At 40.4% G+C, this 66,505-nt stretch overlaps 1 long non-coding RNA gene across 2 annotated transcripts; it reads right to left on the bottom strand.

Annotated features, from left to right (window-relative positions):
* Positions 1–27,454: 27,454 nt before the first annotated feature.
* Positions 27,455–45,349, bottom strand: LOC107317873. 2 transcript variants are annotated; one of them, XR_001557066.2, is made up of 4 exons: positions 44,955–45,349; positions 38,835–39,013; positions 37,732–37,834; positions 27,455–30,482 (listed from the first exon to the last, which is right to left on the bottom strand). It is a non-coding gene; the product is annotated as an uncharacterized LOC107317873 (long non-coding RNA). The 2 variants fall into 2 exon arrangements; XR_001557068.2 differs by having other exon boundaries at positions 38,835–38,924; positions 44,955–45,348.
* Positions 45,350–66,505: the final 21,156 nt, after the last annotated feature.

Raw genomic sequence — 66,505 nt, 5'->3', positions numbered from 1 at the left:
TTGCTTCATCTTTTGAGATTCAAATTACCCTTGAGGTTACCTTACAAACTTGGGTCAAAGTTGACTGCAGTCCTGATGGACATTCTTTTCCCTTTCATCTCTCAAAGTAAGGGTCTCACAGTGACTCAGTAGTGTTGAGGGTGTTGGAGTCCCCTTCTTTTACCCCACAACACAACCCTCCCACACCAGTCATAGGTAGATGAACATTGCTCTCTGCATTTCTTCAGGCACACAAGGACAGTTTTTCAGACACAGAATGAAATTATTTGTGCTGGATTACTGGCTCTGGATGGCCCTTCCTAAGAACTATCTAACATGCCTTTGTCCAGTAGATACTTGGTGCTGTACTGAACACTTGAAGGTGGTGGCATGTGGTATCTGTCCATCAACTCCAGTGGGATTTTGATCAGAATAGGTTAAAAAAATAATGTCAAAGTCTGGAAATGTGCATTAATATCCATTGTTGTGCAAATATTTCCATATAGAACATGCTTCAGACATGTCACCTCTCATCTGCAGTTATCTCAGTAGGCAGTTTCACACCTTGCCACATAAATGCATGGAGTCACATGACTCACAAGATGTTAAACAGTAATTGTTCGCATTTTTACTTTTAATTGCTTTCAAAAGTTTTTTTTAAAAAAAAAACAAAAACAAAAACAATTGTGCATTGAATTTTCCCTTAGTTTGGAAGAATTCACCTTTTGCTTTTTCAACAACCACGTAGGCATTGAAATAGAGCCATCCACAAGCCATACAAAAATAGATATATACATATATAACTCCTCTTCTCCCCACAAAAAGCAGGAAGGAAATAGGAAAAAAACAGTATTCTATTTTTGCAGTTGAAAGGAGACACATTAGGCTCTCTGTGGCAGTAGAAGGACCATTAGTTGAGATTATCTATCTCATCTTATATTTTTCCTCCTTTTTACAAGATCTGTTCCTATTGAAAAAAAAAAAACAGGAAAATTTTCTTTTAAATTTCTTTAGCTCTGTATCTGTCAGTGTTGTCCCACTGTGACTATTAAGACTGTAACAGAGATAGTGAAATGAGAGAAGACTGAAGAGAGAAAGATGCCATATGTTATTTGGGTAGAGTAGCTTATTGCCTTACAACAGTTAAAATGCATTATGATGGGCTTTTCCCTGATGTTATTTAAAGAAGAAACAGCATTCATCAGAGACAAACTTTTGCCAACATGCACCGTCTAAACCATTAAAAAGTCACATGATTTTATTTCCATTTAACATGTTTTTTCAAAGCCAAGGGCATTCTAATAACCAAGCTCATAGCTCAGAATAGTTGTTCTAGCATTATTTGCATTTTGGTGCACTCTTAAATAAGCATTGACAGATATTACAAGTAGTTGTCAAAAAGATAAGAAAAGGAAGTTAGTTCAACAACAAAGAATAAATCTCTTATACTTTAACAACATAAAGGAGTCAGAGGCAAAGACAATACTCTGCTTCTCTTCAGTGAATGGAATCACTGAAGGATTGCCATAGTCATATAGTTAAAGGTTTATCTTCTGACACATGGATAAGAGTCCAGCAGGTAGGTTTGCTAATTAAGGAAGATAATTAAAGGGAATCAGTAACTCCAATTTGGCAGAGCAATTTTCTATGCACGGACCAAAGCAATGTCCCAAGACTGAAAAGAGATCAGGTTCCTCTGAACATCCATGAAAGGTGCGAAAGAGATCCTTGTAGTTCACTGGTACTTTTCAAAATTTGTACCGTTGGCACTTCTGTATTTTTTATTTCATTTCAGGCAGACTTGAGCTTCAACAAGTACAAGTACAGTCAGGCATTTTCCATAGTATGAACATTTTCTTCTGTCAGTTTGTTTGGTTTTCTGTTCTTCTCTTCTCCTTCTCTGCATTACATGAAGGATATATTGATAAAATATAACCTTAATACAGTAAACTTATAAAACCAAAATGTTAATAAGACATTTTGTGGAAACAAGAGCCATTAACTTAGGTTTATTTCTTGTTTTATGGATGGCAGAGCTCTCTGTTGCTACAAAATCATTCAGAGTAGGGAAACTATAATGGCTGTGAAAAGTTTCATCTGACAGGATAATAAGATGATAGAAAAATGAGTTCAGTGTAGGCAAATGCAGTACACAAGGAGAGAAAACACTATGAATCCTTTTCTGAAATTCTCTAAGAAAGCCAACTGAGCCCGACAGTGAAAAAGGTATTTGGGAATTACAGGGGGAAAAAACAAACAAACAAACAAACAAACAAAACCACCACCACCACCAACAACAACAACAAAAAAAAAAACGTGAAGCAAAGAAGAACATTGCAGAATAAATCCCTAGTAGCCCCATACCATGGATATTGAATACAGTTCTCAATACCCCACTTCAAAAAGATTATGGTAGAGCTGAAAAGTAGGTACACACTGGGACCAGAATGGTCGAAAGTAAAAGAGGTTTCTGTGCAAGAAGAAGTTGAGTAGCACTCAGTGTGGCACTCTTTAGCCTAGAGAAGAAACAGCGGGGAGGGCTCATCAGATCAAGCATAACCTACAGAAGAAGAAGTAATGGCTTTTCCATCCTTCTAGTGTTCAAGAAATGTTTGGATGTTGTGTTGAGTGACATGGTCTAGTGAGAACTATTGGTGATTTTTTATTTTTTTTCCTTTGCCAGAAAGGTTTTCTGCCATGTCAGATTTGAAAAGACACAAAACAGGACTGTTGCATCATTTTTATAGATCATGCTAAGTTCATATCAGGCAAATGTGTAAACCTAGCACTTGGCATAGTAGCCTGTACTTTGAGTGAACCACATGCCATAGGTGTGTTCAAGTGAAAATATTGTGTTGATTTTGGACACTTTATCCTTATATTGATGCATTTTGGCCTATGTGGGCTGGAAGAGAAAGCAATGATCTGAATAGCCAAGCATGAATCTCAGTTAAAACATTTACACAGCTGAGACCAGGAATCTCTCCTGTGCATAGAAACTGTGAAATGCTTCCTAATGTATCACTGCCTGAATGAGCAGTGTGAGGGAAGACTGGTTTAGCAAATTGCATTTAGAAAGAATGGAGAGACATCACTGGAGCTCTGTATTTATTCTTCCTCCCTTTGTTGAAATTATCATCTATAAAAGGACAACAAAAAATGATAATAAAATATTGTGAATAAAGCATTAAGTTTTGAATATAATGATAGAATTGCTTTAGTAATTAATATTTTGTCCACTTTCATCTTGACAGAAGAGTTCGTATGTGTGTACATTTATACACACGTACCTATGTGTGTATATATGTACATGTATTCATAGACACGCACACACTGTGATGATAAGTGTTAGGTCAGTGCACTTCAAACTATCCCCTAGAAATGAGTCTACAGGAAGACAGAACCTCTCAGGTAGACATCTCCTGGGCCTCATACAGCATTTGGTAAACTGACATGTTTTGGCAAAGTGAAATGGCAACCCAAATGCTCACACAAATACTGGGGCCATGCATGTTTTCTGCATTGCCCTCAGAGAGGCTGCAGGAAGTATTAGGACAGCTCTCTACTCTCAGTTGGTGTGGATTCTGTGGAAACAAAGGCATCTGTAAACTTTTAAGACTTTAATTTTGTGGAAGGCCAACACTCTTTACAGAGAAAAAGATTCCCAGAGATAAAAGAAGTCATCACCAGCTTCCAGCTGGGCATAAAGCTATTGGCCACAACTCTTTGTCTGCAATTATTTCCTATCCACTTAATAGTCCACCCCTGTGACCCATATCTGTCCAATTTAGAGATAAGGATGTGGTGCAGGACCATTGTGAAGACCTTGCAGAAGTCCAGGTAGACAACATCAGTTGCTCTTCCTTAGTTTGCCAGTTCTGCCACTCTATCATAGAAGGCCACCAGACTGGTGACTGGATTGGTATTTGAAAATTCAGCCTTTTTTCTCTCTTACAGTGTTTTATCCCTAACAAAATACTAAGTTCTGAGATAACACCAATTCAAAGTGCCAGCTACGAAGTCATTAGTACAACTTAATAAAATGAATATGAAGATCCTGCACCCAGGTACCTAAGAAGCCCAGCCTTTCTTAGTTTGTGAGCTTCCATAGCAGAGCTGTTAGAAGCCAAACAAAATGTTACCTTAAATACACTTTGTATCAGGGCAATTTACTGCCCTTGCATCTGTGCAGTTTTGTTCAATGTACTGCATTGTTTGAGATATTTACCTGCAAAGAGGTACTTTGCAGACTTTCTATCATTAATATAAGTTTTAATTAAGATAGTTATACATAAAAAAAAAGGAGTGGGGAGAGGAAAAGGAAGAAAGAAAAAGATTAAGAAATAAAAGAAAGAAAAAAGAAAAGAAAAGAAAGGAAAGAAAGAAGAAAGAAAGAAAAGAAATATAAAAAAGAATGAATGAAAAGAAAGAAAAGAGATAGGAGAGAAAAGAGAAAAGGAAGAAAGAAAGAAAGAAGAAAGAAAGAAGAAAGAAAGAAAGAAAGAAAGAAAGAAAGAGAGAAAGAAAAGAAAGAAAGAAAGGAAGAAAGAGAAGAAGAGAAAGAGAGAAAGAAAGAAAAGAGAAAAAGAAAAAGAAAAAAAGAAAGAAAGAAAGAAAAGAAAGAAAAGAAGAAAGGAAAGAAAGAAAGAAAGAAAGAAAGAAAGAAAGATAAGATACCTTAAGAAAGAAAGAAAGGAAAGAAAGAAAGAAAGAAAGAAAGAAAGAGAAATAAAGCAAAAGAAGGGAAAAAAAAGAAAGAAGAAAAAGAAATGATTGCTACTCAAGCTTCTACCTCTACTGGAAAATGGAAAGAAGGAAAGAAGAAAAGAAGACCTATTGGGAAAAAGTCATGCTGCTTCACAAGATATTGAGCGTCTTCAAAATACAGTCTGTTAAGAGATTTGCTTTATAGAACCAGTCAAGGAAATTAGAAAAGAAGTGTGTTAAAATACACTGTGTGATTCCTTAAATTCAAACAGAATATAAGTGTGTCTTGGTTTAGGATTTTCTGCAAACAAAAATGACCTCTAAGATCATCTATTCCAACTACCCACCAAGCAGCAATACTGCCCACTAAAAATGTCCCTAGGTACCACGCCTCAAACAACTCCAGAGACAGTGACTGCACCACTTCCTGGGCAATCTGTTCCATTTTGTTACAATGCATAAATCTTCTCATTCTTAAACTGTCATAACTCTTCTCAAAATACTGTGCATAAGAACTTAGATACTTCTCTGTTTTCAAAATTTAATGTAATAGTGTGTTATTTTTCTTGCAAATTCAAAAATCATATTCACACTTCATACCATGAAGGGTAAGTTCTGAATGTGCATCAGGTCTTATAGTCTACATAATAAATCCCAGCATCTGTACAATAAGTAAAGATAAATGTACACAGCAAGAAAGTGATCGTTACTGTATTTTGATTTTACTATACATGAAATGAGCTCAAGGTGTGCTTGGGATACAGTGATAAAATATTGCTATAGAATTTCAGAAGACAAATCCATGAAATACCTGCAGCCAACTCTGATATTTCTCAGATTCTTCCTGTTTGCAGTAGACTTTGTGTTAGCGCAGGGTTCATAGTACATATGGCTGTTACCTTCCTCTGTTTGGCAAATTTCCGCCTACCTGGGAAGCTCCTGTTATGGAAGAAATAGTCATGGCTGATGAATCAGCTCTTCTGCTCTTGTGGCTGGTGGGATCAAAGGAGCAGAACTGCTGCAGGAAGTTCGCACACTGCGAATGACACAACACAATGCAAAGGATCCTCTCCTTAATATAGTGAGCCACTAAAAATACATGAGTGTGATAACAACTCCAGCAAGTAGCTGGCATACACAAATCTAAAAATATGGGTCCTATTCTCTTGTGAGAGGATACCAACAACGTCAGTGGGACCCCACTTATAGATAGTAGGAAGTCTAAAGGAGTTACTCACTTCCTGCATGAATCCATATCTCTTTGAAATCCACAGCCATTCCTTTAGATCATAACATTTTATTTACCAGTCTGTGACATTCAACTTGTTTATACTTAACCATTCTCATTTAACTCATGCTTTTCCATAAGAGAAATCATTGGAGAGTGATTTAAGTTTCTATTAAAGTAAATGTAAAAGCTTAGGACTCTATGGGAGTAAAGCCCTAGAACCCTTCTAGTTTCTCACCAGTAGACCATTTTCTCTACGCACTTCTATTATTTAATTTAGGTTCAGGACTGTTTTTCACTGTGTTTTCTTTGCATAGAGATGTTTTGAGATTTTTTTCTTTGTTTGCTTGTTTAAAAAGTATCAATAGGTTGGTCCTGAAACAGCTGAATGCTAAAGGAGTTTGGATTTGATCTAAATTTTTGTTGTCCAAAACCACCTTTCATCTTCATTCTTACCAAATTCTCAATCATGTATAAAATATGACCACACTTGTTTCAGTATGTGTATTACCTCATATATTTCCCATGTTCAACATGTGTACTTGCTTTCTATATTAAAAGCACTACATCAGAAGCTGGAAAATTTAATCACAAAACATGTATCCCGCATTTGCATGTCAGTAGAATTTAGAAACTGTAGAACATTTTCACAGTGACACTGCTGTCATTCAGAAATAAATACTCAGTCTTTGCTTTACTCTAAGGAAGCATTAATGTACAGAGATCATTCTGTTGAGTTCAGCAGAGTCATTTCTGGCTATCACCAAGAAGCAACATGACACAGTTAGGATGTAATGAAACCACAAGAAGCCACTCAGTTAATGGTACATCATTTCATTAGGAAAAGAATTCCCCTTATAAATTACTTGCATGGTCTTAATGTCCTAATGTATTTCTTCAACTCTCTGTCCAGGTTATCTTTCATCACACATAGCTGCACAACCTAAAGTTTGAGGGATATTATTTATTTTCATTAACATTGACTCAGTTTCTGACCAGTAATATTTTTCAAGCAATTATGGCTGAATTAAGTTTAGGTTACAGTGTTGTATCAGGAGTCAATATGTCATTTATTGTCATGACAGCAGCAACAGCCCCTAAAACATAATTCTTTTCTTACACCACATCTCTATGTTTACTATTACTATTGGGATATTGTACATATCAGGAAGTAGAATTTGCCTTGGTTTATTTACATATAGCTGGAACATTATGTTTCAGTTACACTTCGGCAAATCTGCTCAGTGTTTTCTATTCGACTGAAATGATAAACAGTGAGTAGCAACGCACTAGGATGTGTACATTGCTGACAAAATTCTGGGTAGTAATGAACGAAGCTTTGTTTCCAGTGCTTTTACTTCTCTCTCTCTCTCTCTTTTTTAATGGAATATTGAAATAAATGGTTTCTAAAAGAATTTGAGAACTAGTCTCCCCATGTGGATGTGACTCAGCTAACTTACATTGAAATAAATTCCACAAATACCAGATCTGCTACTCAACAGCTTGTAATATGTCTGTGTCCTTCATCAGAGTGACTGCATGCTCAATTAAAACATGAAATTAAAACTGGTCAAAACAGAGAAAGTATTATATGTCACCATAACCACTGAGGGCAGGTAAACTCATTAAGACATGGCTATCATTAGGAGGCAGGAAAGAAAAGACAGTGGAACACACTGATATGTCAATGTGGTAATAAAATTATACTGGCCTTGGTAGACTACGTAAGTGTTTGCTTATTTGAAGTACATTCAGATGCTGTCACAGGTCTTTGTGTTTTGCTCTTACACAGCACTTCTATAACCTAGCAAACCTTCAAACAAAATTCAGATTACGTCTCTCCACTGTTCTGTAGCAATATTAGATTCATTTTTGTTTTAATTCTTATTTCTGAAAATTATTTGATGTGTGTCTTCTTGATCAGTTCCATTATGAGCAAAGCAGGGTGTGTATAAATACATAAACCTGTTTGTTTCAGGATATTGAAAATATCTTTTTTTACTGCATCTAGTCAATGGTTTGACTTACAGTTTAGAGAATAAAAACAGGGATAAGCACTGGATCAGTCATAAAATGGTGTGGAAGGAGTGGGTTTCCCATTATTTGAATTCTTGATTCAATCAATTTCTAAGTTCCAAACAGTAAAAATAGATAGATAGCTAAAGCCATGATCATTCTTTTAAAACATTTAGTTTGAAAAGTTTTACCTCCATATTTTATTTATAATTTATATCTTACAATCCTTTTAACAGTCACCCAAAGTTTGAATTTGGAAATGTCAAGTATGTGTATTACTATTTTCATATGGTGATTTCTATCTTCATCTCACATGGACACTTACTTTCTTGAAGAAACCATCAATATCTCTGAGTTCAAAGGATGTTATTTTTATCTGTTAATTCCTGGGAACATAAACTCAGATTACAGATAAAGGAAGTGTCTTGGATTTATCAGTATTCCATATCATGACATCATGTGGCAAGCTGTTTAGCCAGGAAGATATCAAGATGATTTCTGCTATGTCTTATTGGGGTTTCAATCAAAATTAATATACTTCACGACTCTGGATGAAATGGGAAAAAAAAAAAAATCCTATAAAGAAAAGACACGAGAGACTTAGATTGTGTTCTAACTTTCTTTAGCAGCTACCCTCAGGCACAGATTTAGAGAAATGAGGAACAGGAGCTGAGACCTTCATCCACATCAAACACTGCGTGTATTCCAGAATCACATGTACAGATCTGAGAAAGACACAACTTTCAACTTCGTTATGCTCCATGTAGGACCCCCAAATAGACAAATCCTTGTGTTTCAGGCTTGTTCTGACATGGCTCTTGTATGGGAAATCACAGCTTGAATCTCTGATTAATCAGCTGAGGCAGGTATTGGGTCAGCTGTGGGAGCACAGGTGAGAGTAATTTAGCTGTGCTCCCGGAAGGGGTGGAGCTTGACTCCACCTCCTCTAAGACCTTGTTTAAGGGCTGACCACCACTAAGGCAGCATCTCTTGGAGACTGCTCTCCAGTGGAGACTGCTCTCCAGTGGAGACTGCTCTCCAGTGGAGACTGCCCCAGCTTTCCAGCCCAGGCATTAATGTTGGTGAGTTTTCCTTTGCAAATAACCTTTTGAATATTTGCCATCATCTTTGTTAGCATCTTTATATTAGCCACCCTTACAGTTCCCTTTTACATTATTTAGACATTATCTAAATTCACAGTGCAGGTGACTGAGCACTGACACAGATGGCCCAGAGAGGCTGTGGAAATCTTCAAAAACCACCTGGATGTGAGCTTGGGTAGCCTGCTCTGGGTGGCTCTGCTGGAGCAGGGGTTGGACCAGATGAACCAAAGACTCCATTCTGTGATTCAGATCATGGATGTCCAGAGTCTCTGAGAAATTTGTCCCTTCCCCTGATTTTGTTTCCAGCCTAAGAAACTGTTGAGTGCTGTCTCCAATTTTCTAGATGTGCTATCCAAGCAATTGTAATACCTAATCCTTCTGGTTCTGCCATCTTAACCATCAGACCACTGACAGCATCCCCAGATTCACCAAGAGCTTAAAAAGTATTTGTGAAAGCTTGACTACAACTTGTGAGTCTGATCCCCATCAATTTCAGCAGATAGAAGAAATAGAGAAGACTCAGAGAACAGCAAGGATGAGCAAAAGTGTGTGCTGGTTCACCTCATGAGCAGCGTGGGCTAGGAGCCCTTCACATTGAAAATACATAATTGAGGTAAGGCATGGTAGAAGTTCTAAATTACTAAACGGAAGCAGAGAGATGAGATAAACATTAGTCACTAAGTGTTACACAAATAACAGGGTGCAAAACAATCATTAGCATTTTGGGGGGGGGGAACTCTGTGTTTTATTAGGCATCATACAGTAACTTCCATGGGTCAGTGATGAGAATGGTACTCTAATAGGTTCAAAAGACACTGGACAAACTCATGCCAGAGAGCTGTATTAGTAGGACATGACTGACCATACTGAACTTCCAATTCAGGAAGTCACTGAAAAGCTGAATACTCAAAATGAGAGGTTAAACAAGGAAATTCATCATGTCACACATCCTCAGTTTTCTATTCTCCCCTAAACATCTGCTGATGACTGCTGCTGCAGATGTACTAGGTGGCCATTTATTTCTGTACTGCAGCCCTCCTTTCTCTGTGGTACATCTTCTATCTTCAAAAGGATCATCTTTAAATTTTATCTCATGCTAGAAAAGAGTATGAAACAACTAAGAGTGTGAAAGGCCTGTGACTCATTATTCTTAAAATCAGAATGAAGTCTGCACAGATCTGAGTAAATTAAGACACGTTTGTTAGTAAGACAGCTGCTTTTTCCTCATTGTTTTTTAGAGTTCCTTGTGTGTTAAAACAAGCACCCTCTCAAGACTTTGGTTCACTTTGGGTTCATGTGATATGGTCTCCATCTGAGTCCTGCAATGGAATTCTTCTAGCTCTATCATGATCCTCTCCTAAAGGTACAACCCTTTTCCACTTCCAACTACTTCTATTTCTGAAGGCACTCTTGGAGTTCGCATACTGCTTTGAATACTTGGCCTCTTTGCAACCATCTTGGGATGAATCCACTTTCTCAAGCCCTTACTCCCCACAGAGAATTTTCAGTAGAAATAGCTCTAACTAGGGTGCAATTTTTCCTTCCTATCTCCTGGGCTTGGCACAAACTAAACACAGAAAATTATTAACATAGATTATATTCCTAGGAAGAGTCACCAGCAGCACTGACTGCTCCCTTAACCAGTGTCAGCTTAGATCCTAGTAAATGTCATTGTAATGCTTAAAAGCAGTTCTGAAAAAGAAACTAAAATTTAAGCCAAATCCCCTCTCCCCCCCCACCCCCCCAAACTTTAAAACAGAACTATTCTAATACAAATCTGAAGCTTGCCCCGTTTGCAGCAATGACATGTAATATTTGGGTCTGAGCAGTTGGACCTGATCCAAACCCTATATATGTAATAGCCTTTAAACTCACTTCAGAGGAAGGGAAGCCTCTACATTTGGTTACTTTGTGAAGACTGATTTCTCCTTCCACCTACTAAAATGGGACTCTGGGCTAAAGGTGCAGCAGTTGTTGTCCATGCCTGTCGTTCTTCAGGAAGGATCATGGATATGTGACATCAGCATTATTTTTGCAAGGATCTCTCCCAGGATCCAGTCCTTAGTGTCAGGACAACCTGTGTTTACCAGGAGGGACCATGGGTGCAAGGCAGGAACTTCAAGAACCATGGGGCACACAGGGCAGAGAGGTGACATTGCACCCATGGTGCTGGCACCAATCCTCCCCATGTGAGGCAGAGCATGTGTGATAACAGCAGGTCCCCTCATGAGATGCCTCACCACATGATCTGATGTCCAAGAAGATTTGCCCTCCCTATTCTCCCCATCTACTCCTGATCAGATTGACCTTCTGGGGCCAGAAGAGACTCCCAGGGATTTTTGGGTGCCTGCAATGTAATTAACAGTAGAATGTGAGTAGCTGTGTCTCAGGGCTAGCATGTATTTGTGAAAGTCAGACCGAAGATACAGCCACCTGCCTATGGGACAAAGACATCATGAACAAAATACCTTGTGAATGAGTAAACAAGCTTGGTAGCTACTTGCACCAGATGTAAACACACATGAGGCACCTGGTTGGTACATGTGACCAAGGGGTTGTTGCACGGGTATAAAAGGTTGTAAGCACCTGTACTTTTTTCTGCACCAGCAACAGAGTCTGTGACTCTCCTGCCACAACTGCCCCTCCAGGGCTAGCCTCACTCCTGGCTTGAGCATGGAGAAAAGAACAAACTGAGGCAGGAAATGGACTTCCAGAACATGAAAAAAAGATTTGCTTGCTTATCTCCTTGTATTCTAATGTAATTTGAGTTAAACAAAAGATAACTATGGGCTTTTTTATCTTAATTATTATATACAGACAATATATATCAAAGATGACAGTACATGATTAAACAGAACTCTTATTAGTTTGCAAATTCTTAATGTAATTCCAGAAACTGGACATAATTTCAGTAGTATTTTTTTTCCTACACACCTGTTCTGAGGACACTTTAGTTCAGACTCATGTACCATAATGGGATAAGAAAACATACACAGATAATATTTATCCATTATTTATATGCTATATCTGTCTGTTCTGAACTTCATTACTGTATTTCTTAGCTGGATGTTTTGGAACTTATCTGACTAAAAATAGTTCTATTTTAAACACACAGTGAAATTACAGCTCAGTGCAAAGCACATGGGAATCCATCTGCAAGTCTCTATCTATTATGTGGACTTAATCTCTCAAACATTTTGTAGAGAAGCTAACAACGAAATACTGTGATATTCATTAAATGTGTTTTTTAGCAGGAGAACAGTTCCTGCCTTGTCAGTCTCCTTTCAATTTCCTGTGATATTTTTCTGTAATGATCAGGCCCTGTGGTGTTGGCTCATCAGTTGCAATGTATTCAGATAAGAAATAATTAAAATTGATGAAAAGTAGGGAATTATTTAATTGCACAGATGGCTGACATAGCAAATAAAAGTTCAGGTGTATATGTAAGAACTGCTGCTTAAAAAAAAAAAAAAAGAAAAGAAGAGAAGAGAAAAAATAAAGAAAAATGGAGGAGAGGAGAATTGAAGAGAGGATGAAGACAGGGCAGGGAAGGTCAGGAAAGCAGGAATTAAAAAAAAGGAAGGAGATGAAACAGGAGGGAGGAGAAGGGAGAAAAGGGGAGAGAAGGCAAGGTGAGGAAGTCTCAGTAAAAGATTCAAGGAGGAATTTAGATGGTTAACTCACATGAATACTGAGATACTACACATTTTCAGTTCAGCAACAGTTTCAAGGTCATTGTAAGTATGGAAAAAGTTACTGAGTGAAAGTACCTTCTCAGTATTTTAAGGAACTGAGTTCTCAAGGACTATTTGTCCACATAGGAAGCCCTAAAAATTTAGCAGAGCTTTAAGATGAACTCCCTGGACATTTGTGTCCCAACATGCACCTGAAGACACCGCCTCATAATACCAGGTAGATATCACATGGGATGAAGGAGATGTTGGGAGACCACTTTAGCAGTGGTTCACAGATAATGGACTATTATGATAGTCAGAGCTAATAGCCTGATGATCCAAAACTGGACCATGGAACTCTCTTAAAAAATTATGTACTATCTTGAACTAAAAGTTCAATGAGGTAGGAGCAGCATGGTATGCCAGAATTTTATAGAATGCCATTAACACATCCAAGTAGCTGAAGTCCACTGCTTTGTGAAGAACGTCTCCTGACTGAAAGTCTAGGCATAACTACTGGGAATAAGTAAACCTCATCCCAACACAAACTTTGCATCTCTGAGGCTTGAGCATTTTCTCAAAAAAATATAATTTTGAATAGCTTCTAAACTGAGGTCAAAGACCTAGATGGGAGGGAATCTGCCCAGGGAATATCAGTAAGTAAGCATAATGAAGCCAGATGACATAACATACAGCTTTATTTTGCTATAGCAATTTTATGCGGCATCAGAAAATTGTTCTGACTTTTGCAATAAAATGTTTTTTGTCCAAATGCTGGACAAAATTATCCAGCCTCTGAGGCAATTTTAAGGTGGATTTTAGCCACCAAAGCTTCCAGTGTTTCTTTAGAGCATTTTCATTTTCTGAACAGCATAAAAGATGTGACTTATTGATTGTTAAACCTATTTCATAATTTCAATAACCTCATGGGGACTGATTAAATTTAAAATACTTTTGCCTGTTTTAAAGGAAATCTAATCATGTTTTTAAGTCAGCCTTGGAACACATGATTCTTTATTAACCTAATAAGCCTCCATTATCCCATTCCCAAAGTACTATTCAAGCCCTGCACTTAGTGTGAAATACTGTGCACTGGTTAATTAGAGTATATTATCTTGCATGAAAATGCTGAATCTTATTCTGCAGAGTCAGTACTTGGAGAATTTGTTAACACACTGCATGTACCCAGACTGGTTCTTATCTGAGCCCTGGCATGTGTTAGCAGTGCAATTACCCACTTGCAATTGCTGCCTGCTACTTGGCAAAGGGGACTGCTGAACAGAGGGTTATTTCACTAAAGATAGAAAGTGACTCATTTTGATTACTCAGTCATGTCCTCTCCTACTTATGCATGCACAATGGGAAAGTCTGATGGTACCAGAGAAAAGAGAATCAGCATGTGTTCGAGTCATTCACCATTTAGATGTAGCAAAACCAAAAATCCAACAATTATAACAAGGGGGAGTAATAAGACATTTTGCCTTTGCACATCTAGAAGGCAAATGGGAATTTAAAGGGAAGTGACAAGTTAAAAGTGTCAAGAAGTAAAAATGTTAATAACTCAATTTCATTTTTGCTACCACAGTTGCATCAGCTTGGCTTTTTGGTCTTTCATGAATGAATGTTTTCATTCAAATAACGTTGCTTTAAATTAGAGTAATGCATTTTATATTAAAAATGTTTTTTATAAAATATAGTCTTCCTAATCTAGCCTAGCAAGCCTGACTAGACAGTGCATGTCAGTTAATATTTGTTTAGTTTTATGGTGACTTGGTAACCCCAGTTCCACATTTAGCCCAAACCGAGGGAGGTCTTGCAAGCCTCATAAGCTTTCAGAACTAGGCCTTACACACAATTGTTCTAGTAACACTACAACAATTCTCATGAGAGAGCTCACAAGCTGTGTCCCATTTTCTACTTAAAATTATATTATCAAATTCAAAATTTTACAGCACTAAAAAGGGTATCCCTAAAAGGAAAGGATGAACTGTCTACCTCCACAGCAATCTTTTGTCATTGATTCATTAAAACATTATTATGCATTTTCAGTGTTCATTACTATAGTGATGTGCCCTTAATCTAAGGCAACTTTATTTCAAAAACTGGAGAACTGTTTCCATTAGATGTTTCATTTCATCCCCATAATGTTTAGACTAAAGGTGTCAGTCACTTGAAATGTACGCATATTTGTGGTCATAAATCTGACAGACTTTCTGATAATGGCACATTACTGTAGCGAGAACATTTTTAGGGAACATTAAGATGATGCATATTGTGCTTTCCTACCACACAGCACACACAACAGACAACTTAATCTGTAAAAGAATAATTAATCTCTGTACCATGCATGATTTTAAAATAAAGCCAATTTTTCAGCTCTTCTGACATCAGTAGTAGTACATTAAGCAAAACAAATGCAGTTTCAAAACCATAAAGTAAAACCGTAGACATTTCTGAATTGAAATGTTTTCTTAAAAACATCAACCCTGAGTTACCAGGAATGCCCCCTCACATAATGACTGCACCACTGATGCATTCTGACCTTTCATCAATTCACTGTGGCTATCCTGAAACCTTGTAAAGTTCATGACTCCACACTTTTGAGAACTCTTTCCCCACGGTTGAGTCCTAGCTCCCTAGTCATATTGTGAGTTTTTTTATTCCTCCTTCTTGGGGCGGGGGGGGCGGGGGGAGAAGGGAAAGGGGGAAAGAAAAAGAAGAAGAAGAAAGAAAAAGGAAAAGTGTGAAAACTCTTTTTCTTCTTATCTCTTAGAAGTATTTCCAGTATCGAAATTAGAGAGGCAATAGTGATGAGCAGATGGCAGCAGGCCCCCTGGCAGCTTAGCTGACACAACAAGCGTACATGGGCTGGAAAGATTTGGAAAGACAGACAAACTCAAGAGTAGTAAGAAGTCTTCTCTTAGGAAATGAAAATTGTTTACCAATAAATTATCTGCACTATTATAATTTTCATTAAACAAAGCTTTTAATCACCGTTTCAATTTTATATATATACATATTTCATACCTTAGCTAAAAGCTAGTTTTCATTGGAAGAAGGTAACATCTTTTTTGAAAATGAGAATATTAAAACATTATCTCAGTACAGAGAATGCATCAAATTCTGCCCGGGTATATATATTCAAACATTCAAGAATGAAAATAACACCAGTAATTCTAACTTTTTTTCCACAAAATGATTTCCCCATTTTTCAGCCATCTGTAATTATAACAATAACTTGCAGGTGTTTCCTGTTAAAATGGTAACAACTGTGTCTAGGGACAATAAAACTCTTGGGTTAGGCCCATTTATCATATTTAAATTATAACTTTATGTTGCATCCCATTTACAAGGTAATAATTATATACGGGACTGAACAAACTCTTCTGGTGCCAATCCAGTCTGTTGTGTTACATAGCACTAGCAGGACCAGAGCACAGGGTTGAAAATTTTGGTAGATATGGTAATGAGTAGTAAAAGTTGATTCTCCTCTCTTCACTAAAAATAAATAAATAAGATAAAATAAGACACAAAGGAGTTACTGTTTTGCCTAAGCTAAGAAATGGACTTCGAAAAACTAAACTGCCCCCACAGTGAGCAACCAAATGATCTTAAAGCCTTCCCTGATGCTAGATTGACCCCTCAGTGAAAACACACCTATCTGAATTCTTCAGGGAGGATGTCAGCAGGAGGTGCAAATACCCACACTCATGCAGGTTTTGTCTTTCCTGTTCTCCCTCCTGTCTTCAAACTTTCCAACCAAACTCTTCCAGAATTTGCTTCTGTGCTGGTTAGGGAAGTGGCAAGATATTGGTGTAAAAGCTTCTTACATTCTGCCTTGCTTTGTGCTGCGGTTGGAATTTTAAAATGTGCCCTTTCTTTTTTCTCTCCTGAGTTAAAAGCTAGGAGGTTTAGAAAAAGAACACTGGAGAAGGAAGCTATTGAGTTTGCAAGGCCCCTGCTAGACAATTGCACAACAATGGGATTTTTTTAATGCAAAGCTCTCCACCTTGCCTCAATATCTTACACTGATGCTGGCCCAAATTTCCTGCTCTATCCACAGTGCCAGCTCCCTTTGGCCTGCGCTTTCCACCTCAATTGCTTAACAGTCCACAGAACCTCGTGCAGAGGGACAACAGTAATTCCTTTGTCAAGGTCAAGACTTTGGGGGTTGGGGAAGGAATTTGGCTTGTCCTGCGTACATAGGAAAGTAACAACTTGAGCATGAAGCACACTCTGTGCCATTTACAGGGGAAAAAAAAAAAAAAAGATACTAATATTCAAAAAACCTAGTAAAATAAACTCAGAAACGACCAGTGCATTAGCTTGCATTGTAGCCTTGCTTCAGTGTTTTACTGTTATTTTTTAAGAGAAAAATAAGGCCCAAACTTTTTTTTTCCCAACATACTGCACAGTATGAGTAATTCAAGAAGAGAATAAAGGCCAGCATTGTATAGCACACTTTCTCATGCGCACACAAACCTCCTTCCAGCTTACTGAAGGAATCAAAGGGTAGAGGGAGTGTCTCCAGTGTTTCATGTAAATGACATCTTTTTTTCTCCAGTTTTAATGCCACCATAAACTCAGTGTGATGAAGCACTGATGAATAATGAGCCCATGACACATCGCACTTTCAGAACGGCTCATACACTTGGCATACGTCAGGCCCCATTTGTGTCAATTTTTTTTCCCTCACTCAGGCATGGATTTGTAAACACTTTTACCAGAACTAAGAAACTGAGTCTTTTTTTTTTTTTTTTGCTTCTCAGAGATGATGCATCAAATGCCCACACAACTAACACTAGTTCACTAGTTGTCCTCTATCTGAGCACTAGTGATCACTCACAGAGGTCACTGCTGTGCCTGGGCAGCTGAGGCTTTATTCATTGTAGCTGATTCATCCATTGTCTTTATCTTACCATGCCATACATCTACATGTCATTTTCACTGAAGCAATATCCTGATGGTGCTGAGGACATAAACTGAGATGCCTCTGTAGAAATACAGTTTCTTATTTATCAGATGACTTAGAGAAAGTTGGATTTCTAACTAGTGTTGTATTAAGAGTGCCCTTTTAGTATTAGTATAGTATTCTCCTGTTTTTCTTTTGAGTAGCTGAATCTGTAACTTCTGGATTTATAACTTCTAGGACAAAAACTTCCATGACGAAACTGCTTAGGAAAGAAGCAGTAGACAGTTCACAAGTCACTACATGCTGCCTGAGGGGACAGGGAGCTACAGTGCCATAAACAGAACTAAAACTCAGGTTACAGATCTGCTACAACAGACACATTTTCATCTACTCTTTCCAGGACAACTTGAGCATCAAGGTCTGTCCTTCTGTGTGATCTCAGCTCTTACCAGTCAAAGGGACAATCACAGAGGATTTCTTGGCACAGACCTATAGAGTCCTCCATCTTAATGACTAGTCCAGCCATTTCACTTCTTTAAAATGTCTGATTGCACATAAAGCTATGTTTCTGGTTTAGCCTTCTCAGGATTTGCGTTGACGATTCAGATCTTAGCAGGTGGGGAAAGAAAACCTTAGCAGGTTTTCTTCCACATGGAGAGGCAGAAGAAAACAGTGCAACCACAGCTATAGAATAGGGAAGATGTTTTCCCATGAAAGGAGGAGGCTGGACACAGTTAGCAATTTTCATGTTTGGCAAAATAGTCCATTATGTAGATCAAAAGGCCTGTTTTCTTAATCTTCCATGTAAGAGTACCAGCAACATAAAGACTTGCACTATAAAGATCATCTGCAGTGTCTAGCCCGCTGTACAAAGTTTTCTTTCATTTCTAATTTGCCTTTTTCACTTTGCCTACATTGAGATGAAGCAAGTTTTTTAACCTTTTTTTTTTCTAAAAAGTGTTTGTAAATTCTCAAATATGAAAAAAAAACTTCCCCTGACTCCCCAAAAGTGTCCTCAAATTCTATAATTTAGACTTTAGAAGCATCATAAGGGAAGAGGACATAAGGAAAATATTTCAGTCTTCATTGCTTTGAAAAAAAAAAAAATGGAAACATCAGTTTAAAAATCAGCCAACATTTTCCCCACTGTTAGGAAGAATTCTGTAATGCTTTCTACAAGGCTGTTTAGACTGAAAGATGTGTCACCAAATATTCAAGTTGTCAAGAAAATTGTAAAGAAACCTGGATATTGCTGACAAACCATGGATGCTTCCTTCTTTTACAAAGTTATCACTGACCCAAATTTAGTACCACAGATGACACTCATACAAATGAGCAGTATTTCTGAATTACATGTTTCTTTCCCTGCTTGACAGTCTCTCCATGGGTAAGATAAGCCCCAGTCACTCTGCTCCACTTGAGTTTTTGGGTTATATGCTCTTCTGACACCAGAATGAATCAGTACACTTTATTTCCTAAAAATGCCATTGGGTTCTTTTACCTTGTTATGAAACCAGCAATATTCTGTTTCATAACAAGACTCCAGAAGATAACTGAGCCAATTTATGATGCTGATAGAAATGAATTCCTCTGGGAATGATTTTTTTCTGGCACAAATAATATTTCCTATGAGCCTTTTCAAGCAAATAATTTATATTTTACAATTTAAAGCTGTATATGAGGCTCATTAGTTCCATCTAGAAAAAGATAAAGCTAAAAGCATGCTGATAAACTGCTTCTAATCTCTCTGTACCAATCTCCTTCAGCCCCATACAAATCTTCTGGTCAATGATAAATTTGGCAGCTCTGTTTTCAGTATTGGCTCAAACTCAGCTAATATGAATGCTCTTTTTAAACCACAAACAAGAACAACTCCTCCTTTGCAAAATACACGGCCACTGCTCACTCCAGGCTGCAAGTGTTTAGCCTGTAAAAGGGTTAAATCCCACTTTTGCACAATCACACTGACTGCTCCCATTTTATTTGCCTCCTTGATATTATGTCAGACACATGCCCACGCTAAAACTACAATACAGTCAGTGTCTGGATCTCTGACAAAGATTAGGCTTTCATCCCTATTATTTGCATTCCACCTAGATATTTTTTTTAAATGACTTTTAACAGAGAAAAATAACGGTCATAGTTTGGGAGTAATGGTAATGGAGTCACCATTAAGTAGCTTTTTGAAGGGTCTTTAGGATCCAGATGACTTGTGGAACGAACTCCACAACCACTAAGTAGCTGTAGAGCAGATACATTTTATTCAGCCAGCCGGGTGCAGGGAGGATAACTCCTTCCTAGCCTGCACACTGAAAGCAGGTAAACATCCCTATTTATAGAGGGAATACATGCATATTCATGGTACAAGGAGTGGTACCATCAATCTAACGATCTAACAGATTAGCCCTTTATTCACAGGTTCTGTCTGTTGCTCTGCAGGTATCTACCTGTCTTCAAAAACATGTCCAGTGACTGACATGGGAAATTCAATACTATCTACAGAAAATAATGAGGAAAATTCTACATCCACCCCAGAAGCTGTGACTGAATTCTTTCTGAGGAGCAGCAATAAGGTGAAAGAAATACTCTTTTGATCACATAGGCCAGAAAACTTGAGGTTTTGGCTTAACATGTTTACAGGACAATGAAAACCTCCAATGTCACCTGCAAAGCTCTGTAAGAAGAGTTATCTATATTCACTCTGGACCTTAAGTTTTCTTTGGATCTGAATCCAGAATAGAGCGGTTACTTCTCCCTCCACACCTCCACCTCCCCCCTCTTTTGTTAGTTAGTTTGCACAGAGCTTCTTTCTGAACCCTCTTCAACTATAGGAGAACGTTTGGAGAGATTCACATCTCCTCCTGGGCTCCAACCTGGCAGCATGACTTGTCTTAAACAGATTAAATGAGGGGAAACAAGGAAATTTCATGTGAGATGTGCCAGTGCTAGGGATAACAATAACAGGTTTTACATCTCCAAGAGTCTTTTTCTTTATCATCCCCTACTGGTCAGCATTTTGTAGGTATATTTTCTTAAAGTATTGTCTATTAAAAGTCACTATTTGTCAGTGGCTGCAGCAGTATTACACACAAGTAATTTTTCTTATACTGGCATTTTGGCAAGAAAACACATCAGCTGATTGATAAAGGATCATTATGTAGGGGTGATAGAAGTAGCCTTAGAATTTGCCATTAGACTGTTGGTTTGTGGTGTAAACTTAACTTTTTCATAGAGGATTAGGCAACTCACATATATAGTGAAATTGTCATTGTAATTTCCAGAAAGATTTGAAGATGAATTATTAACTGTCTGATTCAAAGTCTGCTGTGACCAGTAAGGGCCCTAAATAATCAAGAACAATAATGATACAAAGAGTACTTTCAACCAATATATTATCCTTTTTTTTCTCCATAAAACTGTTTAATCAAGTTTCATTTATGCTTCACAGCATACAAACAAATATACCATGAAGCATTTGTCTCTCTTTTCAAAAGCAGTTTAACAGAATAACATCAAATCATCAGCATCAATCAATCCATTAATTTCAAGAGAGTTATGTAAGGAATTAATTCTGCACTCAAAACCTCAGTAATCTGAGACTGCAGAACAGTGCCCTGTTACTGACTCACAGCTGCAGAGGGAGGGACTAACTTTATGACTGGCAAAGTAGAAGAGAGTGAGTTTCAGCTGTTGTCTGGAATTGCTGAAGGTCTTGGAGCCAAGTCAGAGCTACTGCTACAGCCTGTGCAGGCAAATCTACAAATTCTAAAGTCTCATCATGTGTTTGAACATCCCTGGTGCAGTATGTGTATACGGTAAAGTAACTGCATAAGTTCCATGTGCTTACATCTCTCTAGGAAATACCAGAGATAGGGGAGTCCTGCCCTCAACCCTATCCAAAACTGCTCTTTTTTAGCTCCTTTGGAAAGCCTAACAAATAATTGGCTTTTGGCTGATGCCCTGGAGCACAAACTCAAGCTAATAAAAATTGGAGCCAGCACAGATAATGTACAATTGTAACTAGTTTTTAGGTAATGGTCTTCCAGGCTCTCAGTCTCATGAACAGGCTTTGAATTACGCTTTTCAGTTTTAGATAAAAGTGAACCAACAGTCCTGAAGCATTAGCAAACTAGTTGGAATTAATGGGCACTTTGATGTCATCATTTCTCTTTAACTTGGAAACCATTTGTCAGGCTGCAAAATCATTTCTCCCTCCCGACACTTTTCTCCATTCTGGTTTGTGCCTGGCTGGATAGGTGCACCACGCTTTGATCATATTGCATTTCCTTGACTTTTTAGCTCATGAGTACTCTGTAGAACATCAACCTCCACACTCTAATGTTGAGTACGCTGTGATGTATCTGTAAACAGAATGAAGACAAAATACCTCTTCTGCTTCTGATGGAACCAAGCAGTTGTTCTGCCTATAAATCTATATAGATCTTATAAATACATGCTAATAGCCAATGTTGAAATTGCCCTGTAGTGGAGTCAGAATGCATCACACTAATCTCCTTGGACATACTGAAAGCTGGACATACAGACTGGACTAGAAGACAAACACTTCACTCATCTGTATTACTGCTCTGATAGTAAGCTCATGGGTGCCCCTGGTGCACTCCTACCAGTAGTCTCTTGGTGAAAACCTCAGCACCCATAAGAGCACAATCCAAGTTCTTATGGGTGCTGCAGCTTAAAAAAGCTTTAAAAAAAAGCTGCAGAAAAAAATATGAATGTTAAGAAGAATATCTAATGGAATTTAGAGGCTCAAATGTAGGAAAGGTAAAATCAGCGTGGCTTCATTCCTCTCACCAGCACCATTTCTCCTCCCCACTCTTTATGATTATTTACTAATTTGCATCACCTAGGGGAGAATTTTGGACAACAGTCAGTGACCCCTGAAGGGGATTAATTCCTGGGGGTGTTTTATCAGATTTCAGCCTGGTTCTCCATTCCTCTCCCCCACCCCCCTTCCTTTTTTTCCCCCCAATATTTGGGGAAAAAAAAAAAAAAAAAAAAAAAAAAAAAAGGTGTTTTGGCTGGATTTACAACACACAAAGCCCTACAGATTTGGAGGGGGAAAAAAAAAGTCTCAGGTGGTACTTAAGGAATTCCTCATTTCTAAACCTCAGTGGATTAAGGTTTCTGCACTAATGATCTGCGTGAGCGCTTTTGTGCAGAATTCTGAATAACTTTATTGATTACACTGTGTGTAGTACAAATCTCTGGATCCTTATTTTTCTTTTCTGAAAAAAAAAAAAAGCCTCAATAAATACGTACAGTACCAGAATGGATTAGAGCATTAGCCCTTGCCTTTGCGGACTTACTTGAAATCCAGACAGGATTTCAAAGAAGAGAGCTTTAGCAGACAGGATCATGCTTCTCAACAGAAAAAGAAATTCCAATGCAGGGAAAAACAAATCAAATCCCACACCTTTAGAACAGTCATAGATATTTGATAGTTGCTGAGACGCAAAGATGGCTACAGAAATATCACAACCAGTCAATACTATACTGAGATGCTTCGACAGAGATGACTCAGAACTGGGATAGCATTCATAAAGTTGAGAACAGAAGAACTTTACTAAAGCTGAGCGACTCCAGCTGCCATAACGGAAGTTACAGGTGAAAAATGAAGTTATTTGGCAGAATAGTTGGACCTGACTGAAACAGCAGCACAGTGCCCATAATTTTGTCTTTTCTCTGACAGCCTCCTCAACTATTTTCTTCCTCACATCTCCCAACACTAGGTTCTTTCACACAAGTGAATAAATGAGAATGAGAGTTCAAGTTTTAGTTTAAAGTAACATGCAGGACCCAGACCTCACTCTGTTTTTAGAAAGAAAACAGGATTTTTGTCTAAAACCAGACTGTCTCCACCCTGCCTTTCTACCCTCCCTTGTCTTTTCCACCTGTTTATATATTTTCACAGTGGGATAAAACATTCATTCCCTCCAAACCAGGGCTCAGCTGTTAGGAATGGAAAATAATACCAAAGTTTGCAGAGTATTTTTAGCCCAGAGAAAATAAAGCAGTTGCAAATACCATACACCCACCAGCTCCTCCGGCTCATAGAGATTTGTGCCCAGAAAGTAAGGAAACCGCATGACCAGTCTGAACCCATTGATTTGTTATTCACACCAAGTACTCTGGAGTGACTCACTCAACAATCCCACCTTTTCTTTTTGCTTCTATTTTAAGGTGCCGTCCCCAGAAGTCACACCACCTTGTCTTTTCCCGTCTTTGCTGCACTGGTGCTTCACAGCCATATAGGCACTCAACTGGCCTTAGCTCATTACTCGACCCCTTTTTGTACAAAATAAATTGCTGTTGACTCTCTAATCAGCAGGTTGCAGATGGGTCTCATGTTTCTCTCTGATCTCACAGATCTCCAGGGATTCGCCTCCTGAAATAAAGGCAGTGCACAAGGAGATACAACACTAAACAGATGACACATATTTTAGATCCACCTAATGGCTGCTTCTGGTTTCCAGACATGCCAAATGCCATTTGTTTTCAACAAATGGCCACACAAGCAGCAGAGATGATATTTTAAAAATGTCTTTGAAATGACTGACTTGCCTCCAATGGCATTTGCAGCATGTGTGCCCCTGACAGTGGCTCTCTGTGCTGTCAAGCTGCTCCAACTGCAGGTAAAAATTAGGAGTTCTGAAAAAGAAACTATAAACTGACAATATGGAGTCATGAAAAAAAAAAAACCTGGCCTGGTTGGCTTAAGAGCCAAAAAAAAAACCAAACCAGGATACAGATCTCACCAGCTTCTACAGTTTGATTTAAGCATCCTTGGGCTGTGAGCTCTAAGTAGAGTTTAAGATCAAATTGTTGTAAGGTAGTGAGTTCTTCATTGCTTTATAAATGGTATAGCATCTTGTATACAAGAGCAACACAGGATGCTGGCAGAAAGGACATTCAAAAAAATTAAAAATAAAGTAGCTGAAAGGAAGTTATAAATCCTGGAATTTTTTAATGCTTTTTTATCTTTCAATTTTCTGGGTTTCTCCCAAGAAAATCTGAAGATTTTATATTATTGGGTAGGCCATTCCCCAGTGTACATTCACATCTCAGACAGCTCTCCCCTAGAGGAACAAAGGGCATTCTAGCTCAGCTTTGCAGCCAACGTACAGTGGTCGTAGTTTAACTATTAAACAGAACAGAACTGAGCCTGTTCTTTTGCAGTGATGCCAATGGGTTCAGCACAGTTCCCACCTATCCTTTTATATTTCAAACTAGAAAATTCATATGCAATTTATATCTTTAGGGTGTTTCTGTGCCCATGTGTTCTCTTAGAGGGCAACATCTGACACAGAGCTTGAGCTAGTAATATGATAGTATGGATAACCGGGTGTCCTGGCCCAGTCCCATGACATGAGCAGAGGTGCAGTCACTGAACACAAGGTTTGCCAAGTGTGCCAGACCCATGACACACATCAAAATGTTGGAGCAGAGCATATGTATTAAGACTCACAGGGATCATACTCATTATGAAGGCATCACAGACAGCTCAGACGGGCACTTCTGTCCAAGAAATCCTGGAAAGAAATATGGCAACCCCTCTGGGAGCCACTGAACTCTCCTCCTCCACATCCATTTACTTAGTCATCATCAGCACACTGTTATGGGTTCACTTAGTTGTAGGAGTATTCTCAGCAGACCTCCTTAAAAAGCACTTTCTATTTGAGACTGAGAAGCAGCTGCTGATAATGCTGCCTTAAGCTGGCCATTTTGCTTCTGGCTTCTATAGGTTCTACATGCTTCTGATCCAGCCAGTGCAATAAGCATCTTAACTTCCATTGTCTAGGATTCTCAGCATTGGCCTAATTGATCTCCCCATAACCAACATTAAGTGTGTTATGTATTCCTCTTATTATTATTCTTGAAATGATGGAGCATTGGGGGAAAAAAAAAAAAAAAAAAAAAAAAAAAAAAAAGATCATATGCAAAGCTGAGGCCAGCATACAGTTATTCCAGTAGCTGACACAGTGCTAAATGAATGCTGACTATTCACAGCAAATGAGTTTATCTTCCATGAAATCTTTAGCACGTTATTTCTGGAAATTCACTGCTATGATTTGTGAGCAAGCAATTCAGGGAAATGGTTCTGTTAGTCAGTCCACTTGCTGGGCAGAAGGGAAGAGAAATATATTCCTCACACTTTCAGTCCTTCTATGGGGAAGTGAATAGCATAAGCCTGGAATTATCCAATAACAAGTGTTTTAACCCTTCCCACATCTATAAATCTTGCAACTAATATATAGCATAAATGACTTGTGAATTAGGCTTTTTCTTCCAGTAAGTCTCAGAAAAACACCCCCCAAATTGACCAGATTTACCCAGCTTGGATACAGGGTGTCAGTAAAGAGCCATCCAGATGACTCTGCTTCAGATATTTAAATGGCCGGATCTCTGTTTATCAAAAGTTAACTTTTAATTTAAAGCAGGAGTAGCATAAAACACTGTATTTCAATCTTTCTTCAATTCCGAGACCCCAGGCAGGTGGGAATCCACTGGTGGCTCATCAGCAGCAAACTCAAGCACACAGTAAGCCTAAAACCAGAGTCCTGAGAGCTCAATAAAAAATCCACAGACCTCACTGGAGTCTACCAACCAAAGCAGAAAATATCTAGTACAAAGTAACATTGGCAAAATCCTGCCTGTGAGTCATGAGGGAGGGAAGAACAAGTTTCTTTAAGGGTGACTTTTTTCCCAGATGCTCTTTCTGAGCAGTCTCACACAACCTTTGGTACAGTTTCCTGTTATTTTCAGGCCAGAAGGGGAAAATGGACATTTTACTCCAGACGCCTAAGCCCTCTAGGCAGTTTTTTCTTCCACTGTAATAAGTGATAACCTCATAGTGACTTCAACAGGACAAGACTTCAGCAGACTCCAACTGCTTCTGAAGAGTCTTTGCACCTGGAAAACTGGAGCAGCAGAAAAATTTGTAATCTATGACAAGAGCACTGTGGGTGGAGATTGGAGTTTAAATGGTAGCAATTTTGTTGTACAACATGAAGAAGGTACACTTCATAGATGAGCTCTGACAATCCCCTCATATCTATTCAGCAAGACCTGCATATAAATGCTTACTTAGATACTTGTGGCTGCTAAAAATACAATTGTCCAAGAGCTTTCAAAAGAGGTTTAAGGCTCATTCAGCCTGAAATTGGATGTCAAAAATAGTATTTGGAGATTCTTTGGTGGAGAATAGATTTTTATTTATTTACCCCAGATAGACAGTTGAGTCAGGTGGCTAAAGCTGGATTTCAGCATTTGTGGAAGCTGGGCATTCACCTTGGCTTGCAGCAACAGCTACTTAATACATGGTCCCACGTGTAAGCAGGTAAATATTTGGCAGCTGGTTCTCTTTATGCAGCTAAGTAATAACTTTCAACATTATGTCAGGAGAGATTAGGAAGCAGGGAAAAAATGTGCTAAAGAAAATCTGGACTTAAGCTGCTGCATGGTGTTTAATCAGTATCCCTGTCACATAGGTTGCAGCAGGCAATTCCACCACAGCCTAAAGGTTCTAGTTATAGAGATGTTTACAGATGTGCTATTATTGAATACTGAGCTAAAATATTGCAGTGAGAAGACACGTCTAATAAGTTCCATCTGCCCATTAAATTAGAAGAAAGTTCCTGCAGCAAGTAGTCAGTTTGAAAAACAGGCAGTAGTAGGACTGAAAGCAATGAGCTGAGGGAAAAAAAAAAAAGCCAAAACAAACCAAAACAAACAAACAACAAAAAAAAAAAAACAACCCAGAACCCTTGACTGACTCAATCTGGAGCTTGGATAGTATAGGTGGATGTTTCCCTAGTTTTGCTTTTGTGCAGATACTTGCTCCTGCCAGCACTAGTAGCTGCTGTGCCAACAGCAGATCTTCTTTTGCCTTTGTTTTCCAGTGTCCAGAGACTGCTTCTGTGAGACTGTAGACTGTATCACAGAGCTGGCTTATACAACACAGTAGTTTCTAGTAGTGTAATGATATGTTTTATTTCAAAGCAGAGCTTAGAACAGAAGTACAAACACAAGCAGCATGGTCTGGCAGCATCTTTCCCCTGTAGTTCAGGGAAGCTGGTTGTCCTCCTTCCCCTCCCAGTTTTCTTTTGACAAAGAGCCTCCCCAGCTGGCAAAAAAGCCCAGGATAATTAAACCCTTCTTCCTAAGGTCAAATGGTTCTTCTGGAAAGAACAAAAGAGCTGAGGTGAGGTTCTGGCAGTGCTGAGTTGCACACTGCCCTGTTATGCCGCAGCAGCTAAGATTCCTTTCTTTTCTGCTTACCTGGCCCATATCACAGCAGGACCCCAGCCCATGCTACATCTCCTTCTCATAATAGAACACATGAATATAGTCATGTAAATGACATAAACTCTTTGTGCAAGGGAAATCCAAACTGGGAATTTTCAGGCTCATTCTCTTGCCCATTTGACAGATGCCAGAAGGGGTTATCAGTTCCAGAAAGGGACAGAGATGTGCACACCAGCTTTCAGTAACTTGGTTTGGGTATCAGAAGCAGCAATTCTTCTGTGTCCTTCTTCAATGGACAATTTACTGCTGTTGTCTCCTGCCTAAAGCAAATAGAACCCACATTCCCCCTCACCTCTCATCAAAATCATCCATTCCATTCAATTTTGACTATTAGGAAAAAGTATGCATTTCATGCTTTAAAAAGAAAACAAGCAAACGCCTAATTGTTCTTCAGATGCCAACAAGAACACCAAATGTTTATTGTAATAGTGGGATACACTTGCAATATATTTTGAGTACACTACTGAAATGTGAAAAGCAGGTTAAGCACGCAGAAAGCTGACTGAGTAGCTTTGAAGTTGTAGCAATAATTGTTTTCATAAACAATAAGAATTTCCATTACGTTTGGTCTAAATTCAGGAGGTGGATGTTGCAGGCTTGGTAGAACTTGCTGATAAGTTTCCATGTTTCATCTGAAGTACGCTTCATTTCTGGGCCCAATTGTGAAGCAATTCAGATACAAAGAACAGCCTCCTCTAAGGACATTTAAGGTAATCTTGAACAGCGTACTCTTGGAGGTGAGACTATATTGGGGCTTAAGCAAAGCTGCCTTTTGGACTTCCATGTTTGTTTTCACCCAGGGGTAATAATATTTTGTAATCCCAGGTAACTTCATAAATATGTTAGGCTTGTCATCTCTCAAGGTGACCCTCTCATCATTGAATCAAACCCAACGGAGATTTTATTTGTTGAGCCTGTGAAATGTGTTCCAACTCATCACCTTTCTAAAACTTTACTAAGTGATTCAGTAGCATTACAGCTTCTTCCTCTGCCACCAGCAGTGGTGAGGCTCTGCTGCTGAGGTCCCTTTAGGAAGATACCCAGCTAGGCAGTCCAAACCCACTGAGATATACATCCTCAGGAGAACCCTGAGAAATGAAATGTGTATTTTGATAAGTCTTCAATCCCGGCATCAGCAAGGATATAGCATAGGGACATCTATCAGTTCTTATCCAAATGTTTCCTTCCAGTCAAAATGGTTAAAAAAAAGAGGAAAAAAGATGCACCTTTCAAGTACCCTTCTCTTTTCAGTGAGAGAAAAAGGGTGAATTTCCCCACTGGCAGTAGCTTATGACCTCACACATCCTTTTTTCCCCATGAGGGTGAAGCTGCTGAGCTTGACAGAGGCAGTAGCAATACTACCCAAACTTGGGAGTTCATGGGCTTACTGGATCTGGCAGCAGAATGGCTTAGAAGTCCCCATATGCCACCTCCCCAGATGGCTTGACCAAAGAGGAGGTCAGACTGAGATAGTTCATTCCCATCTCCTTGATCTTCCCCTTTTCCTTGATCTTCAAGGCTTCCCAGGGAGCCTTTGAAGCAGTGCATATTAGGGCAAGACCTGCTGCCTTAGGTTTCGGTCTTCACAAATTACATCCATCTTTTACCCAGCTCAAGATGTTATGTTGAACAATAGAAGCAGATACCAAAGACTCATTAAGGCACTTTCCTCCAAGCACCAAATTGGAGTACGGTTTTCAAAGGCTGGGCGTTATTTAGTCAAGCTGCATCTCAGGGGAAGATAGTTAGCCTGTTAGCCTTAATATTCCTTAAAGATTCCAGACATGAGGCTCCCAACAATTTTTCAAATGTGCTTCAGATTCAATTTTTTAAAAGTCCAAATCATCTCTTTCTCCCTATAGTCTATTTTTTCTTTGAACATTTTTGTTCAAAGATGGAGAAGTAGGCTGTCAAGGAACACGAACATGTTTTATTTCTATTCATCTGAGGAGGCATATTTCACATGCTTCAGAGCGCTTTCCAATATAATTTATAGAATAAAATTGTATTTCTTTTTTCATTCATCTTAAGAATTTATTACAAGTGCCAGGTGATAATTTGAACATGAATTAGGCTCTCAGCCTCAGAAATGAAATGCAAAAGTGGGTGATTTTGAAGGACAATTGTGATTTAAAGTCTGTGACTTATAAACTGTGATTTATAACCTGCAGTAGTTATTTTATTGTGTACTTTGTTTTGCTCCAGGACCTTCATCTTGTTCAGTTTGCATTTAATACATGTCATGAAGCCATTTGTTTACTTACAAAAGTTTCTAAAAAGCTTTAAGTAGAAACCGCCCTTGAGTGCTTTTAGAGACTTACGACTCTGGCTCCTCAGAGGTTGTGCAGTAGACCTACTAGATGAACTTAAAACAGGACTTGCAAAGATATTTCCCAATTGTTCATCTTTTATGGGAGCCACTATTTTTATTTGTTTTATTATCTTCAGTTTCTTGTAACCACTTTCAGCTGGGATTCCATTTCAGCCTTTGATCAGTTATGGAGTTTGTGTGGCAGAATGAAAAGGAAATATGGCACCTAGAAAAGAAAATGCTTCAATAAAAGAAATCTCATTCTATAGTTGGAGGTGTTTGAACTAATCATAGAAAGTCATACAATTCATATTTGTTTAGCATAAAATGTTGCTGCCTGAAAATAATTCCCACTTGATGAGAGGCCTGTAAGCAATAGGTTAATGCATTAAGTCCAGCTACTGAAAGATGAACAGCTCCAACACTGTAGTGTTTCTACAGTTATTGCTTACATGGTTTTCAGCCAAGAAAAGTAACTACAGTGTTACACAATAATGGCTTCAGTAATTTTGGACAGAGCCTGTGTTGCTTAGGAGAGGCTTCACAAGATGCTTCCCATCCCAGTGCTAGCAATCTGGCAGTGCTCATCAGCACAAACTCACTTCCTAATAATATCTTGGGGCTCTGCATTAAATGTCTGACTTTCAGTTAGCTATGTTTCAGTAGAGCTCTCTATGCTTTAGAGTTTTTGTTTTACTCTTTTTACCTGCAGCCCTTAAAGCTGAACTGACACCAGCCAAGTGGTGAAATTAGATTTTATCCTATGCCTGAGCACTCATTCTGTCTGCCCACTGATTCTTAGGTCAACTGCAAGACCACTCCTGGGGCACTGCAGGACAGAGACTCCTTAAAATATTTTATATCGGACCTGTGCTAACTGAGACAAGGCTGGGAGGGCATATGCTTACTAACCACAGCATGTCCCTGTGCTGGCAGGAGAGGCACTTCCTCACTAGTCACTTCAGCCTCATCCTCCTGAGAATTACAGGAGATAATCCAGCTGCTCTGCAACATACACTTGCACACAAAATAGAACAGCAATTTATGACATAGAACCTGACCCCCTACATGATTTTAGTTGGTTTTAATAACACAGAACTGATCAAAAGGCAAGACTGTCAGGCCTCCAACCTCTTCTTCCAGCATTCAGTCTCCAACAAAACTGATGTTAGTACTGTTCTAAGCAGGATATTTTAATGCACCACATACATGCATGGAATCCCTTTAGATTTTGGTTTATATCTTTAATGAGTACCTTGGCAGATGCACAAATACATTTCAGTCTGTCCACCAAGCTACATTTTTGTGGTGTTTTATTTATTTTTTTTCTCTGTCGTATTTCATGTATGGTTATTAAGAGGTGGGACTTTTGGCAATTATATTGCACAGTTCTATCAGCTAATCAGCATCTCCACCAAAGTTAAGTCATAGAATCATAGAATCACCAAGGCTGGAAGAGACCTCCAAGATTATCCAGTCTAGCTGTCCACCTACCACCAATATTTCCCAACTAAAACATGTGCCTTAGTACAAAAACCATTCCCTTAGTACAACGCATGACTAATTAAACTCCTGGCCTTCATGATTAATATATTTGAATAATCTGAAAATGGGCAAGGTTTTCATTGTTGTCCACTTTACAATATGATACTTTATTGGAATGAAAGTAAGTGGATGGGATGCTAATTACATACATCTGAGTCCTCCAGCCTCAGTAACGAGATGTGAGTCTGAGCATCTGGAAGTGGCAAACAGATTTTTACAAGGCATTAAACCAAATTTATCCAGTATTAGTGGCTGGATATATCAGTGTCTGCATCAGCCCTTTAATTATAGTTGCACACATGGTGCTCTTCTTTTGCTGCCTTGTGCTCCTGTGCTTCTGTTGTTGGGTGTTGTGGGATGACAGCTGGTGCCATTTTGTCCCACGGGTGACTTCATTAGCACTGGCGGTTCCATCCTATGATTGCCATCTCACTAATGACTACATAAACCACTCCATAGGGTTCAGTTAGGGAGTGGTACAAATGCTTCCAGCTCTGCTGATTTCTGGGTTTTAAGGCTACAAACATAAATAAAAAATGTTGTCCCGCACCCTAGTGCCTATTTGGTTTTCTTCTGCTAGTGCTTCTGCTGTTGTGTGCGAGAATTATATGTCCCAGATGCATTACAAGAGCAGAAGATTGGGAAATGCTTTCAGTGTCTTGATACCTCAGTAGGAGGAAGCAATGAGATGCTCACTGCTGGGAATGTAGGATGCACATTCAGAGCTCTGGCTTGCATGGAACTCTGCAGAAGGAAGGTTAAACTGACTGACTAGAAACTAGACTACAAGAACTAGGATTCTGAATGGACATACTAGAAACCAAAAGGGGCTGCTGCTGCCATCACTGATGATGCTGTGTGTGGGAATCCTGCAATTTTTAGCCCTGTCCCAAGCCCCTGTAAAACAACAGAACTAAGCAAGCTTCCCACCTTGAGAAGTAACTGTAAAACCTGCTGGTGAATAGCCTAGTCATAAACAGAGACTGTGTGTCTCTGTGTCTCACTGCCCATGCCTCATGGCCTTTGCCAGGAAAGGAAAGTGACACAGTGGCAGGACCTCTGGCAGGAGAGGTTGTGAGACCCTCTTCTCTGCTTGTAGCAGAAGAAGCCATCTTCCCTTTACCTCCATAGTTCCCCTGAGCAACAGATATGAGGCTCTGGGACAGAAAAAAAAAAAAAGGAGATGTTGTGGGTAACAGTCAAGACCCAGGAAGAAGCAAGCATATTAAGCAGATCCAACCAAGGAACAACATTAGGACAAGTGCCATTTAAAAAAAAAAAAAAAAGGGAGATCAAGCAGGTGAATGACTGGCTGACAAATGATGGCTGAAGGATTGTCATGATCAGTACTTTGGGTTCCATTATCTTTCACAAACATTTGAGAGACTAAGCATGTGGTCATCAGATGGAACACAACTGAGCAGGTAGGGCAAGAGTGTTGTGGGAAGCAAGCTGGCTGAGCTTACTACAAGAGCTTTCAACTAGATTTGCTGGGAGAAAAGGGTAAAGCTCTCTGTGATAGAGAATGGCCAGGGAACACTGTCATTTCAGGAAATAGCAAGGAAAATCCTCAGAATTGTCACAAAGGATCTTAACAGGGCTCCTCTGAGAAGGAAATGCTGCCAATAACCTAGTTGAAATGCCTCTACACCAATGCACGCAGCCTGGGAAATAAGCATAAGGAGCTGCAACCCACAATGCAATTATAGAACTATGACCCCAGAGAGATCATAGAAATGCGGTGGAATAGTTCATATGACCAGAATGTGCTGACTGAGGGCTACAAAAGAGATATGTAGGAAAGGAGGGGCAGAGGAGTTGCCCTTTACCTTAAGAGGTGTATAGGGAGTGAAGAGCTGCCTCTGAGAAACAGCCATGAAGATGTTGAAAGCTTGTGGGTGAAAGTTAGAGACTGGAACAATAATGGACATCTGGTGGTCAGGGCCTAGAGCAGGATGCCTGATCCAGTGGAAGCTGGTGGACGAGGCCTTCTTGTTTCAACTACAATAAGTGTTGTGCTCACAGGTTCACATCTTGTTGGGGGATTTCAACAACCTGGATGGCTGATGGAAAAGCGACCAGTGGCCTGCAAGCAGTTCAGGAGACACCTGGAGTTGAGGATAACTTCCTGGACCAGGTATTGCAAAAAGCAACCAAAGGAGAAGCATTACAGGACCTGGTGCTCATCGACACAGAGGACCTCAGTAAAGAGGTTAAGATTGAAGTCAGTCTGGGCTGTAGTGACCATGCCATGGTATAATTTGTGATCTTCAGGAAGAATAGCCTGGGAAAAAGCAATTGGGACCCTGAGATTCAGGAGAGGGAAATTCCACCTATTTAAGGAATTACTGGATGATTTTCCCATGGAACCTGTTGTTAGAGATAAGGAGCAGAGCAGAGATGGCAGCAATTTAAGGATGCCTTTCTGAGAACCTGAGAGCTCAGTATCTCTCAGTATTGGAAAACAAGCAGAGGAGTTAGAAAACTGGCATGGATGGGCAAGAACCTAAGAAGAATGTGTACAGGCAATGGGAACAGGAACATGTGGCCTGGGAGGAATAGGAGGATGTTGTCCAGACATGCAGAGATGAGATCAGGAAAGCTAAGGCACAGGTGGAACTGAATTTGGCAAGGGATGAAAAAAAATAACAAGAAGGGATTCTACAGGTACATTGGTCAGAAGAGATAGGCCAAAGAGAGTGTACCCCCTCTGATAAATGAAAAGCAAAAACTGGCTACAACAGACATGAAGAAGGCTGAGATACTCAAGAAGTTCTTTGCCTCGGTCTTCACTGGAAGCCAGAATTCTCATGTCTCTCATATCCCTTACTTCCCTAAGCTTCTAGATATGGGTTGGGGGAGCAAAATCCCTCCCACTGTAAGAGAAGAGCAAGTCTGAGATTCTCATGAGACTGGATGTATATGTGGGTGTGTCCCATCCAAAGGGACCTGAACTATCTCAAAAGGAAGGCCTATGTCAACCTAATGAGGTTCAACAGGCCCATGTGCAAGATGTTGTACTTGGTCAGGCCAGAAGTGTGCAGACTGGGAGTAGAAAGAGCAGTCCTGCCAAGAAGGATGGGATTTTTGGTGGATGAAAATTTTAACATGAGCCAGCAGTGTGCACTTGCAGACTGGAAGACCAACTGTATCCTGGGTTGCATCAAAAGAGGAGTAGCCAGCAAGGCGAGGGACGTGATTGTTTCTCTCTACTCTGCCCTCAAAAGACCCCAGCTGAGTACTGCATTCCAGTCTGGGGCTGCCAGCACAAGAAAGATGCACAGGTTTTGGAGGAGGACCAGTGGAGGGCCACAAAGATCAGAGGGCTCAATATACTTGTACATATCAGCAGATCTTTAGAGGGCTGGAGTACCTCTCCTACAAAGACAGGCTGAGGTAACTGGGCTTGTTCAGCCTGGGGAAGAACGGGCTTGAGGGAGACCACCTAGTGGCCTTCCAGTACTTAAAGTGAGCTTATAAACAGGAGGGAAATCACCTTTTAACATGGACTGGTAATGACAGAACAAGGGGGGATGGTTTTAAACCAAAAGAGGTGAAATTTAGATTAGATGTCAGGGAGAACATTTTCACTGAGAGAGTGGTGAAACACTGGAACATGCTGCCCAGAGAGATTCTGGATGCCTCATCCCTGGATTTGCTAGCCAGGTTACATGGGGTCCTAGGTACCTGACTTAGTGGCTTACAACCCTACTCACAGCAGGAATTCTGGAAGTAGATGATCTTCGAAAATCCCTTCCAACCCAAACCATTCTATGATTCTAATACTATGATTCTGTGATTTTTCTTAGGTTTTCCTTTCCTGATACAGAGCACACTGGTAATGCTAGCCCTGGTCTGTGTAGGACTGGCTGTCATCTTGTTGTTGACAGGGGTGTTTTTGTGGTTTTGAATGGGCCTTTTGTAGGCTATGAAAGGCATCCAAAATAACACCCAAAATTTAGACCCAGCACCCACAGCTTGCAAACAGGAGGGAAGAAATGTTCCCTTGGTATTTGATGTGTGTTCCTGGATGTGCCCAGCAGTGCCTTGGTCTTGGAAGAACAGTGTAGCTCAGAGTCTGACTCATAGTTAAGTCCTATCATGACCACAGATGTGGCCTCTTTCAATATATTTCACAAAAATGAGTTGATTTATTTAGCCATCCCCAAGCAAACCCATTGAATGGTTCTTTCTGTATGAAGTGCTGTGGTAACCGTGGCTTTCCTTCAGTGCCCAGCAGGTGACAGAGGTGGCAAAACTGCTGCTTTAACAAAGATTATATTCCCTTGTGTACAGGGGATCTGGCTTCATTTCCTAACAGGGTGGTGTCAGGTACATTTTTCCCCTACAAATATCACACTTGCAAGGCTGTCCTGAGAGGATAAGGTCATTTTCATCCTTCCTGCCCAGCCTTCTCCACATGACTCCCAGCAATGAAAGATGCATTTAGCTGGAGTAAGTGGGGGCATAATTTCTTTCCCAGAAAGATCTCCCTCTGCAGATGTGAGTTTCCATCCCTCAGGCAAGGGGAAAACCACTGGGTGCCTGTACAGTCGGGAGTCCCATGCCACCATTTCTTATGACTCTATGATTGCTAGGTGAGTATTTCATTTATATGTTGATGCAGCTTCTTTGTATTTTTAGCCCAGGCCTCACTGTTTCATTAAAATCAAGGCTTGCTTCCTGCTATGCTCCTTAGATGTGTGCTGTATAGTTTGGTTTTAATACCAAATAAAGCAAGTAACTGCAAAAATCAGAGTGGGTGTGCCACCTAATAATCCTGCCATAATTTCAACCTGATGGGCAGCCAGACTCCACCACACTGCTCTCTCACTGCCTTTCCTCAAAAGAACAGAGTGAAAAATACATGATAGAAAAAATAAAAGGCTTATAGGTTGAGATGAAGACAGGGAGATCACTCACCAATTACCATCATGGGCAAGGGAGATTAATGTTATTTATCACCTATTGCTAACAAAGCAGAGGAGTAAGAACTAAAGCCTTCACCTTCCTTCACCTGCTCAAGTATAGCGTCCTTCCCATGAAATCCTGTCCTGCCTGAACTGATCCTGTGTGGGCTTCCCCACTACAGGTATTCAAGCACTGCTCCAACATGGGTCTGTGCCACAGGGGTCTTACTTACAGAGCAGACTGCTCCAGCTGTAGCTCTACCATGATCTCCTCTCCACAGGCTACAGCCCTAGCCCAGGGCCTGCTAATGCAGGGCATCTGTATGGGCCACGTCCTTCAGAACGCAGCCACCTGCTGCATTTTTGGAGTTGACTGAAGCTCACCCCTTTTTGACAGGGGGTCACCTGCCCTCTGCAATCTCTCTGCTACATATGCCCAACACAAGCCTATACAACAGATATCATTACCACGGTGGCCTATATTCTCTGGTCAGAAAAAACTATGAGCAGCATCAGAAATCCAGATTAACAGTATACACAGCACAAAATCTGTTGTAGTACATACTTAATCTCAGTTCTTGCAATGTGCTGTTCCACAGTGCCAGAATTAAACTTTGATAACCAAGATTAGCCTCTCTGCCCTTTGGTACACACATGAGGATCTCAGTAAGTAAAGTAAGGACTACAAACACCCCAGAGTCTGACCCAGTACCCAGGGAACTGAGAAGTAGGTATCCCTCCAGAGTTTAACTGGAACAGTACTGAATGGTAAGTTCATCTATTTGCAAAACTTCAGGCTTCTTCTTCAATTAAATGAAAGTTCAAGTGACTTTTCTCCCTATGGCTTCAAAATGAGAAGACTTTCCTAGTGCACATGTGCACCCACATTAGTGAGAAACACTGTAGATGCAGTTTTTTTATTTACTCCAAGTTAAGCAAGGATCTGAAAGTTTTGGAGGAGAACGTATATTCAGTTATAAATCTAAGAGAGTTCTTAAATGCTGAATATTAAGAACTCACCATAATGCCACATCCCTTGTCAGCATGAGCCATCATGCACCATTCTTCAGAGTCTGTGCTTTAGCCAGTTCAACTGGGATCAATTTGATTTCAAGTAAGGCAACTGAGAAAAAAAATAACTTATTTAAAACCCCACCTCTTGCTTTTAAATGAGTATATATCACTAGCAAAAACACTTGGAACTGCATTTCTAAACATGAGGACATTTTGGTTTACTAGCCTACAAATTTGTGTAGCTATAGTGTTGGCTTCATCTTACAGGGCTATTTTTCAATTTTCTTCATTCCCTAACATCACAAAATGTAGCAAATGTTCAAGACTTAAAAACCTGCTGACATTAAAATTCTCAGACTGAATGTCATGTGGTGGAAAGACGAGACAGATTTTCTTGCCTCTGGCCTAGTTTTTTCTTCCTGATCTGAAGATGTCGGCATTGCTAAAGGATCTTGGTTTGGCATTTGTTTTATCTCTTGTTTGCAATGATACTGTTCTGAATAGCACTTTCTTTTCTGTGGATATTAAAAGGGAAAAAATAATAGTGGAAAATACATTAGTCTTTTCTGAAGAACAACAAGCAGAACTAAATGTTGAATCACATTTAAAGAAGCCTCTAGCAGTCTAGAAGACTAGCTGTCCCAAGCTGCAGAACAGCTATCCTTTCTGCAGCGGTCTCCTCAACATTCCCATGCATTCACACATGGACATATCAAGCAACCTTATTCAATTCAATTCTGATTCTTCAGATTACTCAAGGGAACCACAAACAAGCTAATGAAAATTGTGACAACTTCTGCAGCCATCAATTCATGTATTCAGTTTCATAGAATCATAAAATGGCTTAGGTTGGAAGGAACCTTAATGACCATCTAGTTCCAACACCTCTGCCGTAGGCAGAGTTGCCAACTACTAGATCAGGTAGCCCAGAACACCATCTCTCCTGGCCTTGAAAACCTCCAGAAATGGGGTATCCACAAATTCTCTGGACAGTCTCACCATCCTCTGAGTGAAAAATGTCTTCCTAACATCTATCCCTAATCTCCTCTCTTTAAAACCATTCCCATTTATCCAATCATTGAATGCCCTTATGAAAAGTTACTCCTCACCTTTCCTCCAGGCCCCTTTTGGGTGCTGGAATGCTGACAGGAGGTCTCCTGGAGCCCACTTTTTGGTAGCTGTATCATTAGATGGTGTCACTGAAATAAAACCTCAGGTTGTTAGTAAAGGTTGTCTGGCAGCATTTCTAGTGTGCAGCAACGTTGTGCTAGTGAGGTTCTAGGCTCTTCTAATAGGAAAAAAAAAAAAAAAAAAGTTTAATAAGATGCTTTACCCAAATGAGACAAAAGCAGAGTAAGAAAAGCAAAGAAATAAAGCAAATAATCTGATATATACCATTGATCTATAGGGGCTATGTTATAACCATCAGAATTTCACATCACCGTGTGAAGGGGTGGAGTTTGTGGCAAAGAGAAGATGTGTAATGGAGCGGCATAAACCTGGAACTCTTCCTCCCACCTTTCCGGAGAGGCAAAGCCAAATGTTTGCACCATTTGCATCCATCCCCACAAGCTATGCCAAATGCCAGTCAACAATAAAGAAGTCAAGTGATACTGTTGAACAACTACAAGGAGCCCATTGTCTGCTTTGGTACTTCTCCTTCAGCAACTGAGTGGACTCTTACGTGCCTAGGAGTCATTAGTAGAGTGAACCCGGGCAGAGAGTTTGCACGCAGCAGGTGGTGCCACCTGTGGCTGCCTAATCCTGCCCCAAAGCAGACAGCCATCACCCAGTTCCCATGAGAGGGGAGTGGGGATGTCAGGTGCTCTGTGCCAGTGAGTCAGAGCCACGGAGAAAGTGAGCTGACACCATAGCTCAGTGCACAGTATGCACGTTGGAGTTGTGGCACTCCAACAGTTGTATTAATGACAGGTTAAAGCAAACGTGAAGATCTCATTCTCTAAGTTCTCTTTTTTTAGGAAATACAGTTGAGATGCATAGCCAGGGTTTGAAAAGAGGCATCCTCTGAGGAAGTTCAAACTGCAAACTATCTAACTAACGGTGGCATGAGACACAAGTAGTTTCAATGGGAAGAGCTTTTTAGTAGCATTATCTATGTGTATATCCAGTTCAAAGTAACTCTCTAATGGCTTCCTGCATTTTGACTTGACCAGTGAAAAACTATGTAACAAGGCCCAACTGACAAATGTCTTGAGCAGCACAGCACTCTTTAAGTGAGTCATATGGTTAAGAATCAATAGAAAAGGCAGAAGCTAGTGTTCCTTATTCAGCAGCTGCAAAAACTAGTAGGAGCCTGGAAATCAGCATTTTGAAAAACAAGGCTCACATGGTGCTTTAGGTTCTCCTGGTAGAGGTAGATGTGTATTATCAATACCAAAATAAGAAAATGTAAATTTAAATAACTGGCAAAAATAAGGTTTTCAAATCGAGCATCAAATAGGCAATGAAAAGAATTCCCCTAGGAGAAACCACACTGAATAACAGCATTTGTCACTCTTGCTCAACAGTATCCAGTGCAGAGAGGTTTGTGTACAACTACCAAAGGCACAACAAAAGATAAATGAGAAAAGCAAGCTATTCTCATGACTTCATTGTGCAGGAGTCTCCCTTCCAGTGGGAAAGATTTAGATAAACCTGAAAACCACTAGTCTCATCCTGGAGAGAACAGAAGACTTTTAGTTGGGCAAGAAAGAGCTTTTTCATACTGACAAGTTTTTTCAAGCTTCCACAAATTTCTCTTTCCTGTTGAGTTAAAACTGAAAACTTTTGAAATGTTGCATTTCAAAAAAGAAAGCCAGATCCCAGAATAATCAACAGGTCTGAAATTAAGGCTGTTATCTTGGACATGGGAAACCCAGTTCAACTCTCCATGTTCCCACCCTGCTTGGAAATCAAGGTTCACCAGTAGTTCATGGCTGGCAACCTACGGGGGAGCTCAGTTTGTCAGTGTAATGGATGTTCCCTCAGAACTGGCTGCTAGGTTTCCAGCTCCCCTGAAAACCACTAAAAAAACCTGGGATTTCACACCATCTGTCTCTGTGCATGGGGCTGCAAGGCAATGGTAGCATTTGCACCTAATTTTCTTTAAGAAACGTGCTCATAATTGAACTGAGTTTTTAGGCCTGAATCCATGTCTGATTCCTGAAGCATGAGACATGAGTTCTGATAACTTATAAACAATTTCTGTCTTTATAATGTAGCATCTACGAAAGTATTAATTCAGTGGCTTTATTGCTTGCATTTCTCTTCATGGTAGAAAAATGTTGTTGGGGTCCAAGTGAGTACAGGGGAATTAAAAGAGCCTTAAATTTATGTGGCAATGAGAAGGAAAGTACAATTTAAAAAAGCATGCAGCTTATTTGTTTAATATGCAGCAAGCAGCAAGCAAACTGAGCATCTAGATCACATATGTGCATTTTATTCTCTGCTAAGACATGAACAATGCAATGAGAATTTACTGAGATGCAGAAGTCACAGATGGGGAAATAACAGATTTTTACCCAGCGCTTTGGCACATTTTCACATTCAAGATTTGTGTCTTTTATTTTGAATGAGAGCACACACATTCACCACATACTCTCAGGAGGATGGTAGAAAAAATCCTTTGATACTCAAAGTATTCAGGAATAAATGAAATAGATAGTGCAAAGTTAATGAGTTACGAGACAAAATTGTAACAACTAGCTTTTCTGGAGGCTTGTGTCAATAGTTAAACAACCAGAATCACAGAAGAATAACAACTAGAAAGAGTGAATCTGGTTCTCCAAGATGTTACAAGGTTGGAAGAGGCCCATAAGCATGGACAGCAAACACAGACCATGCTCAAAATGTCATAACGAAATCAGCAACTGTGTTAACCATGGAAAGCATTTGCTTAACAAGTCATCATGCAAAGTAGATTACTTTATTTTGGATTTTTTTTCTTAGTAATTATTCCCTTGCTGCCCTGTCTGCCCTCCAAGCACTGTCAGTCTGTTTAGGCTGGATATGAGCAGAGGTGTCTGTGTTGGTTGGGGTTGGTTTTCCTGACAGCGACCCACACTCGCTCTTGGCAGGCTGGACCAGGCCATACTCTGGTGTGAGACAGAAGTCCTGTTGAAGTGGGCCCCACTCAGCCAACCCAAGGGAAGTACAGCCTGCTTGCATCTTCCGCTACTCCACATCTTGCCAGCAAGCCTGGAGCCCTAATCCATCCCAGCCACACACATGGCCAGGAGGGGTTTTAGATGTCAGAGCCTGGGTTTCAATAATGCCACATGACTTTCCCATTAAGGAGCCTGAAAGAAAGTCTGGTTTGTCTGCAGCAAGGGCTCACCCTCAGTGGAACAGGTCACAGTACGGCTCGCCAGCTTTGGAAACCCCAACTGTCCTCAGGCACAACAGGGTGAACTAAGGACAGTTTTCTTTATCTTTAAATTTCCTTGTTTTCTTGGGCACCAGCCAGACCCTTTGTGGACTGGGGTTTTTTTGCTGTTTTGTTTTGTTTTGTTTTGGGGTTGTTGTTTTTTTAATATAGTTGTTTGTGGTTTCATTTCCTTTGGTATTTTTTTTTTTTTTAGTATTATTATTTCAGTAAAAATTCAGCTTCCCAATGGAGTTGTATAACAAGGGTGACAAGAAAAGTGCAATTATATTAAATTGTTTTCCCATGAGATCTTGCAAAGTGTCATCTCACACAGCAACTGTGAAATTATTTTGTGCCACCTCTACGGGTACACTTGTTCTTCATAGATTTGGTGGTGAAACTTGTATTAACAGGAGAAAGAGGAATGTGGCTGCCACAGGGTCTTCATCTACCTTTTTCTGTCACAGCCCATTGAAGGCCCAGAACAGGACATCACTCTGAACACTGTGTTCAGATGTAGCTAGTTATGTTAATGCTTGCTTTTGGTACTCTGTTAATTCGTTAATGGCAAGATCTGTCCTTGGAAAAAAAAGCCTTGCATACAGATTATCAGTTATAAAATCCTAGGACCACAGGAGAGGTATCTAAGGCTATGTTTCCCTAAGCATCAGTGGACATACTCAGAGCCACTTTATCCTCTCCTTGCACCATCTTCTGCACTGTGCCAGCTCAGCTGTTCACAGGGCTGCGTGATGAGCCAGGGCAGGGAACTGATCCTGCTGAAAAAATAACCATTGGTGTTTCCTGATTTCTGTTTTACTCGCATCAGTTTCCTTTCCCAGTTTCCTCTGTGGCCATACAAACAACTATTCTGGCTCAGACAGTGGCCCACAGAGTGGCAAGCAGAAGTCCCCATAGGTACAGGAACAGAGCAAACTACTGCTTACACTTGTTTATGATGGTATGAAGCTGAATGTTAGATACAGCCTTGGAAAGGATTTTGATTTTAGATTTCAGCCAGTGGCACACCTAATTAGCAGCAAAGTTATTACTCATTATACAAAAAATACACAGTGGAATAAACACTGTATCAAAAATCAGTGATGTAGATCTACAAGTGAGTCCTACTGAGCACAGCTAGTTTTGAAAAAGGTTCGAGCGTTAGGTACAAAAGTCAACTCATTCTAATCATCCCAAGGAAAGACAAACGTAAAGACAGAAAAAATCTTTGACAAAAACTTAATCATAGCATTCATCTCAGTCATTCTTCCAGTGTTTTACAAACTCATGACCTTACGCTGAAGGCCCACAGAAGGCAAAACTCCTGTGTATCTCAAAGAGAAATATTACAGAAGTTTCGCTTATGGGAACAGCGCCAGAACAAATCAGCTTTCCCACCACTGAAGTGCAGTCAGCCTCTAGAGTGGGCTGTGCCAGATTTATAATAATTCACAATTTGCGCAAATAAGACTTTATTTTACAAAGCAGGCAAACTACACCCTCAACATTTATTCAAATGTGAAATAGAGAGGGTACCCAAATCCTTCAGCTATGGGAGTAGGAGCTCTTCCAGTGACACCATGTTGCCAGCGATCATCATTATACTGACATCAGATTTAATTGAAAGTCTTGAGGTACTTGTAGACCGAGGTTGGAATTGGGGCAGGAGATAGGGCACAGGACCTGGGAGGGAAGCAGCTGTGCAAGAGTCCCAGCTTTTGTTGGAAACCAGAAGAACCTTCCGCATCTTCATGATACTGGAGAAAACTCAAAAAGCTCTATGGCTCCAGTGCTCCAAAATCAAAGGGGCTTTTTTGTTATGCTTCTGAAAGCAATAAATAAATAAATAAATAAATAAATAAATAAATAAATAAATAAATAGAACAATAAATCAGGTTTCGGAGCCCTTGATGGAAATCAGTTAACCTTTATGTTGCAAGAGTGATCTATTTGTTCACTTCCAATACAGAGTTTTAATTATCTCCCTGCAATGGGTGATGGCTGAGCTTGCTCACTATCTTTGTATGATTCCCCTCACGTTCAGTGATAAATGCCTTTTGCCTCTGATGTTTGGGCTTGGAAAGGCTTGCAGCATTGTCCCCAGAGCTGAACCAAGTCATTGCCACTATGTAACCCCCTTTCCAATAGCCCCGCTCCTTCTAGGAAGAAAGCCAACTTACATCTAGTGGTGTTAGCATTTGAATCCTTGGAGGGAAACTTGAGAGAAGAGAAAGGGGCCAGGCTTTGTGGATGGACAGCATAAGGACAAAGAAAATTGCCAGGTCTTGCTGAGAAACAAAATACTTCAGTTTGGCAAGCCTTTCTGCAGACTGGGCTGTCCTCTGGATGCCTGTGCTCCCTGATAAATACATCTGCACTTCTGCAGCAAGTTACTTTTGTTTACGGTTAGCAAAAAAACAGTACTTGCATTGAAAATGAGATAATGTACCTAAGCTTTGGACGTCTCAGAGATCTCCAAGGGATATTTTCCCTTTGCCACCCTCTGCAGACAAGGACTGTACCTCCAAACACAGCAGGGCTCCCTGTGCCTAGGCACACCCAATGCTTGCCCTGAGCTGATTTCTTCTCACTCAGCCTTTGCCATCCCCTCCCTGAAGGTGGGAACAGATTGTTTTCAGTGCAGTTAAAACACCTCCAGTTCCCACTGCTAAGATTTCTCTGGTAAGTAGCAGCCACTCTCCTTTTGGTCATTCCTCCTCCTTCCCTCTTCCTCTCTCTTTTTCCTTCCCAATTATTCTGCTGTTCTTCGTACTGGAAAGTGGTGAAGGAATAAAATTCATGTGAGTTTCAACATAGCAAATCAATCATTGGTATCAATAGATAAAAGCTCTGCTGGACTCACCCACTGACCAGGCATTTTCTTCTTTTTCACATCCATGTGTGGTGATCATTTACTTCCTGATAACTGACTGCAAACAGGAGGCAGATTGCTGCTAGGAGTCTAACCCTCAGTGCCTTTTACTAAGCTCAGAAGTGTGATGAATCTGCATGGTCCTCACTGAAACAGTTTAAACTGAAGAGCCCATGAAGCACTGATGGCACATTACAGTTGAAAAACACATTTCTGAGTCATGCCAGCCCGGTCACCTAGAAAATCCCCTGGCTTCGGGGGAGTTGCTCAGAGGACTGCAAAGTCATCCCCTTGCAGGAAATATACTTCTTGTCTTGATGGGAGGAGAAACAGGAAGGATGTGCTGTGGTCAGGATTACCCACGCCTGGTCTGCCCACGTCTGCTTCGTGGCTGAGCTGACAGGACACCTCAGCTGTGCATGCATGGTGTCTCCCTGTTTCTCCTGGGAAGCTGATGGATGTAGGGTGGATGCCCTCCTCACTCTTATATTTGTGACTGACACTACGTCTGCTCTTCTCTGTCTCAGCCAGTGCACAAAAGGCATGGCAGAACATAGCTGCCCACTTGCTGCCAGTGATTTGCCTGAGATAAACATGCCAAGTTTAGCAGAGGCACTAGCCAGAGGTGGATGCCATACCAACACCTTGCAGTTTGGAAAAGGAAAGTTTTATTCAGAAGAATACTGCCATTGTAGACCCCAATGGATAGAGACTGCTGACATTTATTTACTTTCTGCTCTTGTGTCCTCTAACTAAAACTAACAAGCAGGAGATTATAGCTATAAACCTACATAAACCTATGTACAAAAAGTCATACAGGTAAAGCAAAATGCACAGGGTGGTGCAGAGCACAGGGCTTTGGAGTGTAGTTTGCACAGTCAAACTCACCTCCACAGCTGGAAGTACCTTTATGTACAGCTAGGCTTATTGAAGGAAAACAGCTGGAACTGAGTCTCTTCTCTCAATGTTTCCTTGCCGGATCCTCCCAGATTTCTTTGTTTTATAGCAAGGGTTCAGATGAGTACAGGTTAATATTTGCACAGCACTTCCACTAAGTGAAGTGCCCATATAAAGCATTTAAGTACAAGATTCAAAGGCAGCATGATCTTGTGGTGTTTGAACACCATGTAACTTCTTACTTGGAAGGTAGGAGAAGAAAATTGACAACTGGAAATACTTACTGATTTCCTACGGATTTCTCCCAGCTCCCTGATATTTTTAACCTCTTTTTCACAAGTTATGCAAGAGCTGCTCCAAAAGAAATGCCTCCTATTTTATTATGTTGGCCAGCAACATCAGATGTTGGTGGTAATGGCAATCGAGACTGAATCTTCCCACCAACATTGTTACAATTTGTTGCTGTGGGACAGATGTCAGTAGAGGGGCAGTTTGATAACATGTCATCTGACAGGGAAGTGCAAATAAAGCAAAGGTGTGTCATTAAATCCCTCCATGCAGAAAAAATGGCACCCATTGACATTCGTCAGTGCCTGCTGAACGTTTGTGGAGACTCAACATTGGGTGTTAACACAGTGAGGTGGTGGGTGGTGCATTTCAGGAGTGTCAGCGGTGGCAGTTGGTAATGTCCGCTGGCGCTGATATTTACAAAGACAACATGCGGGCTCTTGTTGATCCCTGGCAGGAACGCATAGGTAATGGTGGTGAATATGCTGAAAAATACTGTTTTGTAGCTGTGGATTTGCTCTATGAAATAGTGTTTTGTGCTCTTTGTATCTGTTATAGTTTCCAACAGAAATAAATAGGAGGCATTCATTTCAGGGTGTCCTGTTTCATCCCTTCAGTTTTTCCTTACTAATGTCCCTTAAGCATACTGGTAATCACTGATATACCTGGAAAGCTATGGAGAAGGGTAGATTTTAGATCGTCGACTTGGTAATTGTCTGACTGCTTTTTAGCTGTACCCTGCAGAAAGCTACTGTTTCTGCGCAGAAAGCTGTTGAGCAGAGACCATATTTCAGGCTTTCAGAGACGTTCAATTTCCTCTGGGAGTAAACAGGGAGTAAAAAAACCAGGAGAAATGAGTTCTTCTTTTCATTTAATTATTGAGGAAACTATATTCAGGATGTTGTTTGTTTTTCCTCACCTCAGAAATACTGACTAAGCTGCTCTGAAGGCACCCCCAGTACATTTCATTTGTTTTCTTTTGGCAGTCCTGATGCTGCTGGCTGACTAAGGAGCCTGGGACCCTTTATCTGTACTAAAATGGAAGAGGGAGAAAGGGAGGGGAAGGAATTTGCATCAATGGTAAATCACGATAAAATCTCCCTGATAGTACTTGCTGTTCTTTCTTTGCACTCATTGTCCTGCAAAACCTTATAGTGGGAGCGCTAGGATTGAACCCAACTTGCTGCTGAACTGTAGAAGGAACCAGGACCTTTGCATAGCCAGCCACTGCTGGCAGTGATGGCCCCTGCAGCTATGGCCCCTTTTACCTGGATCCTGTTTTCCCAGCATTTTATGGTCAGTGTGTGAAGAGAAAAGTAAGGGAAGTACTGCGCTGGGATAAAATGCAAAAAGAGGCTATAACTGTAATGCGTAGTTGGTTGGGTTGTACATCAGGTTGAGCCAGACCAAGTGCAGGCCACAACAACCCCAGGCAATGCTACAGGATTATGACAGAGTGGATGGAAGGCTGTGTGAAAGAAATGGGCCTGGGAGTGCTGGTCAACACTCAGCTGAACACGAGCCAGCAGTGTGCCGAGGTAGCCAAGAAGGCCAATAACATCCTGTCTTGCATAAGAAATAGTGTTGCCAAGAGGAGTAGGGCAGTGCTTGTCCCTCTGTACTGAGCTCTGCTGAGACTGGACCCTGAGTATGGCATTCAGTTTTGGACTCCTTACTATGAGAAAGACACAGAGGCTCTGCATTGTGTTCAGAGAAGGACAACAAAGCTGGTTAGGGGTCTGGAGCACAACTGGAATTGTTTAATCTGGAGAAGAGGAAGCTCAGGGGAGAACTTACTGATCTCTATAACTACCTGAAAGGTGGTTGCGGTGAACTCAGGGTCAGCCTCTTCTTCCTTGTAACAAGCAATAGGACTAGAGGGAATGGCCTCAAGTTGCACCAGGGATGGTTCAGGTTGGATATTAGGAGAAATATCTTCTCCAAGACAGTGGTCAGACATTGGAACGAGCTGCCCAGGAAAGGTGGTTGAGTCACTGTCCCTGGAGATGTTTGAGAAACGGGTAGATGTTGTACGTTTACATGGGACATGGTTTAGTGGGGAAATATTGGTGGTAGGTGGACAGTAGTTGTTATGCGGTAGGTCAATGATCTTGGAGGCCTCTTCCAACCTTGGTTATTCTATTACTCTATGATTCTATTTTATTTTATTTTATTTGTTTGTTTTGATTTGATTTTTGCTTTGATCATTCAAGAAATAGTCAGAGCAAGCTGTTTACTACACAAAACAAAGCTGGACTGAGACATTTTCAGGCCCCTAAACTTGGATTTCAGTCAGCCAACTTGGATTGACATACTGGATGAGCTACAGCCGATTGGCACGGAGAAGCAAGCAAAATATGCATCTGTCCTGGTGCCAACTTAGGCTAGGCTGCTGTTTTGTTTGGTGTCTAGAGAGCTGGTTTTCATAATTAAACCAGCCTTCAAACTCTTTTTAAATAAAGCTGAAGAAAAGAGGAACTGAAAGGGATTCCACTCGAGCGTATGTGTACTGCTGTAGCAACTCTTGCACCATTCTCAGTGCAGTCCCTGAAAATGTTTCCTTTTTTTTTAATACTTCCCTAGTAATAAACACACATGCTGGCATGTGGAATTGCAGAGCACGGAGGCAGAGAGGAGCTTTCTTACTGGGCTGAACCTTCCTGGAAATGCCTTCTGGGGCATTTTCTCCCCCACAATTACTCCAGAAATTTTGCCACTCAGTGCTGCTCAGTGACAGCAGCAGGTTGCTGTACCTGCACACCAAGCTGCTGCAGCCAAAGCATCCAGGCAAAGTACAAAACGCTCTCCTCTATCCCAGGAAAGAGCTGGAGGGGGGAGGGAGTGGCTTGTTTGGGTTTTATTCCCTCTGGGTTTTTTTGTGGCTTTTTTTTCTGTTTCCCCTGGCATCAGAGTCAGCAGTGACTTCGATTATATCCGCCTGATGGAGTCCAAATTGAATCCTAACCATTATTCATGTTACAGAGAATGCAGGTCAGGGGGGAAGGATTAAGCCGTACTCCAAATTTTGTTGGGCAAATAAAATGTCACCTCAAACAGTGAATAAAAGTGTGAGAACTGTAGCCGATTCCATTGCTAAACCAGGTAAGTGAGAAAACCATCTAGATGCCCAAAGTGTTAAAAAACACAAGCAGAGAGGCAGACCAAGAGCTGCACCCACTGAGGTGCTTATTGCCTCATGCCGCACACTTCCTAAATCATGTAGGACATGACAGAAAGCCAAGGGGTTCTGGCTGTCCAGATCCAGTATAATTGCAAGCTCTGCCATACCATGTTGTTGATTTAAGTCACAGATGCTCCCACTGCTAGCTTTTATTGCTGTCATTGCTGAGCTGATAAAAAAACAGCAAATATGAATAGGACAGAGGAGTGAGAAGGGATTCCTTATGTTTTTCAGTTTTCATTTTCTTCCTTTTAAAATGAAATTTTAATTTCTGTGAAAGGCTTTTAGTTAAAGAAACAGGCTTGAAAAATAGAGAGGAGAGGAGAGGAGAGGAGAGAGAGAGGAGAGGAGAGGAGAGGAGAGGAGAGGAGAGGAGAGGAGAGGAGAGGAGAGGAGAGGAGAGGAGAGGAGAGGAGAGGAGAGGGAAGGAGAGGGGAGGAGAGAGGAGAGAGAGGAGAGGAGAGGAGAGGAGAGGAGAGGAGAGGAGAGGAGAGGAGAGGAGAGGAGAGGAGAGGAGAGGAGAAATTTTTTTCAACTTTTCTATCATTTTAGTACTGTGTATCCAGAGATGGGTAATTTACCATTTTGAATAACTAACATACATGAAAAAGTAGACATGCAGAAAGCTAAAATCGCATTAAGTCCTTTGCGAAGATGTTATTTGCATAGGAGATGGGTCCTTGAAAATCAACCAGTGTTGATTGCTTTGGAACTGCATTAAGAGGAAGGTAGCTTGACCCAATGGAGATGAAACACAGCTAAAACTGGTTTTGAGTGTCAGCATCCACAGTAATAAACAAAACTACATGTTCTGTGATGGAAGCTAGGATTTGCTTCATGCCATTTACAGGACTCTTTGCCATGTCAAAGAGCAGTGACCAGCAAGCTCACATCCAGTAAGGGTGAATATTTGAAAGGGGCTTCCCCTTTACTTTCATGAATTTTGCACTGCCACTTTCTCAGTACACTATAATTTTCCTGCTGTCGTGTTTTCCCTTTGGGATTATTTGAGTCCCAGCTCACACAGATCTTCTGCCAAACTCTGTCTCTTATCTCAACATCCTGGGCTTACTACCGCTGTGGCAAAATAGCAGCATTCATTGTGACCAATGACAAAAACATCTGCATTTAAGAGCAGCTACAGTGGAGCAGTTTTGCAAAAACAATAACTAATGTTTTGAATTGTTGGCATTGCTTCAAGTAAGTCTTGCCTATTGTCAAAGCTAAGCTTTTCTGAAATCTCCACCCACAGATTCTCACCTCATCTTTTTATCTAACTATCTGAAGCAGAAAACATTTTCAGCCTTCAAATCAACTGCATTTGGTGGATCAGAGTCAGCTGTGGTAGAGAGGTAGGATGAGTGCTTTAGTGCTCAGTTCTCTGAGGCTCTCTGTAGGCACCAGAGAAAAAGACATTGATCCGGAAAACAGCACACACATATTTAAATTCAGAAGCCCCACCAAGACAGCTGTCTTTTGCCAGACTGCAGAGGTAACCAGGCTATCAACTGAAATGAAATGTTTTGGTTTTTGGAGTGTGAGGTGCGCTGCATCCTCACTTTGGAAATCTCTTCTAGGTATCTGTAAGTTTTAAAGGACAAGCTGAGAGAGTTGTATTACCGAGACAACATTTGCTTTGTTCTGCTTGGAACAAAGGTGCTCCCCTGGTGACTTGTGAGGGCTGGAAGCACTCTCCAGGAGAGCATTCGCAAGCTCTCTTCCACAGCCTTGGCCACAACTGATGCTTTCCCAGCCACAGCTTGACCTCATGACTGTCTAGGAGATATGAAGCATTTGCAGCTGACCTTCAAAATGAAGGTTTAATTTAGAGCCAGAAGGCTCCTTCTGCTCTCAGCTTTTTTTCTTTGAATCTCTCAGTTTGAAAACCCAGCTTCAAACCCAGCATATAAGACAGCCATGTGCAAGCACACAGGTCATTTGCATTTGTCTCCCATTGCTTCCCTGCAACTGCCCCTTGGCACTGCTGCTTAAGTAGTTCTTTGTCACTGGCCTATGCACAGCAGAGCAAGACTCGCACTGAAACAGTTAATGTTATAGAGCTTTCAGCCATGCAGATATACAGATCAGGCTTTTTTTTCCCTGCATTTGTATATTGCACAAGAAGACCATGTCCTGTGACTTGAGCTCCTTTGATTTATGGAATTACAAATGAGAGATAATAATACTGGCTCCTGGATCCCTTCACAGCTATGCCACAAACAGTCACTGTTGCTGAATATCATCACTTCAGAGGAAGGTATTTTCCTGCCTAAAAAAAAGTGTTGTGAAAACAAACTATTACAGTGTGTTCATAAACTACTGCGGTGAGCACAGGAGAAATTAAGGGACTTGTGTGCTTTTAAGAACTTAGGGTTTTTTACAGAAAATACATTTGTTCTCATTTTTTGTAGGCATGATGGGATGCCCAACAGAAGCTTCTGTGTTGCTGCCTACATCATGCATGCCACAAAACATTTTGCTCACAGAACTGCCAGTTCATGCACGAAATAGCCCAGAGATAACAGATTTCACACAGTAAGGACCATTTATGTTCCCTCAGCATGTTATTATGTTCCTTTGGCTGGCATTCTCAAAAATACCAGGCGTCTCAGAATCAATAACACCTCTTGGCACTAGAAAGTCCCAAACCCAATAAAACTCTTTTCTTTGATGATCAGTTGGACAACTTGTGGGAAATGTTTTGATGTCTTGCCAGGAACAGATAGTTTTTCTTTACTGGCTGATCTCTTTGATATTGTATTGGGATCTCAAGAACTTTTTCTCTGGAGGGCTTTGAGAAAAATAGGTCTTGTTCTTGGAGTCTCACAATATGTCCTGCAGGGATTAAAATAAAACTTGTTTATAATCTATTGCTTCCTGCATGGAAGGGGCTTGCAGAGTCCACCAGAAAACACTGTACTTTGTTGCTATTGCCACTGTGGGGTTTTTTTACATAGAAATTTCACCTAAGGCCAGGCAGCAGAATCAATAGCCATGGTTAACGGCAAGTTATTACGAGTTATGTCAGTAATATCTTATTCTTGTATACAGGACAAGCCTCATTACCAACATCTAAGGCATTCTGGTTGTTGACAAAAATACTATTTTGCTGCTCTGGTTTTCATGAAGTTCTCACTTTTTCTATATGAACAAACACCAAAAACAAGAAATAATGAATTTTAGAAAAGTTAGAAAATGTTAGAAATCAGAAATCAGCTGATGGTTGCAGGCAGCAAAATTGTCTACAGGCTCAACAGTCCTCTAACTGAAAGTACAACAAGAGCAGTTTGAACCCATTTGTTGAATCAGCAATATGAAATCAACTTTGCTAGAAGCAACAACAATGAAGCAATTCACCACAGATCAGTGTGGACTATGGATGTGCCCAGAGGCTTTGAACTTAAATAAATGAGTGTGGCTGTAAAATACTTTTTGTTAAATTAAAAATCCCCCATTTTTTATCCAACATGCCAGCATCTTCACCTTCATTTTTCCCTTTTCTGTCAATGAGTAGTCCTGAAATTAATTTTGAATGATGTGAATCATAACCCCTAAAATCTTTAAATGACTGCTCGCATCTGTATGACTTCCCTTCACTTGAAAGGGCTAGAAATGCAAATGAATTAATTTGCAGGATGAGCTTGATGCAAAAAAATGTTGTTTACCTCACTATGTTTTGAACAGTCCATGGTTACCCCCTGCTCTGAAAAGAAGGCAAAAGCCGTATAACCACAAAAAGTTCTGAGACCTTTCAGCAGCTACTGAAATTAACCTGATGAACCCAACACTATATTGCCACAGGCAATATAAACGAATTGACCCTGTGACTTACACACAACTTTCCTTTACCTATTACAGGAGAATCACTGGTGTCAGGGATTTCAACAGGACTGAAGCTCTGTTTTCTCACTCAGCAATTCCCTTTAAAAATGTAAAACACGAAGCAACATAAAATTACATGAAGTAATCAGTACAGTGAGGGCACTTCCATTTTAATCTACAGATCTTCCTAAGTCACTTTGAATTTGTCTTTAAAACAGAATTTGGGCTTAGAATGCTTGAGTTTAAGACTTCAGAAGCCTTAGTTGGTGTTTAGGTTTAATTTCACAGTTGTGCAATCTTTAACTGCACACCTGACTCAAGGCTGTTAGGTGATAGGCTTTTCTGAGACAGCAGACCCCACAGCCTTGAGCATTGTACTGAGGTATTTTCCAAGTTTTTGTGGGAGACTTGCCTTTTCCCCTTGATCCATCTGCAGAGGAGTAGTAAAATAGAAAGCTCTGGTTTGACCCATCCTTCCTTACAGAGGATTAACATCTGTTTCAGCTCCTTACCTTCATACATCCTTTGGACATGAGAATTGAGTATATGATTATTTGGTTGGATACCACTTCAGTCCTGTCTCGTCAACTTGTGAAGACAACAGTGGGCTTAATCTAGAAGCTCACATAGGCTTAGACTCCGCAAAGCAAAAACACTTGACATAGGTCAGCTGGGAGTACCTCACTGCTGACTTGCTCTGGACCAGAATAGCAAGCATAGAACAGTAGGGCTGTATCAGTGTATGTCTGTGGATTGATCAGCTGTGGCTGCAGAAGCATGGGAAGTATGTCTTAATACTTCAGCCCCAGAAAATCTCCAGTGGGAGAAGGCATCAGTTCAGGAGGAGCTGTCGTTATCCATGACAATTTGGAAATCCCAGATCTGTCCATGGTTGGTGACTGTGTTGTTTGGTCTTGTCAGGCTTCCTGCTTATGTAGTCATGATGACCGGTCAGGCAGCTATTACTATAGTTTGACAACACATGTTGCTGAATGAACACAAATAGAAAAAAAGATGTTCCTGAAGTGTACTGGGGGCAGCTGACATCACTAGCATGGTCAACCTTTGCCTTCCAACATCTCACAAACTATGTCCAAACAGAAAGGATTATACCAGTTCATTAATGCATGTCTAACCCTAGCCTTATGGAAATTAATAGACATTAGTAATGCAAGTTTGTCTGATAAATGGTAGAACTTCAGGGTATTTATTCACTCATACAGGAGATTTATCTCTCTACTTTGAAAGTATCCGTGTCCACTGTAGTTCTGTAACTAACCTGGTTCTTGAAGACAGTCCTTGAGCTACAAGCATCAAGTTTGATCAGATCTAAAGAAGGATGAAAACTTGAACTGATTTTAATGTAAATGAATAAACATAGGCCAGATAAATTCTATAGAACACACATTCAACCATTCATATTAATCTCCACTGCCTATTCTGAGAGCTGCACTGCCTTTTGTTATGCAGATTATTGCCACGTACTATAGTTAGAGAGAACTTTCAGCAGAAATGAGATTAATATTATGCTGGTTTGCAGCCTAGTGCAGGCATCCAGCAATCGCATGTTTGGCAACAGGGATCAATACAAGGGGAGAAAGAAAGTGAAGACTGAATTGTTTTTTCCTCTGCTTTCTTTGCTGAGAAAAATGTGAGCAGTAAAATTCACTTGCGATGGTGTCATCAGGTTCTGTGCAAAGCTTTGATATCACCATTCCATCCTTTCCTTCATACCAAGCACCCAGTAAACACGCACTTCATTCTGAACGAATAGTAGTATAGACAGCCTTGATCACACAGTGAGGGAAAGAAAATGGGAAGAAACCACTCTCAGCATTATCCTGGGAGTCTTCATTAACTTTCCTTGGGTCTGGGCAGGTGAGGAAGTAGAGGAGGGTGCTCTCCATGCTTATTCCCATGCCTGCGGGCATGGATGAGTGCAGGGTCCAGCCAGAGCTGCCACAGGCTTTTGATCGCATACCCAGCTCCCACCCATAACTTTGTGAACAATACACTCCGGACTTTTGCATGTCTTAAACCTTATCCTTAAGCAATTTGTCCACATATAAACATTCTCATTCTTCACATGGGTGTGTTTTTGTTTTGCTTTACACCCTGATTTTCCATTATTAATGTCTTTCAGCTACACTAGTAATAGCTAGGTTCTTTTCCTGAAGACTTATTTTTCCTCCTCTTTCCAGAGGGTTTGTGGACAAGGGGAAGTAGGGAATGGAGCAGAGAGAAATACATGCTTCATAAATCAGGAGGCAGAATGAGCTTTTCCCTAAGTACAGGTGAAGCCTCGCTTACTGATTCCTGTAAAATATAAATTTTAGACTGTAATATGTAGGGGTTTCATATGCTCGAATTACCTTTGAGAATGAATCTCACTACTGTGTATAAAACCCATTTTGACCGCTGTGAAAAGCAGAGCTTTTTATCAAACATTTACATTTGTTCTACAGTGTTACAGACTTGTTGGCTATTTAGCAGCTGAAACTTTATAGTTTTTAAATAATAATAAAGAAAAACAAAAAAACAAACAAAAAAAAACAAACAGAAAGCTAAAGGGATTCTGTCGGATTTTGGATGCCTAGAAGTCAACCTATTGTCTCTATTTTCCAAGTCCACATAAATCCATGCAATGTCTTAGCAAAATTATGAAGAAAAAGAAGATAAAAAGTGACAGGAGACCAACAGGCAGTGATAACAAATGCATGCAGCTCAGCACAGAAGTAAGCAGCCCCTCATCAAGAAATCTCCTTGCAGCTCCTAAAGGCAATGAGTAACCCCTACCACTGCCTTACTTTGTTCAGAAGTCATGAGTCAGTCCCCTCCTTCCCAAATTTGAAGGGGGAGACTGGCTTCTTCAGACTTTAAAAATAATTATACAAGTGGTTTTTGTTTATTTGCTTGGTTTTTTGCCTGTTATTCTGATACCCAGACCACTTACTACGCATTCTGCTCATGTTTTCCCATTCTACTCATAAGCTCTGTGGCCCAGTGCAAAGTTACTTCACATTTTAACTGAAAGCTGAGGTTCTCATCAAATCATTGCACTCCAGGAGTCGGGGCTTAACAAACAATAAATATTACAAGCCAAGCAATAATCTCTGAGAATTTGAACTGGGGATTGCTGCAATAACAAACTTGGATGTTTACGCAGTGTAGAAAATAGACACGGTGAGTAAACAGGCTTCAGTTTGAAGATATAAATCTTCCCATTGTGAGAAGAATCTTTAGAGAGCTGTTTGTTTTAATTAATAGTTGCAGGATGGTGAATAATTTAGATGAAATAAACTTCACCTAAACCCAGGAAAAAAAAAAGAAAAATAGAGAAAAAGCAAAAACAAAAACAAAACAAAACAAAAACCAAAAAAAAACAGCAACCAGATAGAAGATAAATTTTAATGTAAACAAATTTCAGTTAGCCTTTGACTTAAAATTTTCAAGTTAGAACATATAGCTGGACTCCTAAACTCAGTTTTAAAGAGGTAAGTTTCTCAATTTTTAATCCGGACATCCATTTCAGTTCCTATATGTAGATTTGGGAAATCTACAGGGTTTCATTTAAAAAAAAAAAAATGTACATTGACCTCTTTCACAATTGTATTTTTATTGTCATATATGTGTAGAGAGATATATATACATCTGTCAGATTCCTGGCTTCAGGCCTTCACTTGGCAGTGAGGAGAGTATGTGAGGAGGCAAATGAAAAATAAATCTTTACATTCCTATAGCACCTTTCACCTGAGTATCTCGAAGTCGTTTGCATCAAGGAAGAATTATGCCATATTGGGAAGTACTTTTAGCCCTGCTTAATGAGAGAGGAATCTATAACATGTAGTGGTTAAATGACTTGTCCCAGGTTGTCATTGTTCATGGTTTTCTGACTTGACCCACACTAGGAAGTGCCGTCTGCCTCATAAGCAGGGCTTTTCTTGCAAAAGGAGGACTTGAAGTTTGTTGAGGAAGAGCATGTGGAGGATCAGCCTGAGGTTTGGATTTCACCCACAGCTGAATAACCCCTTGCTCTGCTGTCCCCTGTCCTCCATGTCAGCCTTGTGCTCCTTCCTCACCCCTTAGCCTCCAGGCATTTTCCCCTGCCACCCTCCTCTCTTCCTTACTCCAGACCTTCTCACATCCCATTTCCCTCTGTCTTTTAGAAAACACAGCCCTGACCTCAAAAGCTTTACAGGCTAAACAGACAATTTTATGCGTGGGTGAGAGAGTCACTAATAAAAGCACTTGTCTTGCCAGCACCCTAATCATTTTGCTTACATGTTTTATGCCTTTCCCTCATTCTTCATCTACTTTGTTTATTTAGATTACAAACTCTTCAGTCTGGGGATCCTGCCTTCTTCTGTCTTTACAGCCTCTACCACAGCATGACCCAAAGCTGATTGGAGTGCTGCACTGCTACCATAGCACACACAATAATAAATAAAACCAGGACTGTGAAGAGATTATAGTTAGAGCTGTGCAAAACTCAGTGGTTTTGGTTTGCATTGGTTCCTCCCTGCTGAGTCTACATTGTGTTTTGGATTTATATGCAAAAAAACTCAAAGCAAATCTCCCAAAGTGCCAAGTGTGGCCTGGTCTGGGCTCAAAGTCATGCACAACCAGGGTGTTTTCAACAGTTCCTCCTTGAAATTATAAATCTGCCAAGTCTAAGTCCAGGTTTACTGAAAGGTTCTTGAACCTTTGCAGATTTTGGGGGCCAGCCAAGTTTTCGGTTTCATTACAAAAGTCTCTCCCAGCCCTGCTTAACATACTAATTGCCACACCATAATGCCCTGTGGCGAACAAGAGGATTTAATCTTTCTCAGCAGCACATGCAGGTCTACTTATGAAGGCCATAGCCAGTTTTCAAATCATGTTTTAGATTTCCAAATTCATTGTTCAAGGTGAACAGAAACATACCCACCGCCTTTTGTTGAGACACTTTCTTTGCCCCTGGACTGGAGACTTCAGCAGGGCCATCCCTCATCTTTCTTGCCCTGGTCCCACCAGGACAGTAGCAGAAAAAGCCAAAAAAGAGCTGCTTGATGGCGCATTGCTTATCTCAAATGCTTGAGTGACTCCCTCAATTACCTGGGAAGCATTCCCTTGAAATCCCTGCAAGCTCTCATTATGCCAAAATAAGCTGTGACAGTGATCAGGTTTCTGCTGCAGGTTTCTGAAGGGAGTGTCCTTTTTCACAGTCTGATGGAGGGTAAGTCAGTCTTGTGGAAGCTCCATTATACCTTAATAGCCATGTGTGCTTGTGCATGCAGCTATGCACAAGATGAACATTCGGAAGAAGAGGCAGAGTGAAGTCTCAGTGATATCTCCTGTGTTTGTACTAAATGTATTACCACATGGAAGACATGCTTACCACATGGAAGATGTGGGGTGACACCATGCCATGGAGGTCCCCATGATGGAAATCAGAAAGGCAAGAAGTGCAGTAGCTTCTCAGTCACTGGGAAACCTTATACCCAAGTGATGTGCAGGGCTCCACATTGTACCAGCAGTATATGGGACAGCTTTTTAAATAGCTGGCTGCCAACATGTTAAATCATACAGAAGTATTTTGAATGAAAATGCTTCCACTCTTTGCCTGTGACAGAGCAGAAAACAGAGAGACATCTCTTTGGGCATTACCAGGAAGTACTGAAATTAGCCTACTCAGTAAGGTCTCAACCTAGTGCCCCTAGACAGCCTGGGAGCATAAAAACCTAGTGGTCCTACATTTTGCCAAGCATACGAATTCCAGCTCTTCCAGGCTGCTCCAGTAACTGTGCAAAAGACTCTGGTTCCTGGCTTTTCTACCCTGAAACAAATTTAGATTTTACATGAAAGAAAATGAATTATATGGTTATATCTTCCTTTGACATGTTTTAGTGGCTGCTGGATTTTTTTCATCTTGAATCTTTTTGCAGGATGGGAAATCCAGTTCCTAATTAATTAAAGCCTTAGTTCAGATCCCCAGTAAAAGAAGTTTTGCTCCTCACCATAGACAGTTCATCTGAGTATAGAAGAGAAAAGGGAAGGCAGGGAGAAGACCTTTTTTGGAAGGAGTGCATCAATTGCAGCACAGCATACAACTCTGGTTTACTTTGGCCTTCAGAGCCATTTAAGCCTGAGAGAGGAGGCTCCAGGAGCCAGGTTGGTGGCAGGGATGAGAGGATCATATGTGATGTGACCTCTTTTCTGGATTGACGTGGTGAGAAAAGCCTAGGGCAGGAAAGAGCACTGGTGTCTGGGCTGTCAAAGTCAGTGTCCTCACACACACAGGTGTGATGAGGATGAGAACAATGGGAGAGAAGTCAAATCTGGCTCACCATCAGCCAGATTGTTTTACAACAAGATACCTTTCACCTCAGCACATCTCCAAGGCATGTGACCAGCTGCAGCACAGTTCCCCAATGCTCCTATTTTCCGCTTGGCTCCCACGAGCCAGAAAAACCCACAGTTAAATAGAAGTGAGAGTTTCTGCCCTGCTAATACACTGGTGAGAGTGTCACACGGCAGAGTTGGGAACAGGCAGATGCTGGATGAGTCTTACATGGAAAGCAAGAGACTGGTCTTCATACCCTATTGTGTATGCTATTATAACATTGCATTGTACTCATTTTTTTCATCTTTTATTTCTAGAGATAATTCAAAGGAGGTGATTTCTCTGGGGTTATTTCCAAGAAAGACAATCCTCAGATGATGCAAGGAACTATTGAAGTGTGCTCACCACATGCTTTCCTTCCTGGGTTTGCTTCTGAGTTCAGCAAGGAACACACCATACAAATGTACAGCAGGATGGATGGCAGGACAGGGCAGCTCGGGTGGGCAGGGCCATGCCTTGCATTGACAGTGGGACTCAAGCAGTCTTTCATTCTGGTTTCAGAGCTGGGCATGCATTGAAGAAATCCAAACACAGTGGTCAGGCAGCCAAAACCAGAGCCTCAATGTCATGTATTCATGGTGACGATCATTTTTGGTTTGTGCTATACTGCTCCAAAAAAAAACAGTGCCCAGTTATAGCTGGGATTTTTAACAAGTGTGTGAACATGAAAGTGAAAGCTTTATTAAAGTAATAAATATTAATTAGCAAAAAGATAGTTATCTTACTTTCCTTCTGACTGATAACTTCATCCATACGGAGATAAATAAGCTTGCTCTGAATGGAAGAAAAATAATGCAGAAAACAAATAACCCAGGCATTTTTTTAATATATCTTAGACACACTTGACATACTATAGATTATAGTGAGTTTGCATATCAAAGTCATCAATCACGGCTAATAAAAGTAATAAGGCTAACATATGAGCATGTAGATGTAAAGCTAAGCAAATTAACCAGCAGAGTTTTCAGTAGTCCCAACAAGTATCTATTTTTATTAATGAATTTTAGCTTATTGACTTGAAAAAGTTTTCCCTTCACAGCAGAAAATTCTGTGAAGACTTCTACAGTTTCCATGTTTTGCCTTCAGAATCTCAAAGAAGAAGCTGGCAATCGAAAATCCTAATTAAACTACAGTACCAGTTCAAATTATTTTGCTAAATACTGGGGCAGTGAAATCTCACCAGGCCATTCTCCTATTTCTACACCTCAATGTTCGTGTTCATACATGTCCTTTTTATTGCTGTGCTTTTTCTCTGCAATGATATATGAAAAAGAAGAGACATGCAAGAGGAAAATTATTGTTTCTCTGCATAAAATCTATAATATTCTTCTCCCCGGCAGTACTGTCTGCAATATAAGACTGAAGAGCTTTAAGAATGATACTAAGTAAAGACTTTTTGTCCTTAATAGCACAGCGCCTTGCAACAGAAAGCTGAGGCAGGTTTCTGCTGACTTAGCATATGCCTCACAAGAAAGAAATCTATCTGGCAATTATGGTTTTGCGTCTCCTGCCCCGTCTCCTGTTGTTTGTATAAGAGCAGCGGTACTTCTGCCACAGGCTTCTTCATACAGCTGTCCTGTCAATGCCAGTTTTCATAGGTAATCCATCTAGCTCAGCAGAGTTCAAATAAGACACCTCCCTGTCTTTAATTAATGCTTTATTTAAGTCTCCCCTGGGGATGTAGCCATGCTGATTTTTCAAAATTCTCTTCTATTTTTCAAGCACACACAAAAAAGTCCACTTCCGAGTTTCTAGACTGGGAAAATCTACTTCACTCAGTCTTCTAGTCTCAGTGAGTGTTTTAAATCCCCACAGACTTCTCTTTAGCTACTGAAAGTGTTATGCAGTTAGTTCTACAGAACAGGAAGGAGAAAAAGACAAATCCAGTCAAATTCATTTTCTCTGCTATTTCTTCACATGTTCTGCATCCACATTTACCACAGTCATAGCCAGTTTATGCACTGATTTATGCTATCATAGACCTTTAAACCCCACGTATTACTCAGACCCCTTCAGGTAATGAGCAATTCTCAGCTCAAGTCAAAAACTATTTCTTGCTGTGTAGCTGCTAATCCTGCACCTGTGGCTTTGCTGATCAGGAACTGAATATACGTGTGACAGTGCTGTTAATCAGACCTGATGCACATGAGCAAACCAGTAAAATACATCAAATAACAGATAAGCAAGACAGGCTAATACCAAAGGCTGCAGCAAAGCATGTTTAAGTCAGTAAGAGTCAAGAACTTGTACACCTTCAATCAACACTGCCTGATAATATTTTACTTGCTTTGGGTTTTTGTGTTTTAATGAGCAAATAACAGTTTTATGTAATCCTCATTATTTAAATGCATAGCACCACTTTGTGCTTCTGTAGCTTCTTCCTCAAATTATGTTGCACGTATTAAGCAAGACCTGTGGCATCCTTCAGAGGGTGTGAGAGTTTCGATGAATTTTTTATATACAGGTGGTAGCCATAGAGGTTTGTTCCGTGCAGAGATTAAAAGAATTAAGAACAGAAATTTTCATTCACAGTTTTCAATCAAACATATAGTACAAAGATGCATTTTTCACTTTCCACAAACCATTCTAGCTCCTACCACCAAGTTCATTCTACCTCTCTAACTGAAGCGGGGCACTACAAAATGAGTGTCCACCAATTCCCCTGGAACAATGGAAGGCGTGTTGTAGGCTTGATATGCTGACGTCAGCACAAGTCTGCACACAGACCAACCCTTACTTTGTTAAAGGCTTTAGCTGAAGTTGTATGACAGTTCTTTGGCAGAGCTGAAAAGTGAAGCCCAGATGGTGGCCTCCCAAGTGACACCCTCTGATCTCTAGACAATCATCCTTTTGCTTCCTGATTACATTTTTTTCTGTCATGACTACAGTGTCATACTTCCAGCTTTGCTCTGCTGAGCAAGATCCTCATAGAGCTAACAGTAGGAAAGACAAGATACACCACCATCTTTTCTCCTCCCGTCCCTTTCCAACATGAACTGATTTTCTTTCTTCTGTTACCACTTGCTTCTTTCCTACAGCCAACAGCTGAGTCAACATATTAGACTGTAATTAGCTTCTGTAGATTTATGGCTCCTGTTTTGGACCAAGACTCAAATGGACTTTATACGATATCAGAAAGAAAAGGATTGGAAGATAACTCAATTCATGGGGCTAATAAATATTTATGACGGTCATCCAGACAGTGACTTGTCCTAAATGCAAGAAGATTATGCTGGGAACTCAGATTTTTAAAGTCCTGGTCTAGTCCTACAAGAACTGCCTGGAACTTTTCTAGTACCTACATGTCTTACTATCTAGATCGCCATCACCAGAATGCCTGTGCTCCTCCCAATAATGACACTCCCTCTCCCTCCCTTTGCCTTTCTTGCCAAGCTATAAGAAAAGATGGACTGATAACACAAAGTTTTTTGTATGTGTGAGTGTTGATGGAGGGCAGTTTTCTATCAACACTTGTGATAAAACATATAAATGTTATCGTTATACACAGTCCACCAGCAGGGCTAGCTAGATGGTAACTTAACTAGATGTTAGGTCACCAGACCTGGACTAATTAAATTTACTCACTGATTTCATCAAAATTAATCCTTTCAATTAAGCTAAGAAGAAATAAGCTTGCAGCACAGCCTAAAGTATCCTCTCCAGTACAGTAACTGGTCAAACTCATTCAGTCATGAGACTGGTTGGGCTAAAGCTTTTTCTCATGGAGGTAATTTAACACAGCTTAAAAAAAGCAAAAGTGAAGGCAAAACAAACAGAGTGCAGATGGTTTGGTACCTCTTCTTCAAAGGTTTAGGTGAGGCATAAATACCAAGTTCATCACACCCACGTAAAATGCTAAGTTTATCACAATCATCTAGTGAAAAGTTAGGGTCACTTCTTTCTTGGTGCTCCTTTGACTCCATTGACAAACATGACTGAGGGTCGCATTTTCTTTTCTGTTGTTTTTCTCCATCCTGCACTGTTTAGAGATTTAAAAATTAAATTAATCAGCATCTTGGAGCATAAAGTTCTAAGGTTGCTTTATTGTGAAATTAAAGCATGACTCATAGTAGCTATATATCCACCTTTGTGGCCGGACCAGCTTTGTTATTTTTCTCTGCTGTTTCTTTCCATGCAGTAGAACTTGTAGCCACACAATATAATGAGCTAAGAAATGGCAGTGCGTCATTCAGGGTGGGGCTGAGCAACGATGTCGCAAAGAGAGATGGCAAGATTACAGGGAGGATCTGAGCAGGATCTGGAGGAGGGTGAAGAAAGAAACGTCCCACAACAACAGAAATAACCATTTATATATGTAAATCAGGAGAAAGGCAGCCCTTCAAAGGCAGATATACCTACCAGGGAAATCATGGGGGTGGGGGGAGAAATGTTTGAAGGGACTGACTGCAAACACACGCACAGGTGCATATGCATGTAGCTAAAATGAGGCAAACTCCCTCAGCAGTTGCAGCATATCCAGCTGTGCAACTGCAGCTGTGGAAAGTTCTCACTGTGACCACTCAAGGAGTGGCACGGCTCAATTCCTTCAGCTAGAAACAAGTACTTCTGGGAGCCACAGAAATTAAACTGTTTGGTTTCCTGTGGCTCTGCATTTTGCGGTTGATTAGTTGAGCTTTTCCTGTGGTCAGGGCATCCTGTGTGGATTCTCTGGGGTCTAATAATACAGTTCACCTTCCTCTTCTGCCTTTCTTTCAGTGAGACGCTGATGTCAATCTCTGTCTTCTGCATAAGTGGCAGACTTTTAGAAATCTGTCCAGACCTTCTATCTGCAAGAACTCCAGCCCTCTCTCAAAAGTATCCAAAGGTGGCCAGCCTATTCCAAACCTGCTGTGGCAACACAGATTCAATAAAGTCACATCTTTACAGATACAGTAAAGCTGTTAACACAACATGTGTGAACCAGGGCTGTTTAGAAATCCAGGGCTAAACTGTTGATAAATACCTAGCAATTAGACTTAGGACATCGCACAGCAGGAGCAAAGATTGCAAACACAGACCTCATATTTTAGGAGTTCATTGTTGCAACTGTGGCATGATATATGTAAGTATATTATGCTCACCAAAAGGTTACCAACAGGAAATACCCTAGGAACAAAATGCAGAAGGATAGATCTTTACGTTTTCCTTTAAACAGGAAAGGTAGGTGGAAACCAAAACAAATGAGGCTATACTTAAAATAAAGATTACTATATTCTAGGCCACCAAAGGTTGTAACACCTGACCTAAGAATGGGTGGGGATGTTTGGGATAAAGGAAGGGAGGCCTGGAAAACAGTAGACCTATCTAGATAAGTTTGATGAAATGAAAATAAACAACCGATATCTGCTAAAGGGTATGTGGAATAAGTCAAACAAGACGGCCACGTGGTTTACATATTTTTTAGTGTTCATGGAGAATTAGGTCCGCTAGAACAATAGGCTGTCGTGGAAAAGATCTACGTGCTGGTTTTACTCATGTACCTTTGAGGCTAGTGGCAAAAGCTCCCACTAACTGAACCCAGCCTTTTCACACTATTTTTAGTCTCAGCAGAATGAAGTCAAGAGCTGCATGGCTAACTGTTGGGACTGACGTACAACAGTGAGATGTTTTCCTGTACCTCTTGTACCGCTTAGCAGCCTTGCTCTGGGATGCCGCACTGTTTCAGGATTCAGACCAATTTCAAATCTGCTACAACTCACCCTCAAAATAGTTAGTTTATAGGAGCCTGCTCATCAAAGCCATTTTGCTGTTGTTTTAAGAGGAGAGACCATGCCAGTATTATGCTAATATTAATGCCAAAGTCATTTTATAAGGGATGCCAGAGTGTGTACCAATTCTCACTCCTCACAGACTGAAAAAAGGTGGTGATGGTGGTGTAGATATTTGCAGAAGAGTACTTCAGGAGACTCCCAAAGCTTATCTTAAAGTTACTGTCTTGCAAACTGCTGAGCATTTCTGGCTTCTGTCCAGCAAAGCACTTAAATATTTGATAAACTCTGCAAGAATGTTCACAGGCTTCAAACCAACACATCCATAAGCTCTGTGCTGAACCAGCCCCCAAAGGCTGAACATGAGCTGTACCTTGCACAAGAGCAGTCTCCCCTGATAGTCCTGGTCTGACACGGTAATTTGCTTCTTCAAGGGCAGATACCAACAGGCCACATCAATATGCACATTGGTTGGCCGTGATAAAAAGGTAAAACAAAACAAAACAAAACAACCACTTAAATGACTTCAGTATTTTACCTCAGAGAAATTTCCCTAATGAGGACAAGTCTGATGAGAAGAAGGTGATTTTGCATACAGCTTTGGTTTGCATGCAACGCTGTAGAGAAAAGATTTCCATCCTGAGAATCAGCAGCTTCTGGATGACAATAAATCCACACAGGGACATGCTAAAGCATAAAGCAATTCTAAAATAAAGAGTTCTGACTTCTAACTGAAAGATAGGCAATTAGTTAGTTTTAATAATTGAGTTTAACTGCAGGCAGAGAGAAGCAACAAGACCAGATGTGCATATAAAGCTAAACTTAGCTAATCAAATCAGTCTACCATCTGGTACAAGAAGAAAAATCATGTGACAGACCTGGTCAGCATGAGGAAATGGCACAAATGTCTGGATAATGAGCTTAAGCTAAATCAGTGTGTTACACAATTCAGAAATGGAAACATTCATAAAATGGATTGTAACAGTCTAACTAAACTGTATCTGATTTAACCAAATTAACACCATTTTCCCCTGTGAACTAGACCTTAAGTGACCTATCACTGGTAGTAAGCTGGGAATATTTAGAAATAAGTATATGTTTATAGCAGACAAAGGTTCACGTACACTCTTCTCCCTATGCAAAAGAAATCTTACCCATAAGATTACTCTTTTCCAAGCACTTGAAGATAGAGCCCTCCAGTGAAGCGTTTGCAAGTCAGAGCCAATGGGATCTGTTGCATTTTACCTACCTAGCGAGCATAGAG

Source organism: Coturnix japonica, chromosome 1, assembly GCF_001577835.2.
Source record: "Coturnix japonica isolate 7356 chromosome 1, Coturnix japonica 2.1, whole genome shotgun sequence".
Lineage (NCBI taxonomy): Eukaryota > Metazoa > Chordata > Aves > Galliformes > Phasianidae > Coturnix > Coturnix japonica.
The sequence above is the reverse complement of the archived record's forward strand: the minus strand, read 5'-3'. Positions and strand labels throughout refer to the sequence as shown.